Below are 72089 nucleotides of genomic sequence, written 5' to 3'. Positions count from 1 at the left end.
AGACGACAAACAAAGAAGAAGTCTGTCTGAAATCCTTTGTTGCTTCTAAATAGAATTTGAAAGCACGAACTACATCTAGGTTATGTAACAAACATTCCTTCTTCGAAACTGGATTCGGACACAGAGAAGGAACAACTATTTCCTGGTTAATATTCCTATTGGAAACCACCTTTGGAAGAAAACCAGGCTTAGTACGTAAAACTACCTTATCTGTATGGAATACCAGATAGGGTGAAGTACACTGCAAAGCAGACAATTGGGAAACTCTTCTAGCAGAAGAAATAGCAACCAAAAACAGAACTTTCCAAGATAGTAATTTAATATCTATGGAATGCAAAGGTTCAGAGCGGCAAAGAGAATGACTGGGGGGCGGAGCCAGAGGGGGGGCTATATGGACAGCTTTTGCTGTGTGCTCTCTTTGCCATTTCCTGTAGGGAATGAGAATATCCCACAAGTAAGGATGAAGCAGTGGACCGGACACACCAATGTAGGAGAAACAGAATTTATGCTTACCTGAAATTACTTTCTCTTGTGGTGTATCCAGTCCACGGATTCATCCTTTACTTGTGGGATATTCTCCTTCCTAACAGGAAGTGGCAAAGAGAGCACACAGCAGAGCTGTCCATATAGCTCCCCCTCTAGCTCCACCCCCCAGTCATTCGATCGGAGGTTAGGAAGAAAAAGGAGAAACCATAGGGTGCAGTGGTGACTGTAGTTTAGACTAAAAATCTACCTAATAGCCAGGGCGGGCCGTGGACTGGATACACCACAAGAGAAAGTAATTTATCAGATAAGTATAAATTCTGTTTTCTCTTGTAAGGTGTATCCAGTCCACGGATTCATCCTTTACTTGTGGGATACCAATACCAAAGCTTTAGGACACGGATGAAGGGAGGGAACAAGACAGATACCTTAAACGGAAGGCACCACTGCTTGTAAAACCTTTCTCCCAAAAATAGCCTCCGAAGAAGCAAAAGTATTGAATTTGGAAAATTTGGAAAAAGTATGCAGCGAAGACCAAGTCGCTGCCTTACAAATCTGTTCAACAGAAGCCTCATTTTTAAAAGCCCATGTGGAAGCCACTGCTCTGGTAGAATGAGCAGTAATTGTTTCAGGAGGCTGCTGGCCAGCAGTCTCATAGGCCAGACGGATGATGCTTTTCAGCCAAAAGGAAAGAGAGGTAGCAGTCGCCTTCTGACCTCTCCTCTTACCAGAATAGATGACAAACAATGAAGTTGTTTGTCTGAAATCCTTAGTTGCTTGTAAATATAACTTTAAAGCATGAACCACATCAAGATTGTGTAACAGACGTTCCTTCTTCGAGGAAGGATTAGGACACAGAGAAGAAACAACAATTTCCTGGTTAATATTCTTATTAGACACAACCTTAGGAAGAAAATCAGGTTTAGTACGCAAAACTACCTTATCTGCATGGAACACCAAGTAAGGTGAGTGACACTGTAAAGCAGATAACTCTGAAACTCTTCGAGCAGAAGAGATAGCTACCAAAAACAAAAAACTTTCCAAGATAAAAGCTTAATATCTATGGAATGTAAAAGGTTCAAACGGAACCCCTTGCAGAACTGAAAGAACTAAATTCAGACTCCATGGCGGAGCCACAGGTCTATAAACAGGCTTGATTCTGACTAAAGCCTGACTAAACGCTTGAACGTCTGGTACCTCTGCCAGACGTTTGTGTAAAAGAATAGACAAAGCAGATATCTGTCCTTTTAAGGAACTAGCTGATAATCCTTTCTCCAATCCTTCTTGGAGAAAGGACAATATCCTGGGAATCCTAATCTTACTCCATGAGTAACCCTTGGATTCACACCAACAAAGATATTTTCGCCAAATCTTATGGTAGATTTTCCTGGTGACAGGCTTTCTAGCCTGAATCAGGGTATCGATAACCGACTCAGAGAAACCACGCTTAGATAGAATTAGGCGTTCAATCTCCAAGCAGTCAGACGCAGAGAAATTAGATTTTGATGTTTGAAAGGACCTTGAAGTAGAAGGTCCTGCCTCATTGGCAGAGTCCATGGTGGAACGGATGACATGTCCACTAGGTCTGCATACCAAGTCCTGCGTGGCCACGCAGGTGCTATTAGAAACACTGACGCCCTCTCCTGCTTGATTCTGGCAACCAGACGAGGAAGGAGAGGAAACGGTGGAAACACATAGGCCAGATTGAAGGACCAAGGCGCTGCTAGAGCATCTATCAACACCGCCTGGGGATCCCGGGACCTGGACCCATAAAGAGGAAGTTTGGCATTCTGACGGGACGCCATCAGATCCAATTCTGGAGTGCCCCATAGCCGGATGAAAAGTCTGACGACTTAGAAAATCCGCTTCCCAGTTGTCTACTCCTGGGAAGTGAATTGCTGAGAGGTGGCAAGAGTGAACCTCCGCCCACCTGATTATTTTGGTTACTTCCATCATTGCTAGGAGACTCCTTGTTCCCCCTTGATGGTTGATGTAAGCTACAGTCGTGATGTTGTCCGACTGAAATCTGATGAATTTGGCCGCAGCTAGCTGAGGCCATGCCTGAAGAGCGTTGAAAATCGCCCTCAGTTCCAGAATGTTTATCGGGAGAAGAGCTTCTTCCCGAGACCATAAGCCCTGAGCTTTCAGGGAGTCCCAGACAGCACCCCAGCCCAACAGACTGGCGTCGGTTGTTACAATGATCCACTCTGGTCTGCGGAAACACATTCCCTGAGACAGGTGATCCTGAGACAACCACCAGAGAAGAGAATCTCTGGTCCCCTGGTCCAACTGTATTTGAGGAGACAAATCTGCATAATCCCCATTCCACTGTTTGAGCATGCATAGTTACAGTGGTCTGAGGTGTATCCGTGCAAAAGGGACTATGTCAATTGCCGCTACCATTAGTCCGATTGTCTCCATGCACTGAGCTACAGACGGCCGAGGAATGGAATGAAGAGCTCGGCAAGTAGTTAAGAGTTTTAACTTTCTGGCCTCCGTCAGAAATATTTTCATTTCTACCGAGTCTATTAGGGTTCCTAGGAATGGAACTCTTGTGAGGGGGGAGAGAGAACTCTTTTTGATGTTCACCTTCCACCCGTGAGACCTCAGAAAGGCCAATACAATTTCTGTGTGAGACTTGGCTCTTTGGAAAGTCGACACCTGAATTAAGAGGTCGTCTAGGTAAGGCGCCACTGCTATGCCCCGCGGTTTTAGAACCGCCAGAAGGGACCCTAGCACCTTTGTGAAAATTCTGGGAGCAGTGGCCAACCCGAAAGGAAGAGCCACGAACTGATAATGCTTGTCCAGAAAGGCGAACCTGAGGAACTGGTGATGATCTTTGTGGATAGGAATGTGCAGATACGCATCCTTTAGATCCACGGTAGTCATAAATTGACCCTCCTGGATCATTGGTAATATTGACCGAATGGTCTCCATCTTGAATGATGGGACTCTGAGGAATTTGTTTAGAATTTTGAGATCCAGGATTGGTCTGAAAGTTCCTTCGTTTTTGGGAACCACAAACAGGTTTGAGTAAAAACCCAGCCCATGTTCCACAATTGAAACTGGGTGGATCACTCCCATTGTATGTAGGTCTTCTACGCAGCGTAAGAACGCCTCTTTCTTTGTCTGGTCTGAAGACAGACGAGAAATGTGGAACCTTTCCCTTGGAGGGGAGTCCTTGAATTCTAGAAGATATCCCTGGGATACAATCTCTAAGGCCCAAGGATCGTATACGTCTCTTGCCCAGGCCTGAGCGAAGAGAGAGAGTCTGCCCCCCACTAGATCCGGTCCCGGATCGGGGGCTACCCCTTCATGCTGTCTTGGAGGCTGTTCCAGCCCTGGTAAGGTTTCCAGGCTGCCCTGGGTTGTGAAGTGTTACCCTCTTGCTTTGCAGCAGGGGAGGATGAAGCGAGACCGCTCCTGAAATTTCGAAAGGAACGAAAATTATTTTGTTTGTTCTTTGTCTTAAAGTACTTGTCCTGAGGGAGAGCATGGCCTTTTCCCCCAGTGATTTCTGAGATAATCTTTTTCAATTCAGGCCCAAAAAGGGTCTTTCCTTTGAAAGGGATGTTCAGTAGTTTGGATTTTGATGACACATCGGCCGACCAGGACTTTAGCCATAGCGCCCTGCGCGCCAGAATGGCGAAACCTGAATTCTTCGCCGCTAACTTAGCTAGTTGGAAAGCGGCATCTGTGATAAAAGAATTAGCCAGCTTAAGAGCCTTAATTCTGTCCATAATGTCCTCATATGAGGTCTCCGTCTGGAGCGCATCTTCCAGCGCCTCGAACCAGAAAGCAGCTGCAGTAGTTACAGGAACAATGCACGCTATAGGTTGGAGAAGAAAACCTTGATGAACAAAAATTTTCTTAAGTAAACCCTCTAACTTTTTATCCATAGGGTCTTTAAAAGCACAACTGTCCTCAATTGGTATGGTTGTGCGTTTAGCAAGTGAAGAAACAGCCCCCTCCACCTTAGGGACCGTCTGCCACGAGTCCCGCGTGGTGTCAGATATGGGGAACATTTTCTTAAAAACAGGAGGGGGGACAAACGGAATACCTGGTCTATCCCACTCCCTAGTTACTATATCCGCAATCCTCTTAGGGACTGGGAACACATCAGTGTAAACAGGAACTTCTAGGTACTTGTCCATTTTACAAAATTTCTCTGGAACCACCAAAGGGTCACAGTCATCCAGAGTAACTAATACCTCCCTGAGCAATAAGCGGAGGTGTTTTAGTTTAAATTTAAAAGCCATCGTATCAGAGTCTGTCTGAGGAGCAACCTTTTCAGAATCGGAAATTTCTCCCTCAGACAGCACATCCCTCGCCCCCATTTCAGAGGGTTGTGAGTGTATATCGGATACGGCTACTAAAGCGTCAGAATGCTCATAATCTGTTCTTAAAACAGAGCTATCATGCTTTGCATCTTGGGCCACATTTTTAAGTGCAACAATATGGTCTTTAAAGTGTATAGACATATCAATACAAGTGGGACAAATTTTGAGAGGGGGTTCCACCATGGCTTCTAAACACATTGAACAAGGAATTTCCTTGGTGTCAGACATGTTTAACAGACTAGTAGTAAGACAAACAGGCTTAGAAATCACTTTAATCAAGCAAAAACACACTTTGCAAAAAAAACGTTACTGTGCCTTTAAGAGATAAAAAAGGCACACAATTTTCCAAAATAGTGAAAAATGCACCAAACTTCTTGAAATTTTCACAGTATGTACCTAAAGCATTGGTAAGATTGCACAACTAGCAAGAAAAACGATTAACCCCTTAATGCCCAAACCGGATCAATAGTAAGCTAACAGACCGGTTAAAACAACTTTAGCACCTTGCCACAGCTCTGCTGTGGCCCTACCTTCCCTTAGGAGTCAGATTTATGGGGAAAAAACTTCTTATGGGTCCTCAAACTGTAGCAGGAGCCTCCATGTGAACACAGCCTGAAGATCTAGTCAATCTAACTGCGCATCTGAGACGCAAAATTAGGCCCCTCCCACCTTACTCCGGTGCTGTGAGGCCTAAGAAAACACTCCTAAGAGTTATATTATTAGCCATGTGGGTAACAACCCCTGTAAGAAACCCAAAGGGACCTTCAAAGTGTCTCAAAAAACAATATTTCTTAGTAAAAACCGTTTGCCATAAAAAAGTGTCAATTTGCCATAAAAGTGTCAACCAGCATAAATTAGCCCTGTTATGTAAGCTTGTAATTCCATACTTAGTCTCTGAATAAAGCTTACCCTTCTCTCATTGGGATCTTATAAGTCCTTTTCTAGCATTATCACAGTCTTGTTTAGAAATAAATGACTGAACATACCTTATTGCAGCCTAACCTGCAAACCGTTCCCCCCAACTGAAGTTTTCTTGTACTCCTCAGTCCTGTGTGGGAACAGCAGTGGATTTTAGTTACAACATGCTAAAATCATCTTCCTCTCTGCAGAAATCTTCATCTCTTTTCTGCTGGAGAGTAAACAGTACACACCGGTACCATTTAAAATAACAAACTTTTGCTCGTAGAACAAAAACTACAAATCTAACACCACATTCACTTTACCCTTCCGAGAGGGACCCTATTGCTTAGAGCCGGCAAAGAGAATTACTGGGGGGTGGAGCTAGAGGGGGAGCTATATGGACAGCTCTGCTGTGTGCTCTCTTTGCCACTTCCTGTTAGGAAGGAGAATATCCCACAAGTAAAGGATGAATCCGTGGACTGGATACACCTTACAAGAGAAATAAGTAATACTATACATTGTTACAAAAACTCTCCAAGATGGGCTATATAAATGGATCATTTATAAAACATTTATGCAAAGAAAAATCTAGTGTACAATGTCCCTTTAAATCTTGTACATGTATTATACCACAAATAGATTGAAGTGTCATTTCCTTACCACATAAATATTAAGAAGCCGTTTTAGAAAACGTGGAAGGTATTAAGTACATCAGAATTATCTGCATATTAATAATGATCTACTTTTTGAAAGTGCATTTTTAAAAAAACTAACACCTAGATTACGAGTTTTGTCGGTAAAGCTGTGCGTGGCTAACGAGCAGTTTTCCCTCACGCTCACCTACAGTAACGCTGGTATTACGGGTTTTAAACCCGGCGTTAGCTGCAGACAAGTGAGAGAAGAGCAAAATTTTGCTCCACATCTCACCTCAATACCAGCGCTGCTTACGGTAGCGGTGAGCTGCTAAAACGTGCTCGTGCACGATTTCCCCATAGGAATCAATGGGGCAGAGCCAGCTGAAAAAAAAACACCTGCAAAAAAGCAGCATTCAGCTCTTAACGCAGCCCCATTGATTCCTATGGGGAAATAAAATTTATGTCTACACCTAACACCCTAACATGAGCCCCGAGTCTAAACACCCCTAATCTTACACTTATTAACCCCTAATCCGCCGCCCCCGACATCGACACCTGCATTATAATTATTAACCCTTAATCTGCCGCCCACAACGTCGCCGCCACTAAAAAGGAAATTTATGCTTACCTGATAAATTTATTTCTTTTACGATATGACGAGTCCATGGATTTCATCCTTACTTATGGGATTACGCCTCCTGGTCAGCAGGAGGAGGCAAAGAGCACCACAGCAGAGCTGTATATATAGCTCCTCCCTTCCCTCCCACTCTAGTCATTCGACCGAAGTTAGGTAGAGAAAGGAAAAGCCAAGGTGCAGAGGTGACTGAACAAAAATAAAAACCTGTCTGAAAAATTGACAGGGCGGGCCGTGTACTCGTCATATCGTAAAAGAAATAAATTTATCAGGTAAGCATAAATTTCCTTTTCTTTTACAAGATATGACGAGTCCACGGATTTCAACCTTACTTATGGGATACAATACCAAAGCTATAGGACACGGATGAAAGGGAGAACCTAAACGGAAGGCACCACTGCTTGAAGAACCTTTCTCCCAAAAACAGCCTCGGATGAAGCAAAAATATAAAATTTGTAAAATTTGGAAAGAGTATGAAGAGACGACCAAGTTGCAGCCTTGCAAATCTGTTCAACAGAAGCATCATTCTTAAATGCCCATGAGGAAGCCACAGCCCTAGTGGAATGAGCCGTAATTCTCTCAGGAGGCTGCTGTCCAGCAGTCTCATAAGCAAGATGGATGATACTCCTCAGCCAAAAAGAAAGAGAGGTAGCCATAGCTTTCTGGCCCCTACGTTTTCCAGAAAAAACAACAAATAATGAATATGATTGCCGAAAATCCTTAGTCGCCTGCAAGTAAAACTTCAGGGCACGAACCACGTCTAAGTTATGTAACAGACACTCCTTCTTAGAAGAAGGATTAGGACACAAGGAAGGAACAACAATTTCCTGATTAATATTCTTATTAGAAACAACCTTAGGAAGGAAACCAGGTTTGGTACATTAGACCACCTTATCAGAATGGAAAATAAGATAAGGAGAATCACATTGTAAAGTTGAAAGCTCAGAAACTCTGCGAGCAGACGAAATAGCAACCAAAAATAAAACTTTCCAAGATAATAACTTAATATCTATGGAATGCATAGGTTCAAACGGAACCCCTTGAAGAACATTAAGAACTAAATTCAAACTCCAAGGAGGAGCAATTGGTCTAAACACAGGCCTGATTCTAGTTAGAGCCTGACAAAAAGATTGAACGTCTGGAACATCTGACAGACGTTTGTGTAAAAAAATAGACAAAGCAGAAATCTGTCCCTTTAAGGAACTTGCTGACAACCCTTTCTCCAATCCTTCTTGGAGAAAAGATAAAATCCTGGGAATCCTAACCCTACTCCACGAGTAGCCTTTAGATTCACACCAATAAAGATATTTACGCCATATTTTATGGTAAATCTTTCTAATAACAGGCTTACGTGCCTGAATCAAAGTATCAATGACCGAATCAGAGAACCCTCGCTTAGATAAAATCAAGCGTTCAATCTCCAAGCAGTTAGCTGCAGAGAAACTAGATTCGGGTGATGGAAGGGTCCCTGAATGAGAAGGTCCTGCCTCAATGGAAGCTTCCACGGTGGCAGAGAGGACATGTCCACCAGATCTGCATAAAAAGTCCTGCGCGGCCACGCAGGAGCGATTAGAATTACTGAAGCCCTCTCCTGTTTGATCTGAGCAATCACCCGGGGAAGGAGAGCAAACGGTGGAAACACATAAGCTAGGTTGAACGACCAAGGCACTGCCAAGGCGTCTATCAGTTTGGCCTGAGGATCCCTTGATCTGGATCCGTATCTTGGGAGCTTGGCATTCTGTCGAGATGCCATCAGAATCAATTCCGGTCTGCCCCATCTGAGAATCAGAGAGGCAAAGACCTCCGGATGGAGTTCCCATTCCTCCGGATGAAACGTCTGTCTGCTCAAAATGTCCGCTTCCCAGTTGTCCACTCCTGTGATGTATATTGCTGACAGATAACAAGAGTGAGCCTCCGCCCACCGAATTATCTTGGATACTTCTGTCATCGCTAAGGAACTCCTTGTTCCTCCCTGATGATTGATGTAAGCCAGTGTTGTGATGTTGTCCGACTGGAACCGGATGAATTTGGCTGAAGCCAACTGAGGCCAAGCCTGAAGCGCATTGAATAACGCTCTTAATTCCAGAATATTGATTGGAAGTAGAGACTCCGACCGAGTCCACACACCCTGAGCCTTCAGGGAATTCCAGACTGCACCCCAACCTAGAAGACTGGCGTCCGTTGTCACTATCACCCATGAGGGTCTGCGGAAGCACGTCCCTTGGGACAGATGATCCTGCGACAACCACCAAAGAAGAGAGTCTCTTGTCTCCTGATCCAGATCTATCTGAGGAGACAAATTTGCATAATATCCATTCCACTGTCTGAGCATGCTCAGTTGTAGAGGTCTGAGATGAAAGCGAGCAAACGGAATGATGTCCATTGCCGCCACCATCAATCCAATTACCTCCATGCACTGAGCCACTGAAGGCCGAGGATTGGACTGAAGGGCGCAGCATGTATTCAGAATCTTTAACTTTCTGACCTCCGTCAAGAAGATTTTCATAGATACAGAATCTATTAGAGTTCCCAGGAAAGGAACCCTTGTCTGTGGAATTAGTGAACTCTTTTCTAGATTCACCTTCCACCCGTGAGTCCTTAGAAAGGCCAGAACCATGTCAGTATGAGACTTTGTCAGTTGATAAGACAATGCCTGGATCAGAATATCGTCCAGATAAGGCGCCACTGCAATGCCCCACGGTCTGAGAACCACCAGCAGAGACCCTAGAACCTTTTTAAAGATCCTGGGTGCCGTGGCCAGCCCGAAGGGTAGAGCCACAAACTGAAAATGTTTGTCCAGAAAGGCAAATCTTAGGAACTGGTGATGATCTTTGTGGATAGGAATGTGAAGGTATGCATCCTTTAAATCCACAGTAGTCATATATTGACCCTCCTGGATCAATGGAAGAATTGTCTGAATAGTCTCCATCTTGAAGGATGGAACTCTGAGAAACTTGTTTAGACTCTTGAGATCTAAAATGGGTCGGAACGTTCCCTCTTTTTTGGGAACCACGAAAAGATTTGAGTAAAACCCCTGCGCCCGTTCCAGAATTGGAACGGGACAAATTACTCCCAGAGTGGAGAGGTCTTTTACACAACGTAAGAATGCCTCTCTTTTTATCTGGTCTACAGACAATCGTGAAAGAAGGAACCTTCCCCTTGGGAAGGAATTTTTGAACTCCAGGTGATACCCTTGAGACACGATTTCCAGTGTCCAAGGATCCTGAACGTCTCTTATCCAAGCCTGGACAAAGAGAGAAAGTCTGCCCCCTACTAGATCCGGTCCCGGATCTGGGGCCGCCCCTTCATGCTGTCTTGGGAGCAGCAGCTGGCTTCTTGGGTTGTTTACCCTTGTTCCAAGCCTGGTTGGGTCTCCAGGTGCACTTGGCTTGTGCAAAATTCCCTTCCTGTTTAGCGGAAGCGGCAGAGGGGACTCCCTTGAAATTTTGAAAGGAACAAAAATTACTCTGTCTGCCCCTCTGCTTAGAAGTTTTATCCTGAGGTAGGAGATGACCCTTACCTCCCGTAATGTCAGAAATTATCTCCTTCAAGTCAGGCCCGAATAGGGTCTTACCTTTGAAAGGAATAGCCAAAAGCTTGGATTTAGAGGACACGTCCGCAGACCAAGATTTTAACCATAATGCTCTGCATGCTAAAATGGAAAACCCTGCATTTTTAGCCGCCAATTTGGCGATCTGGAAAGCGGCATCCGTAACAAAAGAATTCGCCAGCTTAAGGGCCTTAATTCTATCCAATATTTCCTCTAAAGAAGTCTCAGTCTTAAGAGATTCTTCTAAAGCATCAAACCAGAATGCGGCCGCAGTTGTAACTGGGACAATGCAGGCCGTCGGTTGTAATAGAAACCCTTGATGAATAAATAGCTTTTTTAGAAGACCCTCCAACTTTTTGTCCATAGGGTCTTTGAAAGCACAACTGTCCTCAATAGGAATAGTCGTACGCTTAGCCAGGGTAGATGTAGCTCCCTCCACCTTAGGGACCGTCTGCCAAGAATCCCGAACGGTGTCAGCTATAGGGTACATTTTCTTAAAGGTAGGGGAAGGTGAAAACGGAATACCCGGTCTTTCCCATTCCCGTGTAATAATATCCGGAAAAACATCAGAATAAGAAGGAACCTCTAAGTATTTGTCCATCTTACTTAATTTTTCTGGTGGTACCACAATAGAGTCACAATCATCCAGAGTCAGCAAAACCTCACGCAACAACAGACGGAGGTGTTCAAGCTTAAATCTGAAGGAAATTACGTCCGAATCTGTCTGGGTTAATGCACTACCTGAATCAGACAATTCCCCCTCAGATAGAGTCTCCCTGCCTCCCACTTCAGAGCCCTGGGAGTGTAAATCGGAGATCACCATCAGAGAGTCAGAAGTCGCCTGGACAACCTGGTCCGCCCTTCTACTACGTTTGCCTTGCAACACTGGCGACTTAGACAAAACTTCTGTAAGAGTAGATGACATAACTGCCGCCATATCCTGCAGAGTAAATGAGGTGGAAGCAGTTGATGGCGCCTGAGCGGGTGTTAAAGGCTGTGACGCTTGGGGAGAAAGTAGTGGCATACCCCGAGTCTCATCAAGCTGAGAAGCATCCTTAGAGCTATTTGCATTAAAGAAAATTTGTTCTTTAAACTGTAAAGCCCTCTCAGTACAAGAGGGACAAAATGTAAGAGGGGGTTCCACACTGGCAGCTAAGCACATAGAACAAGTCTGTTCCAGTAGGTCAACCATGATAAAAAGAAAAACAAGAGCAATATTGGTCGTGTCAGATATATGAAATAACAAAACAAGTACTGTGCCTTTAAATTTAAAAAAACGGTACTGTGCCTTTAAATTATAAAACTACATAAATTTTACTGCAATGTGAAACGATATAGGTTTTTTTACTGAAAAAGTGTATCAAACAAGCAATATGCAGTTGCTAATATCAAATATATTTACATCTTAGGTTATGCTAGCCCTTTTTAGTATGGCAACTAAAATTAACCCCTGCACCAAGCCACAGCTCTGCTGTGGCGCCTACCTCACACCAACAAGATACGCAATAACAACTGCCTAAGTCCGCTTGCTGATTTCTACTATGAAACCAAGCGGACCTAGGACAGGAACCCTCCGTGTAGAAATCGGAACAAGGTCGCAGCAAAGCGCACGAAAGGAAGCCCTGCCTTTCGTGGACGGTATACAGACAGAAAATCGATGTATGTAAAATTCAATGTCGGGTAAACTCGACTTGAATAAAGCCAATGTGTCCCTCGACCAAACTCACTATAGGGTACATTTTCTCACAAAATAAAGGTATTAAGAACCCCTTTTTACACATTTCTCCAGCGTCAGCCTGCATAAATGATGTCACCGCTTTTGACCCCTGAATGAAAAACGGGTCACATAACACCAACCCACTGTATATTATATAGATAGTTCTAGAAGGGAAACAGACAGGGAAATAAAACTTAATTTGCAAGTTAGTTACCCCACTTGTTGTGCAGCAGCTAACGTCCAGTCTGTTCTGAGCTACACCTTCCCCAGAAAACAAAAAGACTGTACATACCGTAGTGCTGATCTGAACCTGTCCCACCTGAATAAGAGGACTCTTTACATCACCTCCTGTAGGTCTGTGGGGACAAATAGGGCCTTATGTGATATCTTATAAGACCATCAGCAGGGCAGCACCAGCATGGGGAGTGAGATGATAATGTAGAAAACTCCTCAGTTCCCATTGTTGAAACATCTGATGCTCCATCCCTGAAAAAATAGTACTCACTGGCACCATTTAAAAACAATAAACTCTTGATTGAAGAATCTAAGCTAACACCTCACTTTACCTCTTCCTATCACTTACACAGGCAAAGAGAATGACTGGAGTGGGAGGGAAGGGAGGAGCTATATATATAGCTCTGCTGTGGTGCTCTTTGCCTCCTCCTGCTGACCAGGAGGCGTAATCCCATAAGTAAGGATGAAATCCGTGGACTCGTCATATCTTGTAAAAGAAATAAAGTTATTAACCCCTAAACCGCCGTACTCCCGCATCGCAAACACTAGTTAAATTTTATTAACCCCTAATATGCCGTCCCTAACATCGCCGCCACCTAACCACTTATTAACCCCTAATCTGCCGCCAACGCCGCCGCCGCCACTATAATAAATGTATTAACCCCTAAACCTAAGTCTAACCCTAACACCCCCCTAACTTAAATATAATTTAAAATACTCTAAATAAAATAACTTTAATTACCTAAATTATTCCTATTTAAAACTAAATACTTACCTATAAAATAAACCCTAAGCTAGCTACAAAATAAATAATAATTACATTGTAGCTAGCTTAGGGTTTATTTTTATTTTTCAGGCAACTTTGTATTTATTTTAACTAGGTACAAGTTATTAAATAGTTATTAACTATTTAATAGCTACCTAGCTAAAATGAAGACAAATTTACCTGTAAAATAAAAATAAACCTTAGTTACAATTACACCTAACACTACACTATAATTAAATTAATTCCCTAAACTAACTACAATTAAATACAATTATCTAAATTACGAAAAAACCAAACACTAAATTACAGAAAATAATTACATTTTTTTAAACTAATTACACCTAATCTAATCCCCCTAATAAAATAAAAAAGCCCCCCAAAATAATAAAAAGCCATACCCTATACTAAATTACAAATAGCCCTGAAAAGGGCTTTTTGCGGGGCATTGCCCCAAAGTAATCAGCTCTTTTACCTGTAAAAAAAAAACATACAATACCCCCCCAACATTAAAACCCACCACCCACACACCCAACCCTACTCTAAAACCCACCCAATCCCCCCTTAATAAAACCTAACACTAACCCCTTGAAGATCACCCTACCTTGAGACGTCTTCATCCTATCCGGGCAGAAGAGGTCCTCCAGACGGGCAGAAGTCTTCATCCAGACGGCATCTTCTATCTTCATCCACCCGGAGCGGGTCCATCTTCAAGACATCCGACGCGTAGCATCCTCTTCCTTCCGACGACTAACACTAAATGACAGTACCTTTAAATGACGTCATCCAAGATGGCGTCCCTTCAATTCCGATTGGCTGATAGAATTCTATCAGCCAATCGGAATTGAAGGGATGCCATCTTGGATGACGTCACTTAAAGGTACCGTCATTTAGTGTTAGTCGTCGGAAGAAAGAGGATGCTCCGCGTCGGATGTCTTGAAGATGGACCCGCTCCGTTCCGGATGGATGAAGATAGAAGATGCTGTCTGGATGAAGACTTCTGCCCGTCTGTAGGACCTCTTCTGCCCGGATAGGATGAAGACTTTTGGCCGTCTGGAGGACCACTTCTGCCCGGTTGGGTGAAGACGTCTCAAGGTAGGGTGATCTTCAAGGGGTTAGTGTTAGGTTTTATTAAGGGGGGATTGGGTGGGTTTTAGAGTAGGGTTGGGTGTGTGGGTGGTGGGTTTTAATGTTGGGGGGGTATTGTATTTTTTTTCACAGGTAAAAGAGCTGATTACTTTGGGGCAATGCCCCGCAAAAAGCCCTTTTAAGGGCTATTTGTAATTTAGTATAGGGTAGGGCTTTTTTATTTTATTAGGGGGATTAGATTAGGTGTAATTAGTTTTAAAAATTGTAATTATTTTATTATTTTCTGTAATTTAGTGGGGGGGTTTTTCCGTAATTTAGATAATTTTATTTAATTGTATTTAATTTAGGGAATTAATTTAATTATAGTGTAGTGTTAGGTGTAATTGTAACTTAGGTTTATTTTTATTTTACAGGTAAATTTGTCTTTATTTTAGCTAGGTAGCTATTAAATAGTTAATAACTATTTAATAACTATTGTACCTAGTTAAAATAAATACAAACTTGCCTGTGAAATAAAAATAAACCCTAAGCTAGATACAATGTAACTATTAGTTATATTGTAGCTAGCTTAGGTTTTATTTTATAGGTAAGTATTTAGTTTTAATAGGAATAATTTAGTTTATTAAAGTTATTTTATTTAGATTATTTTAAATTATATTTAAAGTTAGGGGGGTGTTAGGGTTAGACTTAGGTTTAGGGGTTAATACATTTAATATAGTTGCGGTGACGTTGGGGGCGGCAGATTAGGGGTTAATAAATGTAGGTAGGTGTCGGCGATGTTAGGGACAGCAGATTAGGGGTTAATAAAATTTAACTAATGTTTGTGAGGCGGGAGTGCGGCGGTTTAGGAGTTAATATATTTATTAAAGTGGTGCCGATGTCCGGTCGGCAGATTAGGGGTTACAATTTTTAAGTGTTTGCGATGTGGAGGGGGCTCGGTTTAGGGGTTAATAGGTAGTTTATGGGTGTTAGTGTACTTTTTAGCACTTTAGTTATGAGTTTTATGTTACGGCGTTAGCCCATAAAACTCTTCCTAATTACCAAAAAATGTTGCAGCGCAAAAATTAAACTGATATAGGGTACACTCTACCTATTAGATACCACAATTTAAATTTCTAGAATCTTACAATCCCAAGAATACTAACAAATCTTTTATACACAATTCTAAACTTACAAATGGTTAAGTGCTAGTGCTATTACTATTCTTCCTTAAATAATTTAATTAAAAAATGTATTTCCTTATCTACCTGAGTGATATAATAAACTCAAAAATTCTATTACACATATAAAAATCAATTACACATAAAACACTGTTTCATATAGTATAAATACCGCAGTTCAAACTCTTGAATTGAAACAAGTCCCGAAAAGGGTTAAAATCCAAATGGAATGAATATGGCTTGAATGTTCTTTAGCAATAGGTTTCCAGCTGATATCTGTGATCTTTCCGTTGCTGCTTGTCTCAGGAACCTGCTTGTGTCCAGATCCTCCTTTCACACGAACTAAAACAACAAAAACACAAGCGCATCCGAGATTCACTGTATCTTTCTTTATTATTTTAAAATAAAGCCATAAAAATATATACACTTACAAGATAAGTGCAAATTATGTGCACATAAAGTTTAAAGTTGCTCGGCGGTCCAAACCCAAGCCTCGGTATCTGGTCTTTGTAATGGGAGCTGTATGTCTGCTCTCCTGTCTTTATTCCTCCAGCTTAGTGATTCAGCAAATCCGGTATTGTTTCACCGGTGAGGCACGATTGTCCTGTCAATGAGCAAGGTTTGTTCAACTTTTTCTCCCGAGCGCGTTTCATTCACTCTCGGGTGAACTTTCTCAACGGGCTTTGCATGTTGAACAGCTGTTGTTGTAAGCTTTAAATTTACCGGGTTTGGCTCTCATTGGTTGATGTCATATTACTCACAAATACAATGTATCAGAATTAGCTGCGGTGGGTCTGACATTACATCAGTATAAGTGCTCTGCAGATGTTAAACTTTAACTTATCCTAAAACATATATATTACTAAGATGAATCATTCATAATTTATAAAAAACTGTTCATAAGTCTCGCTCTGTGTTATATAACATTAAATCAATTCCACATTAAACACTCTTAATACCTACGATCAACTTTCTCCAAAAAATGCTTAAAATCACTTTACAGAATGATAGAATTATAAATCAATTCATAACCATCAAAAAATAATAATTTAACAAACACATTTAAAAAGATGCAATTTGATTAATATTAATTAAACTACATTATAATATTTAAAAAATCCCTAAAAAACAAACCATTCTAAACATTAAAATACGATTAAATTAACTCATAAAAAATATGATAAATTTATTCATATTTCCTTTTATTTAAAATTTTTAAGAATATTAAAAAATATATTAAAAAACTAGTGATTGCTATAGATTAACACTATACTGCTCTTTACCTATTTTATGGGACAGACATGTATTATACTATACCATAAAAGCTTGAAGATCAATTTCTATATTTAATCCTCTAGGGCTTAAACTTCCTAATTGGTGAATCCACTTGGTTTCAGCTTTTCTAAGTTTTAATAGGCGATTGCCCTGATTCTCACTAGTAACATGTTCTAACACTTTGAATGTAATTCCTACACTACTACACTGATGTTTTAATTTACAATGATGGGAAACACTATGGCCTTCCAAACCATTTTTTATATTGTTCAAATGTTCATAGACTCTCCTTTTTATTTTACGTTTAGTACGCCCTATATAAATTAATCCACAAATGCATGTAATTTGGTATACTACATATGTTGAATGACATGTAGTTCTATCTTTGATTTTAAATTCATTAGTTCAATTCCAAGTACTCTCTGATGTTTCATCTATAATAGGGCATAAACAACAGTCTATTTTCCTACATTTATATGTTCCTGGTTTAAGTGCTAACCAATTAGACAAGGTTCCCTCATTTTTAGGTCTGGTAGCTTTCAGTTTGGATGGAGCAATTAGACTCTTGATGTCCCTATTCTTCCTGTACACTACATCGGGTCTCTCTTCTAATTCTCCTGCTAATATTGGATCCGCTAATAAAATTTTCCAATGTTTATTTAAAATAGATCTAACACCCTGTACTCCTTCACTATATGTTGTTATAAAAGTAGTATTGTTTTTCCTCTTTCTTACACTTGATATTTTATTTCCTTTATCTTCTAGCAGTTTACTTCTATCATATTCTAACCCTCTTTGTTTAGCTTCCTCTATTCTTGATTTTTCATAACCTTTTTGTAGAAATTTATTGCTCATTATCTCAGCCTCCTGCATATAAATTATTGATGTTTGTACAGTTCCTCCGTATGCGCCTAAATTGCCCACTTGGGATATTTTCCTTCCAACGGGGTAGATGACCGCTAGTAGCATGTAGAAAACCATTTTTATCGGTGGCTTTCCTAAAATTCCTCACTGATATTTTATTAGAACCATCAATATACAAAACCAGATCTAAAAATTCTATTTCAATAGATGAAATTTTACTCGTAAACTCAAGATTATATTGGTTGTTGTTAATATATTTAATGAACTCTTCTGCTTCTTCCCTTGACCCCTTCCAGATCATAATAATATCATCTATAAATCTGTAGTATTTGTATATATTAGAATTGAACCTATGTTTCCCCCAAATCATAGAATTTTCAAAATGCCCCATGTATATATTAGCGTAAGATGGGGCCATATTGGTCCCCATCGCTGTCCCTTGGATTTGATTGTAATATTTTCCTTTGAATAAAAAGTAATTGTGTAAAGTAAAAGGGAAGAAGCAGAAGAGTTCATTAAATATATTAACAACAACCAATATAATCTTGAGTTTACGAGTAAAATTTCATCTATTGAAATAGAATTTTTAGATCTGGTTTTGTATATTGATGGTTCTAATAAAATATCAGTGAGGAATTTTAGGAAAGCCACCGATAAAAATGGTTTTCTACATGCTACTAGCGGTCATCTACCCCGTTGGAAGGAAAATATCCCAAGTGGGCAATTTAGGCGCATACGGAGGAACTGTACAAACATCAATAATTATATGCAGGAGGCTGAGATAATGAGCAATAAATTTCTACAAAAAGGTTATGAAAAATCAAGAATAGAGGAAGCTAAACAAAGAGGGTTAGAATATGATAGAAGTAAACTGCTAGAAGATAAAGGAAATAAAATATCAAGTGTAAGAAAGAGGAAAAACAATACTACTTTTATAACAACATATAGTGAAGGAGTACAGGGTGTTAGATCTATTTTAAATAAACATTGGAAAATTTTATTAGCGGATCCAATATTAGCAGGAGAATTAGAAGAGAGACCCGATGTAGTGTACAGGAAGAATAGGGACATCAAGAGTCTAATTGCTCCATCCAAACTGAAAGCTACCAGACCTAAAAATGAGGGAACCTTGTCTAATTGGTTAGCACTTAAACCAGGAACATATAAATGTAGGAAAATAGACTGTTGTTTATGCCCTATTATAGATGAAACATCAGAGAGTACTTGGAATTGAACTAATGAATTTAAAATCAAAGATAGAACTACATGTCATTCAACATATGTAGTATACCAAATTACATGCATTTGTGGATTAATTTATATAGGGCGTACTAAACGTAAAATAAAAAGGAGAGTCTATGAACATTTGAACAATATAAAAAATGGTTTGGAAGGCCATAGTGTTTCCCATCATTGTAAATTAAAACATCAGTGTAGTAGTGTAGGAATTACATTCAAAGTGTTAGAACATGTTACTAGTGAGAATCAGGGCAATCGCCTATTAAAACTTAGAAAAGCTGAAACCAAGTGGATTCACCAATTAGGAAGTTTAAGCCCTAGAGGATTAAATATAGAAATTTATCTTCAAGCTTTTATGGTATAGTATAATACATGTCTGTCCCACAAAATAGGTAAAGAGCAGTATAGTGTTAATCTATAGCAATCACTAGTTTTTTAATATATTTTTTAATATTCTTAAAAATTTTAAATAAAAGGAAATATGAATAAATTTATCATATTTTTTATGAGTTAATTTAATCGTATTTTAATGTTTAGAATGGTTTGTTTTTTAGGGATTTTTTAAATATTATAATGTAGTTTAATTAATATTAATCAAATTGCATCTTTTTAAATGTGCTTGTTAAATTATTATTTTTTGATGGTTATGAATTGATTTATAATTCTATCATTCTGTAAAGTGATTTTAAGCATTTTTTGGAGAAAGTTGATCGTAGGTATTAAGAGTGTTTAATGTGGAATTGATTTAATGTTATATAACACAGAGCGAGACTTATGAACAGTTTTTTATAAATTATGAATGATTCATCTTAGTAATATATATGTTTTAGGATAAGTTAAAGTTTAACATCTGCAGAGCACTTATACTGATGTAATGTCAGACCCACCGCAGCTAATTCTGATACATTGTATTTGTGAGTAATATGACACCAACCAATGAGAGCCAAACCCGGTAAATTTAAAGCTCACAACAACAGCTGTTCAACATGCAATGCCCGTTGAGAAAGTTCACCCGAGAGTGAATGAAACGCGTTCGGGAGAAAAAGTTGAACAAACCTTGCTCATTGACAGGACAATCGTGCCTCACCGGTGAAACAATACCGGATTTGCTGAATCACTAAGCTGGAGGAATAAAGACAGGAGAGCAGACATACAGCTCCCATTACAAAGACCAGATACCGAGGCTTGGGTTTGGACCGCCGAGCAACTTTAAACTTTATGTGCACATAATTTGCACTTATCTTGTAAGTGTATATATTTTTATGGATTTATTTTAAAATAATAAAGAAAGATACAGTGAATCTCGGATGCGCTTGTGTTTTTGTTGTTTTAGTCCATAAAACTCTTAACTACTGACTTTTAAATGCGGTAGGAGTCTTGACAGGAGAGGCTGTACCGCTCACTTTTTCCAAGACTCGTAATACCGGCGTTAGGAAAATCCCATTGAAAAGATAGGATACGCAATTGACATAAGTGGATTTGCGGTATGTTCGAGTCGCGGAAAAAAAGTGAGCGGTACACCTGTACCTGCAAGACTCGTAATACCAGCGTTAGGAAAAAAGCAGCGTTGGGACCTCTCAACGCTGCTTTTTAAGGCTAACACAAAACTCGTAATCTAGGCCTAAATTTCTTGTATACCTTGTATTATAACTAGGCATATTAGGAGATGTTTGGTTTATTATATTAGCCAGTTGTCAAGCTGCCCTTCATTATTCTTTTCCAGTCCTGTTTACTTAAATGGCCTGTGGTATCAATTTGCCCCATGACTTGTATCTGTAGAGTTTGACCTCAAAGCAGATAGTGACTGGATTACTTACAATCAAAATGCATGTATTTAAAAATGATAATTTTATTGTTATTGATGTAACAGTTGTTCAGTCACCACATTATGCAGATGAACCAGCAATCAGCACACTGATATAGTTGTCCATAATATTCTGTAATGTTTCTGATTCTATGATTTAAGATTAGTCTATATCATCCATGGCTCTGCCTCCCCACAGGGGACACATTACCTCATCAGTTTCTCACTGTTCACACATTGTATTCCCCTCCTTGTGTAGTCATTCATCTTTCTCCACTTTGATTTCTATAAAAGAGTTTAGATCTGGGCAGTAAGATTTTCTTCCTCTTCCACCTCCTTCAATGTCTATATCATCGTTGTCATCTATCTCTCTTTCCCAGTCTTGGTTATAGAGGTGTGGTGGCAACAACTGCAGCTCTGCAGAAGGAAGTCTATCAGATAGGGCACCGTAGATACGGTTGGCTTTATTGCCATGTTTAGAGTGTGAGTCTATGCTATAGCACAGTCTAGAGAGCTCAGGTGCCCGGAAACGCGGGGGGCGGGCTACCCAGACACCAGGCTCTGACAGACTATCCTCTTCATCTGACATGAGTTCTTCTGTCACACCCTCCCATAGGGCTTGTTCTTCCACTGGAAACTGCTGCACTCCCCAGGACCTATTAGCAAAGAGCTGCAAAACACAGTATCATAGAGATAATCATTGACAAAAGAAACAATGATAGAAAAGTATCATAAATTAACAAAATATACTCCGCAACAAAGAGAGAGACTGTCACAGTTAATAATCTTTGGTTTTCCTCACCCTGTATCTCCGGCTTCTCAACTTTTTCTCCTCTTTCTCTCTTAAACTTTTGAAGGGATTCATAGAATTTCGATATTCTCTCCTCTTAGTAAGGAAGTAAGCAACACAGGCACCTGGAAAATTTAATCAAAAAGCACTAGGATAATATTATAACAAATAAATATAAGTATCAAATGAAAGAGAGATAATATGTTTATGTTATGTCAATTCTAATAACAAAAGCACAAACGGTATGACAGTAATGCAATGAAACTATGTGTGGGGTAATAAGCCAGGGTTATTCTGACAGTGCTTATGTATACAATCTGATTTAGCAATAAATGGAGAAAAAAAAACATTTAGAATGAGCAAAATAACTCTGCAATTTCCTTTTGCATTGAGATCTATCACCCAATAAATACTATAGCCTGTAATAGGAGTTTAAAAGCAAGGCTGGTATGGAAGTCTATCTTTAAAACAACAAGATATTTTGCAATAAAATCACTTTGTGGTTTTAGTTAATCCCTTCCAAACTGCTTTGTAACGTAGTATTAGTTTATCACAGTAATGTTTTATGCTGATTCCACTGATTCAATCCATTTGGTCTATAATGTCCTTATAAAAACAACTTGTTATGAATGAAACTATCAGACATGAACTCATTTACTTGCAACATGTTCTGTATGGAACAACTTGTTAAACTATCAGTTTATTACCATGGCAACAGTGATCACCTGACAGAAACATACTGTAGGCATAACTAACAATATCAGAGGAGTGGCGTGTGCGCTATGTTGCCATCCAAAATACATTAGGAAACTGGAGACCGCTTATTTGAAAGCTGCAATCCTGTTTTTTGAAATAAGTGTTCCTGTGTCTGTCCATATGCCCAGTGATTGTTATAACAATGACAAATACCTTACAATATTGCTTCTATTTTAGGAATTTTGGTGATTTTTAAAAAGGGCTCTAATACCCCATCACTATAGAAATATACAGTATAATAAAACTGATCATTTGAAGACCCAACCATTCAAATAAGGGGTTTCATGTTGTATAACTGTCAATTGACTGGCATAATAATAATGATGATGATCACCTGACAGCAACAACTAAACTCATTTTGTCAATGTCAGGGCTCATAGATTCAGGTATTGAATTTAAAAATGTATCTAATTTTTTTATGGTTAGATATTTTACACCTGTTAATTTTCTGCATAAATTTCATGATGGTGCAAAGTGACAACAATAATACATTTTATCTTCTGATCCTTAAAAGGGACATAAACCTTAACATTTTTCTTTCACGATTCAGATAGAACATACAATTTAAACAGCTTTCCAATTTACTTCTTTTATCACATTTTCTTTGTTGAAAAGCAACGATGTAATTCAGGTGCGAGCACGTGTCTGCTGCACTATATGGCAGCAGTTTTGCAACAATGTTATACATTCGCAAGAACACTAGATGGCAGCACTATTTCCTGTTATGAAGTTCTCCAAACATGTGCACACTACTTATTCAGGTATCTATTCAACAAAGAATAACATGAGAATGATGCAAATTTGATAATAGACGTAAATTTGAAACTTTTAAAACTGTATGCTCTGTCGGAATCATAAAAGAACATTTCATGTCCTTCATTGCAAAATTGTTTTGAACAATATTGGTATTGTTATGTAATCCTAAACTCTGTTGTTTTGGGAAGGTGAATGGATGCTAAATGTGGGGCCGTAAATGTCTGTTTTTGCATTTTATAAGGTGGCATTTTGCCATATTATAGTATTTATTCCCTGTTACAGTATTGTCTAGAAAAAAGTAAAGAGATTAATTAGTGCAGGTTCCTTATCAAAAATAAGTGTAAAGTGCTAATTAACTAAAAGGAACTATAGCACAAGTGTGTGAAATGACTTGGCACTAAATGTGTTAATGTAACTTATCTCTCTTTAAAAATTGGGAGTTTCAATTATAACTCATTCATGGAATCATAGTATTGGTTCTTAAGATGTGACCATACTTCATTTAACTAGGACTAAGAATAGGTTTTAAAAAAAGTATGTACTAAACAATGGTGAAATATTTTTGTTAAAATTGAAATCCATGAAAACGAGACATTCTAACACAAAAACTATATACTGACTGTATGTATATGTATATAAGTGCAACCATAGTAGATCCGGCCTCCTGGGTCACAGGCCTGGGTGCAATCATGCAAATAATACCAAAATAATCTAAAAGCACTCTCAGGACTTCTTTGTAGTGGGTCATAAACTAGTGTTTATTTTTAACGTTTCAGGGTTTACACAGACCCCTTCATCAGAATGATAGAATTCTAGCAGCCAATCGGAATTGAAGGGACGCCATCTTGGATGACGTCATTTAAAGGAACCTTCATTCCAGAAGAGCCGTCAGATGAAGAGGATGCTCCGCATCGGATGTCTTGAAGATGGACCCGCTCCGCACCAGATGGATGAAGATAGAAGATGCCGTCTGGATGAAGACTTCTGCCCGTCTGGAGGACTACTTCGCCCGGCTTGGATGAAGACTTCTCCCGGCTTCGTTGAGGACTTCGGCCTGGTTGGATGAAGACTTCTCCCAGTAAGGTGATCTTCAAGGGGTTAGTGTTAGGTTTTTTTTAAGGGGGCATTGGGTGGGTTTTAGAGTAGGGTTGGTTGTGTGGGTGGTGGGTTTTAATGCTGGGGGGGGGGGGATTTGTAATTTTTTTTTACATGAAAAAGAGCTGATTACTTTGGGGCAATGCCCCACAAAAGGCCCTTTTAAGGGCTATTTGTAATTTAGTGTAGGGTAGGGCTTTTTTATTTTGGGGGGGCTTTTTTATTTTGTTAGGGGGATTAGATTAGGTGTAATTAGTTTAAAAATCTTGTAAATTTGTTTATTATTTTCTGTAATTTAGTGTTTGTTTTTTTTGTACTTTAGATAATTTAATTGTATTTAATTTATGGAAATAATTTAATTATAGTGTAGTGTTAGGTGTAATTGTAACTTAGGTTAGGTTTTATTTTACAGGTACTTTTGTATTTAATTTATCTAGGTAGTTATTAAATAGTTAATAACTATTTAATAACTATTGTACCTAGTTAAAATAAATACAAACTTGCCTGTAAAATAAAAATAAACCCTAAAATAGCTACAATGTAACTATTAGTTATATTGTAGCTAGCTTAGGGTTTATTTTATAGGTAAGTATTTAGTTTTAAATAGGAATAATTTAGGTAATGATAGGAATTTTTATTTCGATTTCTTTTAATTATATTTAAGTTAGGGGGTGTTAGGTTTAGGGTTAGGGGTTAATAACTTTAATATAGTGGTGGCAACGTTGGGGGCGGCAGATTAGGGGTTAATAAATGTAGGTAGGTGTCGGCGATGTTAGGGATGGCAGATTAGGGGTTAATAATATTTAACTAATGTTTGCGAGGCGGGAGTGTGGCAGTTTAGGGGTTAATAAGTGTAGGTAGGTTGCAGCGACATTGGGGGCGGCAGATTAGGGGTTTATATAATGTAGGTGTCGGTGATGTTGGGGGACAGCAGATTAGGGGTTCATAAGTATAATGTAGGTGGCGGCGGTGTCCGGAGCGGTAGATTAGGGGTTAATATTATAATGTAGGTGTCGGCAATGTCGGGGCAGAAGATTAGGGCTTAATAAGTGTAAGATTAGGGGTGTTTAGACTCGGGGTTTATGTTAGGGTGTTAGTTGTAGACATAAAATGTATTTCCCCATAGGAATCAATGGGGCTGCGTTAAGGAGTTTTACGCTGCTTTTTTGCAGGTATTAGACTTTTTTTCAGCCGGCTCTCCCCGTTGATTCCTATGGAGAAATCGTGCACGAGCATGTTACACCAGCTCACCGCTAACGTAAGCAGCGCTGGTATTGGAGTGCGGTAATGAGCAAAATTTTGCTCAACGCTCACTTCTTGTCTGGTTTGTAACAACCCGTAATACCAGCGATGTCTGTAAGTGAGCGGTGAGTATAAACTGCTCGTTAGCACCGGACAGCCTCTAACGCAAAACTCGTAATCTAGGTGATAGTTTGTAGGATCAGTAATGCCCCTGCACATAGATACAGTCGTACTTTGTGGAAGGTTTGAATGACTACTGCTACTAATTGCATGGCCAGCCAGATCTTAAGTAGGTTTTTATGTATGTGTGTAACTACACACTTTTGACTCAGATGTAGATAAAGTACCAGTTTTGTATGGCTTCCTAGAGTATACTAACATTGTCTGCAATATATTTTCTTTGGGCTTCAAGAAAATCGTCTCCACCACAGAATACATAACTACATATTTGCACATACAAAGTCTTTATACTAGTTTTTCAGTGTAAACTCCAGCACCTTTGAGTTCTTTGTCCGTGTAATGGTTTATACTAGACACCAGCTCTTGTTTCAGCTTTTCCACAAGGAACTTTAAGACTGATATATTCCAGGAAGACTTGATGCTAAAATAAGAGAGAGAGAGAAGAGTAGTTCACTGTGAGCCAAGCAAGAAAATGCAATGAGCCAACCAACATTTTTCAAAGAACAGTGCAATGAAGCTTTTACCTTTCAGAGCCATTGAAGCGTTTATTATTAGAGATGTGGTTATGAATATTATGCACCAGTTTCTGTGGGGAAAAAAACAATAATATATTTGAGCACTCTGTCTTCTAATTAGCATATGTGCATACAATACATTATATATACCCTAATGCAGTATTAGCACTAGCTAAAAAAAAATAAAAAAATATGACATTAGTTTTGCAGAATTGGCTCTAATTTTTGAGATAACGGATACCCTTAAAATTATGATTTTACCCCAGTATGACCTGTGGCTGCTGACATATGCAGCAGAGTTTGATCTGTCTTTTTACTCTGTAACATTGTTTTTTATACAATCTTAAAAACAGGGGCACTTTCATTCATTAAACTTAACGAACATGCTTATTTTTTTAAAATACCTTTGCGTTATGGCAAACCTAATGCTGATCCTCTGGCCGCAGCTCCTGCTTTCATTAGCAGATCGACGAAGATCCAGCTTCCTCCAAATGTTGTGTGCCCCCTTTGGTGTCCAGTTTTTGTGAGGCATGAAACGATTGGAGGAAGCTGGATCGTCATTGATCTGCTAGTGAAAGTGCCCCTGTTTTTAAGATTATTTTTTAGATACTGGGCATTTATTCAGTAAGAATATGAAAATATCAAAATGACCTTGCAGAAGCTCTTCTATAATGAGCACAAGTGGTTGATCTAAAGGTGGTGAACTTTTTGCTTGGGCAGCAAAGTGGATAGAGTAAAGTACCCTTGTTTCATCTGCCTGTTGGATAGTAGGGCAAAGCTGGATCATTTGAAAAAAGTGACATGTACTTCAAGGGAAGACATGACTGTAGGTGCAGTAAACATTATTAACGAACAAATGATTGACAGAAAAAAAAAACAAACAAAAAAACTTCAAAACATTCTTGCACCACTCCATATCAAGCTTGGACTGATTAAGCAATTTATTAAGGCCTTGGACAGAGATAGCAATTGCTTCAAATACATTTGTAGATAGTTTCTTGGACGGAGTTTTGAAAAACTAAAAGCAGAAATCTTTGATGGTCCTCAAAATCGTAAACTCATCAAATATTAAAATTTCACTAAATTTATGACTGATGTTTAAGCTTCTGCCTGATGCAGCTATGTTTTTCGTTGTCAACTTCTTGGGTAACCACAAAGCAGACAATTATGAAGAATTGGTACAAAACATGCTTACCAACTTTTGGTACAAATATGAGCATAAATGTACACTTTCTCCATAGCCACTTAGTTAGATTTGACAGACAGAAAAAGTTTCTCTATGTGGAAAACGAATGCCCTCCCACAATATTATTTATAAAAAAATAGGTTTTAATTGTAAAATAGAATACAAAAACAAAATTTATGCTTACCAGATAAATTCCTTTCTTTCCTGGCAGGGAGAGTCCACGACTTCATTCCTTACTGTTGGCAATATCAACACCTGGCCACCAGAAGGAGGCAAAGACACCCCAGCCAAAGGCTTAAATATCCCTGCCACTTCCGCCATCCCCCCCAGTCATTCGGTCGAGGGAACGAGAAAAAGTAGGAGAAACATCAGGGTATAAAGGTGCCAGAAGAAAAAATAAAAGGGAGCCGCCCCGAAAATTCACACGGGTGGAGTCGTGGACTCTCCCTGCCATGAAAGAAAGGAACCTATCTGGTAAGCATACATTTTGCTTTCTTTCCAAAGGCAGGGAGAGTCCACAACTTCATTCCTTACTGTTGGTAAACAATACCCAAGCTTCCAGAGGACACTGAATGAACGGGAGGGAAACTAAAGAAAAAGGCGGACCCTAATCTGAGGGCACCACAACCTGCAACACCTTTTCTCCCAAAGGCTGCTTCAGCCGAAGCAAACACATCAAATTTGTAAAACTTAGAAAAAGTATGTAAGGAGGACCAGGTAGCCGCCTTACAAATTTTGATCCATAGAGGATTCGTTCTTAAAAGCCCAGGAAGAAACAACTGACCTAGTGGAATGAGCCGTTATCCTCTCAGGAGGCTGCTGTCCCGCTTTATCATAGGTGAAGTGGATGATACTCCTCAATCATAAAAACAAAGAAGCGGTCTACTCGCATAAAGAACAAACAAAGATGAAGATTCTCTGAACTCCTTAGTAGCCTGAAGGTAGAACTTTAAGGCACGAACCACATCTAGATTCTGGAGCAAACGTTCCTTTGCGGAAGAAGGATTGGGACAAAAGGAAGGAACAACAATCTCTTAATTGAGGTTACGATCGGACACCACTTTAGGGAGGAAACCTAATCTAGTACTTAAAACCGCCTTATCGGCATGAAAAACAAGGTAAGGGGGATCGCACTGTAAGGCCAAAATCTCAGAGAGACTGCGAGCAGAGGCAATGGCCAACAAAAACAAAACTTTCCAAGATAACAGTTTAAGATCAATAGCATGCATGGGCTCAAAACAGAGCCTACTGCAAAACACAAGATCAAGATTGAGGCTCCATGGCGGAGCAACAGGTCTGAACAGAGGTCTGATGCTAGTCAGAGCCTTAACAAAGGACTGCACGTCCGGAAGTTCAGCTAATCTCTTGTACAGTAAGACTGATAGGGCCGAGATCCAATCCATCTTGGAGAAACGATAAAATTATGGCAACCTTTACCTTATGCCATGAAAAACCTTGTTCCTCACACCAGTGCAAGTAAGTCCACCACACCTTATGGTAGATGTACTGAGTAACCGGCTTACGAGCCTGGATCAAAGTGTCTATAACACTATCAGAGAATCCTCTCTTGGCTAAGACTAAACGTTCAATTTCCACGGAGTCAGCCTCAGAGAATCTAGATTTTGATGTAGGAAAGGACCCTGTATTAGAAGGTCCTTCCGTTAAGGTAACCTGCACAGAGGAGATGAGAACATTCCCACCAGATTTACAAACCAGGTCCTTTGAGGCCAGGATGGAGCAATTAGAATCACTAAGGCCTGCTCCATGCGGGCCACTACAGGAGGGAGAGGAGGCAATGGAGGAGAGAGATATGAGTCTGAACCTCCATAGAACCGCTAGAGCGTCTACTAGTTCTGCTTGAGGATCCCTCGATCTCGACCCGTACCTGGGTAGTTTGGCATTGAGACGAGAGGCCATGAGATCGATTTCCGGCATCCCCCATCTGCTGAAACTCTCTGAAAACACCTTGGGGTGAAAGTATTGTCTGCTGAGGAAGTCCGCTTCCCAGTTCTCCACTCCCGGGATGTGGATCACTGACAGAATACAGTTGTGGGCTTCTGCTCATTGTAAGATTTGAGACACCTCCCTTATCACTAAGGAACTTCTCGTTCCTCCCTGATGGTTGATGTAGGCGACTGAAGTTATATTGTCTAATTGGAATCTTATATACTGGGTTGAATTTAGTTGGGGCCATGCCTTCAGAGCATTGAAGATTCCCCCAAAGTTCCAATATATTGATTGGAGTGTGAATTCCTCCTGAGTCCACAAGCCCTGGGCCTTCCTGGCACCCCCAACAGCTCCCCAGCCAGGAAAACTGGCGTCTGTAGTCACAATTTCCTAGGATGGTCTCAATAAGCACGTACCTAGAGACAGGTGATCTTCACAGAGCCACCAAGAGAGCGAGTCTCTCGACAGGTTGTCCAAGACGATCCATTGAGACAGGTCTGAATGGTCGCCATTCTATTGTCTCAGCATGCATAGTTGTAAAGGTCTGAGATGGAATCTGGCAAAAGGAATAATGTCCATACAAGACACCATAAGCCCATGGGCCACCGGAGGTCTTAAGGAGGCCTGGAGGGCAAGACACGCTGTTGCTAGCTTGCAATGCCTCTCTGATCTGTTAGAAAGATCTTCATGGATACCGAGTCTATGACTGTACCTAGGGAATTCACCCTGGTATTTGGCCTAAGCAAACTATTTTCCAGGTTTATCTTCCATCCACGTGACCAAAGAAGAAATTCTGAGTGTTCCCTTGCAAAATAAAAAGATGGGGCCTGTAACAAAATATCGTCCAGGTAAGGAGCTGCTGCAATACCCTGGGTTCTAGCCACAGCTAACAGAGCACCCAAAACCTTTGTAAATATTCTGAGAGCAGAAGGTATGCATCCTTCAGATCGATAGTTCACATGAATTGTCCCTTCTGAACCAGAGGAAGGATAGACATGATCGTCTCCATCTTGAAGGAGGGGACACTTAGAAATTTGGTAAGACACTTCAAGTTCAGAATTGGGACGAAACATTTCCTCCTTTTTGGGAACCACAAAGAGGTTTGAATAAAACCTTAGACCTCTTTCTGATGCAAGTACCGGGATGATTACGCCTAAGGAGGATAGGTCCTGTACGCAATCTAAAAAGGCTGTCCTCTTTTCTGATCTTGTAGACAGTCGGGAGAGGAGATGAGATTTGAATCCTATCCTGTATCCTTGAGATACAACTTCTAACACCCAAAGATCCTGAATGTCCTGATACCAGGCGTCTGAGAAAAACGACAGTCTGCCCCCTACTCTATCAGGTCCCGGATCGGGGGCCGCCCCTTTATGCAGATTTGTTATCTGCGGGCTTCTTAGCCTGTTTGGACTTGTTCCAGGACTGGGCAGGCTTCAAAGTACTCTTGGACTGCTCGGGCTTGGAGGATGATTGAGTGCTTTGGGACTTGTCCAAACAAAAATGAGAGGATTGCCATCCCTTAGGTCTGTTCTTATCCTGTGTTAGGAAAGCACCTTTCCCACCCAGTAACAGTAGAAATGATGGAGTCCAGACCTGGACCAAATAAAAACTTACCCTTGAATGGTAAGGAAAGGAGTCTGGATTTAGAAACCATAACCGCGGACCAAGACTTCAACAAGAGAGCCCTGCGAACTAAAACCGCAAAACCTGAAGCCTTTGCATTCAGCCGGACAATCTGCATATTCACATCACAGATAAAGGAATTTGCTATCCTTAAAGCCTTAATCCTCTCCTGAATATCCTCGAGGGGAGATTCCACCTCGATAAGTTCTGACAGAGAGTCACACCAATAGGTGGCTGCCCCTGCAACGGCAACTGCCATTGCTGCAGGCTCGAACAAAAACCCCATATGTTGGAACAATCTTCTCAGGTAACTTTCCAACTTCTTGTCCATAGGTTCCTTAAAGGAAGAGCTATCTTCCAGAGGGATAGTGGTACGCTTAGCTAGCGTCGAAATGGCTCCATCCACCTTACTCCAGTTTTATTTGACAGTCAGGAACTGGAAAGTTGAGGAAGGGGAAAAAGGAGTTCCAATCCTTTCCCATTCGTTACTAATTATGTTCACCATGCGAACTGGAACCGGGAAAGTCTGTGGGGCCTTCCTGTCTTCATAGACCCTGTCTAATTTTGGAATCTTGGCTTCCTCAGGAAGCTTTGCTTCGGGAACCTCTAGAGTAGACAAAACTCCTTTAGCAGAAAGTGCAGATGTTTAATCTTAGAAGGAGGCGGATTAGCCAAAGAAGTCTCCCGACTCTGAAAGTTCACCCTCCGACGCTACAGAGGTTATCTCATCCTCGGACAGTTGAGACATACTGGCTAAATCCGATTGGATATTAGATATATCCAGTACTATGTTTAACCTTTCTCTTGTGTTTTACAGAGATAGGTAAGGTACTTAGGGCTGCGGACACAGCAGATTGTAACTGCATAGTAAAGTCCACTGGAAAAAAGCCCCCTCCAGCCGGAGTAATAGGCATGCTGCGGGGAACTGCATGTGAAATGGTTTGAGGGGATAGGGAAGGTATCTCCCGGACCACAGATTCCTGAGAGGTGGACGGCTCAGAGGAGCTAATTATGCTAGAGTGGTTAACAGATTTAGCTCCCTTCTTAGACTTTAGAACAGTACACAGACAATTGGAACAAAATTGAGTAGGTGGACAAACCAAGGCTTCCGCACAATATAGACAGGTATTATTAATTAATATAGAAGGTACAGAACCCTCTCAGAGTCCTCCATTGCTGGAGATGCAATCCCACAGAAGGTAAAAAACAAAACGGTCTTAATAATAAAGAGGCACCTTTATAACCCCAGTGGCTGGGGCACTCACCACCTCCTAGACCAAGACCAACTAGGAAAAATGCTATCCGTAGGACAGATAGATTTCCTTGCAGCAGGATCGTACAAGAATGGTATCTAGACGCACCCGACCACGTGGTTCAAAAGTTCCATTGCCGAAAGAACCCAGTCTAAATTGAGCCCAAACCCTTCACAAGTGTTACTGTAGGAAACAAAGCAGTACACAAAGTCCCCAAACTGCTCCAAGAATAATCTCATAAACAAAGAGATATTAACCCCGGATCTTATAGAGGCTATAAGGTGTCACACTGTGACCCATTTGAGTCCCTGCATAAATCTTAAATAAAGCTGACTTACCCTCCAGGATCTATGCTGCGGAACAGACACAGCCTCTCAAGTGTGACAGTCTTGCTACGGTGTTCTGACAGGTACCCGAGTACTCGTTAACACTGATTACCCAGGAGCTGTTAGATAGGTAGTCTAGATCAATTCATAGAAAAACTTTCCCTGCATCTCCAGACTCTAACTTTCATCAATACTCTCACTGAGACATTTACATGACTACTTCAAACTCCATCCCTCTCTTAAAGGGAAAATACCCATTAAAGGACTATCCGTATTTTCTGACACTTCTTTGTCATCCTCTTCCAGTGACAAAAGGCAAAGAATGACTAGGGAGATGGGGGAAGCGGGAGGGATATTTAAGCCTTTGGCTGGGATGTCTTTGCCTCCTCCTGGTGGCCAGGTGTTGATCTTCCCAGCAGTAAGGAATGAAGTTGTGGACTCTCCCTGCCTTTGGAAAGAAAATAATATTGTTAAAAATATACCTTAAAAATTTAAGAAAGGTTGTACCTTTGTTTGGTGTAAGATAAAATAAAAAAATAAAAAATCCCAAACTGTTGTAAACCATTTCCCTTGATGAATTTCATTATACTACTGAACCATTATAAAACATAATGATGGTAAGCATTTGTTGACTGAGCATTCTAAGGTAAAAATAAAAAAGCTATTTTTAATTGGAACATTATATATGTAATTGTGTTAGCTTCTTTCAAAAGGGTTAAACTTGCTCTCCTGGAACACCCCCATTCTGCTCCAGATGATGATAAATCCAGTGACTGAAGCATACACGTGTATGTCTGCTTCTGATTGGCTCACCTGATGCATCCTCACCTGTAGTGGCAAAGGAGCACAACTTTGATTATGTATTGTACCCCTTTTTATGATTTAAACCCATAATAAAATACATTTGTTTCGGAATATAATTCTCTATTGAAATACCATTATATTTTTACATTTTATTGGTTAATGCTATGTACTGGGGATTTTCAGTTAAAATAATATATAAAGAAACATACTAAGAAAAATAATAATTCCGTGTAGTTTTATGTCTACTGAACTCGTCATGATTAAAAGGTAAGACAGACCTACAGCGTTCTCCACAGAAAATGTTGCCAGCAGGGTAGGGGCATATACATACTTTACAATATTATAACATTTTCTATTATTTCTAAATGTTACTTAAAAAGGACATAAAACCCTCAAAATTTAATTCCTGATTCAGGTAGATCATGCAATTTTAAACAACTTTCCAATTTACTACTATTATCAGTTTGTTTCATTCTCTTGGTATCCTTTATTGAAGGTGCTGCAATGCACTACTGGGAACTTGCTGAACACATCGGTAAATCAATGACAAGAGGCATATATGTGCAGCCGCCAATCACAGTTAGCTCTCAGCTCTTGAACCTTACTAGGTATCATTGCCAACAAAGGATACCAAAAGAACAAAGCAAATTAGATAATAGAAGTAAATTGGAAAGTTTTCTTTAAATTTTATGCTGTATCTGAAACATGAAAGAAAATGGAGTTTCATATCCCTTTAATCTATCCAACACAAATTAAATGCATACATTTAATATGAAATCATTTAATGAAAATGTGTGCAACAATCATTGGAAAAAAATTGTAATAACTAATTTAGCTTAACTTTTAGCTTGAGTTGGCAGTAAAATCAACCGCTTGAGCGCTAACTGTGCTAGAAGTAAGCTTTTTGCATGCGTCGGGTTGCGCTTTTATTACAAGTTGAAAGTAAACTGTTTTTGCTTGTGCGCAAAATGCTAAATTTAGAAAAACGCATACACTATAACGTATTCATCAACAGAAGTCAATGGACCAAAATTACTTACGCGCAAAGACAATTGCATAACCTGACATGACAATATGAATATTTCACATTCCAATGTTCTTCAAATACAATAATATGTTCTATTTATTCATAAACACATATTTCTACATATATTTGATGTTTCTTTGCACAAATATATAAATATATATATATATATATATATATATATATATATATATATATATATATATATATGAATATCTATTTAGAAATACATAGAACATATTCTGCTAAGTGCAGAACATTGGGATGTGAAAATACACAGTATAACAATTTATTAAATATGAATATTGCATAAATATGCTTTTACATGTTTTCATTTACTTAAAGAGACACTGAACCCAAATTTTTTCTGACATGATTCAGATAGAGCATGACATTTTAAGCAACTTTCTAATTTACTCCTATTATCAATTTGTCTTCATTCTCTTGCTATCTTTACTTTAAAAGCAGGAATGTAAATCTTAGCAGCCAGCCCATTTTAGGTTCAGCACTATGGATAGCGCTTGCCTATTGGAAGCTTACATTTACCCACCAATAAGCAAGCATAACCCAGGTTCTCAAACAAAAATGGTCCGGCGCATATGCATATATATATATAACAAAATACGTTCATATTTTGCTCCCTATATCCCCCAATGTGATTATATCTCCCATATATACAACATGTCCAAATTATATTAAAACCAAGAAACGTGTCACCTATTAGGGCGTTTCACTCGTGTACATGCCATTGATAGAACTCTGCCATAGTGAAAAATGAATTCTGTCAACAATACAACAATAAAACAGCAGGATATTGCATGGACATACCTCACTTAAATTCTGTGTGCTCAGCGTTCTATAACGCCATTCTGAAGCTGCGTGTATGCTATCCGTGTGTGTAGCTAGCAGAAATACCTGCTGCTGCCCCATTGACGGAAACGTCACGCCTGACGTCACGGGGGCGTGTTTTGCTGATGCTAGGCTATTGTTTATTCAATATGGGTAGTTACTAGTTAGCAACTCTGTGTCAGGCAAATAATGTTGCGGACATATCGATACATTCAGTCAAGGCAACCACATAGGCTCCTCCACATTAATGCACCGCCAATACATGACATATCACACTAACCCGACGTGCATTAACTTTAATTGCGCTCAACCAATTGTGTTTACTTTTAACTTGTAATACGAGCAAAATACCTGACGCACCCAAAGCGCCGATATAAACCCCTTTTCGCCACTGTTAGCACGCCACTTGTAATTTATCCCTAAATAGAGAAAAAATAATGAATATGCTTACTATTAAGTTGCAATCACACTTTTTTAAACCTTTTTTTCCCTTGATTCAGATACATTTAAAAAAACAAACCAGCAAAAAAAAAAAAACAAGAAGAAAACTTTCCAATTCATTTCAATAATCAAATTGGTAGGCTCAGGAACACTGTACGGCAGCAGCTTTGTAAGAATGCTTTTCATTAATGTTACACATTTGCAAGAACACTAGATAGCAGAAGGGTTCAGACACTGCGGTCCTATAGTGCTCACAAGCACATTACCTACTTAGGTACGCTCTTCAAAAAGAATAACATGAGAATGAAGAAAATTTGCTAATAGACGTTAATTGGAAAATTTCTTAAAATTGCATTCTTGAATCATGAAAGAAAGAGTTAGGGTTTCATGTCCCATTAAGAGTGTGACCTACTACGTCCTAGGCTGTACCATGCATGCATACTCACTGACAACACTAAGTCACGTTTGCGGCGGGAACATTTCTGCCCACTGTTACGCTGGCGGCTGGAAGTGCCTGTGTAAAATGTTGTTATAGGTGGAGAAGTTGATTGCCGTAGTTCTGCTGCTCCAGGACTGGTCTCCATCATAATCATCCCACCAGGGCTCACTGAACCATCCTTCTGAATTAGGAGATGAGAATGTCCAGATTTTGAAATTGGGGGAACTGTCTCATTCAGAATGTCAATTGCTTCTCCATGAGGACGGGTGGCAGTCAGCTGCTTCACAAAGTTAGGGGCTAAAATCCTCGGGGCAAGACCCTCTGGGCTTAAAAAGTCATCAATAGCCTATAAAAGAAAATTAATAAACAATCAGAAGTCTAAATTTAAATGTGTGAGCTATCAGTTGGACGACTTATATAAAAAAATAATATAAATATATATATATATATATATATATATATATATACACACACATACACAGTATATATATATTTATATATATATATATATATATATATATATATATATATATATATATATATACACACACACACATATATATATATATATATATATATATATATATATATATATATATATATATATATATATATATATATATATATATATACATATACATATACATATACATACACACACACACACACACTCACTCAAACAAATCAATTTAAATAAAAAATCTGCCTTTTTTTAAGATGTGTGCATCCTCCGCCTATTTGGTTTATCTTTGCAGGGACAGAGTTAATACACAGAGAGATATCTGGCAGGGAGGAAGCAAATGCACAGGCTCTGTGCTTACATAGCACAGATGGTATAGCGATGGTACACCTGCCAGGATTGCTTCTAACAAAAGCTGTCCCTATTAAAAGTGGCAGACTAGGTCTCCCACTGGAATGAAGTTAGACTAAGCTTGTATATACACACAAGCAGACGGGTAATTTAAAAAAAAAAAAAAAAAAAAAAAAGCCTTGTGAAAGCAGCGAATAACCATATGAAATTGTGTTGCACTTTAAAAAAAAAAAAAAAAAATGTAAAAAATGTAACGGGTGGTTTAAAATGCATGCAACTATTCATTCAGTATTTGGAATCAGATGAAGCATAACACGGCCAGTTAATTATCAGTATCAACAGCTCAGGGGGAACTTTGGCTGCATGCTAAGTGTGGCCTCAATTAGAATCAAGCAGCCTTAATAATTTTCTAGCTGAAAAACAGAATTTATGTTTACCTGATAAATTACTTTCTCCAACGGTGTGTCCGGTCCACGGCGTCATCCTTACTTGTGGGATATTCTCTTCCCCAACAGGAAATGGCAAAGAGCCCAGCAAAGCTGGTCACATGATCCCTCCTAGGCTCCGCCTTCCCCAGTCATTCGACCGACGTAAAGGAGGAATATTTGCATAGGAGAAATCATGATACCGTGGTGACTGTAGTTAAAGAAAATAAATTATCAGACCTGATTAAAAAACCAGGGCGGGCCGTGGACCGGACACACCGTTGGAGAAAGTAATTTATCAGGTAAACATAAATTCTGTTTTCTCCAACATAGGTGTGTCCGGTCCACGGCGTCATCCTTACTTGTGGGAACCAATACCAAAGCTTTAGGACACGGATGAAGGGAGGGAGCAAATCAGGTCACCTAGATGGAAGGCACCACGGCTTGCAAAACCTTTCTCCCAAAAATAGCCTCAGAAGAAGCAAAAGTATCAAATTTGTAAAATTTAGTAAAAGTGTGCAGAGAAGACCAAGTCGCTGCCTTACATATCTGATCAACAGAAGCCTCGTTCTTGAAGGCCCATGTGGAAGCCACGGCCCTAGTGGAATGAGCTGTGATTCTTTCAGGAGGCTGCCGTCCGGCAGTCTCGTAAGCCAATCTGATGATGCTTTTAAGCCAAAAACAGAGAGAGGTAGAAGTTGCTTTTTGACCTCTCCTTTTACCAGAATAAACAACAAACAAGGAAGATGTTTGTCTAAAATCCTTTGTAGCATCTAAATAGAATTTTAGAGCACGAACTACATCCAAATTGTGCAACAAACGTTCCTTCTTTGAAACTGGATTCGGACACAAAGAAGGCACGACTATCTCCTGGTTAATGTTTTTGTTAGAAACAACTTTCGGAAGAAAACCAGGTTTAGTACGCAAAACCACCTTATCTGCATGGAACACCAGATAAGGAGGAGAACACTGCAGAGCAGATAACTCTGAAACTCTTCTAGCAGAAGAAATTGCAACCAAAAACAAAACTTTCCAAGATAATAACTTAATATCAACGGAATGTAAGGGTTCAAACGGAACCCCCTGAAGAACTGAAAGAACTAAATTGAGACTCCAAGGAGGAGTCAAAGGTTTGTAAACAGGCTTGATTCTAACCAGAGCCTGAACAAAAGCTTGAACATCTGGCACAGCTGCCAGCTTTTTGTGAAGTAACACAGACAAAGCAGAAATCTGTCCCTTCAAAGAACTTGCAGATAATCCTTTCTCCAAACCTTCAGAAAGCCTTTTCTATGTATCAGAGCTACTCACACATGCATCTGCATGTCATGCTTCCCAAAAACAAGTGCGCAATAGAGGCGCGAAAATGAGGCTCTGCCTATGATTAGGGAAAGCCCCTAGAGAATAAGGTGTCCAATACAGTGCCTGCCGGTTATTTTACATAATTCCCAAGAATAAAATAATTCCTCAAAGCTATGAAGTATTAAAAATGCTTATATATCAATCGTTTTAGCCCAGAAAATGTCTACCAGTCTTAACAGCCCTTGTGAAGCCCTTTATTCTTATGTAATAAAAATGGCTTACCGGATCCCATAGGGAAAATGACAGCTTCCAGCATTACATCGTCTTGTTAGAAATGTGTCATACCTCAAGCAGCAAAAGTCTGCTCACTGTTTCCCCCAACTGAAGTTAATTCCTCTCAACAGTCCTGTGTGGAAACAGCCATCGATTTTAGTAACGGTTGCTAAAATCATTTTCCTCTTACAAACAGAAATCTTCATCACTTTTCTGTTTCAGAGTAAATAGTACATACCAGCACTATTTTAAAATAACAAACTCTTGATTGAAGAATAAAAACTACAGTTAAACACCAAAAAACTCTAAGCCATCTCCGTGGAGATGTTGCCTGTACAACGGCAAAGAGAATGACTGGGGAAGGCGGAGCCTAGGAGGGATCATGTGACCAGCTTTGCTGGGCTCTTTGCCATTTCCTGTTGGGGAAGAGAATATCCCACAAGTAAGGATGACGCCGTGGACCGGACACACCTATGTTGGAGAAATGTATATTTTACTGTGCCAAATGTGAATAGTTTAATATATGTAACCTTCAGATATATGTGACCATATAAAGACACAACACAGTAATTTAATTTGTTCTGAGAACATTGCTTTATTTTTTTTAACTTAAAGTTTATGTAAACTTGAGCATAGTTGCTCAAGTCATAAAATAAAATTAAAAAAAATGAATGAGACTTTCATTCATCAAAATGTGTAGTATATACTTATAGCATTACAAGGTAAAATCTCAGAAGACAAGGTTAAGCTCCGTTCCTCCGCCCGCCATATTCATCAATTGAATGACAGATGACGAATTAGCAATCCACTAATCACTAACGTGGATTTGCAGATTTGTCATCCGTCAATCAATTGATGAATATGGCGGGAGGAGGAACGGCGCTAATCCAAAAACTCTTGAGTACTCAATCCCTCCTACCTCTCTAATTAGCCAGTCTTACGTATAGCCAAATAAGGAGAAGTAGAAAAGTAGGAAAGCACAGAGCAGGGAAATGAGGTGCAAAACTAGAATTACATTCAGAAAAAAAAAACTAAATAAATAGAGCGGGCCTAGTGGACTCTCACCACCTTGAAAGAAATGAATTTATCATGTATACATACATTTTTCTTTCTTTTGTAAAGGTGGTGAGAGTCCACAAGTCTTTTACATATAGGAACTAATACCCAAGCTGCGGAGTCCACGAGTAATGAGGGCGGGATAAAACATTTTTAGAAAAAAAATGTAGGCACCCAATTTCCAGAAACTGCTGACTGGAGAACTTTGCTACCAAAAGCTGTTTCCAAAGAAGCAAAAACATCAAAGCGGTAGAATTTTGAAAATTTATGCAGGGATGATCAGTTGCTGCTTTGCAAATTTGTTTTACAGAAGCCTCATTTTTAGATGCCAAGAAAGTGGAAACTGACTGGTAGAGTGATAGAGTGAGAAGTAATAGGCTTCGGGAGAGACATTTTCCGATTCCAAGTAAGCCTTGTGGATGAAAAGCTTTAACTTAGGAAGCACCGGCCAAGGCCTTCAGACCCTTGCATGGACCGTGAGATTGACGAACAAACTATAGAGGATTGCCTAAAATCTTTTGTGGCCTGAAGATAAAACTTTAAGGCTCTAGCTACATCCAAATTATGTAGAAACATTTCTTTAGAATTCTTAGGATTAGGACAAAGAGAAGAAACAACAATTTATTTATTAAAGTTGTCCGAACAAACTACTTTTGAGAAGAAATCAAATTTTGTTCTTAAAAAACTGCCTTATCTTCATGGAAAACTAGATAATGAGGATCACAAGAAAGAGCAGACAATTCAGAGACTCTTCCAGCTGAAGCGATCGCTAAGAGAAACAATACTTTCCAAGAAAGAAACTGAACGTCTATAGATTGCATAGGTTAAAATGGCAAAAAGTGCAAGACCTTTAAAACCAAATAAGGTTCCAAGGGTAAGACATTGGCTTAACAACTGGTTTTAATGAGACCAAAGCTTGAACACAACTCTGAGCATCAGGAAATTTAGCAATTTTCTTATGGTATAGAACCGAAAGGGCTGATATTTGACCTGTCAAAGAGCTAGCAGATAAGCCCTTATCTAAACCCTCTTGTAAAAATAGCAGAATTCTAAAAGAATATAGCAAAAAGAAAGAAACTGTATCCATAGGTACTATTGATACAATATGTTCAAGTATTTAAATATTATAGCCGGGACCATCAACCCCACAAATCCTAATAAAATAAATATTAGGAAGTGTAATCTACTACCTGAATGTGGAAACACACAACAGACCACTATATTTAACGTGTATGTGCTCAGATCATACACTCAAAATGCTAGTAGGAAGCGAAAGGCTCATTGGACCTCTTTGTGGGGAGAATATTTATCTGGCACGAAACTGCCATAATGCCAATAAATGCATTGGAAGATCTAGTAAGATCCAAACGTGTTGAAAGTCATCATCCATAGAGTGGTCTGAAATCTGATCAGAGAAACTGTCACACCACAGAGTAGAGGGTGCTGCCACACAGGCTATACTGACAACAAGCCTGAAAAAGAAACTATAAAAAGACTCTAATTTTCTGTCCATGGGATCTTTAAAAGAAGTACTATCCTCAACGGGAATAGTAGTACGCTAAGCCAAAGTGGAAATGGCTCTGTCTACCTTAGGGATGATCCCCCCAAAGACCTAAATTAGAAGACCGTAATTGAAACATTTTAAATCTTGAAGCTGGATTATAAGGAATCTCAGTTATTTACCTCTCTTTGATAATGATCTTGGTTATTGCATCAAGTTTGAAAATAAGAGCCAATTGCTTAACTGACTTTTCCTCAGCCGGTTTAGGATTTTGAACTCCTAACGTAGATAAAACATCCTTTAGTAAGGTACGAAGGTGTTCCAATTTAAACATAAAAGAGGATGAATCTGAGTCCTGTTCAGAGACAGACTCTTGACATATCTGAGGATTCTGAATCTTTGAAAATATTTTTAACATATCTAGCCTTGAGATAACTGGAATGGGAGGATAAATCCAAAGTAGGATTATTATCAGACAGATCTTTTGCGCTTAATTGGAGAAGGCATAGCCGCCAACATTTCAGAGACAGTAGAGCGTACAAAATCTTTAAAACCTGAAACAAAATCTGATAAACTCCCCTGTAAAGAACAAACAGGGAGGACAGACTGCTTTAGAGGCAAGAGCAGCATCAGATTGACAGGCATGAATTAGGTGATTCGTACAAGAATTGGAAATTTTCACAGGGAGAAAACATTTTGCACAAAATACACTTGCAAAGTCAAATGATCTGCCTTCTTAAAGATCCAAATTTACAGTAAATTTACAGCTAAGGAAAAACTCAGCTGTGGAACAAAGCGGACACATGCAATATAAGTACAGTAAAATTGAAAGCGCACCTGCATAGCGCTAGCGAAAAGCAAGAAAGGTTTTACGTTAACAATAAAAACTGTAAATTCCCAAAATTGTGTAACAAATGAATAGACTGCCAAATCACCATAAGGTTGCCCTTTAACATAATACCTCAGTCACTAAATGACTAAGTATATGAGGTGGTGTAAACTGTCTGAAAGATTAGTCCCCTGGCTATGATGTATTGTGTAATGCCTGTACCTATTAATAGCCTGTGGGCTATGTGAGTGCAAAGTGTAATTAAGTACTTACCTGAACTGCACCCACTCCACTCATTGCTGAAATTACAGCAGTAGAGCGCACATCCAGTGCTGTGTACGTCACAGCAGAGGATCACTGTAAGGAGTTTCTAGACAACCCAAAAAGCTTGTGACTAACTCCTACACTGGAAGTAATTGAGTCACTTCCCATATACTCCAATATACTCTGTCTTTCTGTAGCCGCTCTCTGAGGAGAACATAGACCCCAGACGGGGGTTTGAGAACCCCTCTCATTGAAGAAACGAACACCTCAATTCTTCACCCTCCTCCTGGGAAGCAAAAGATAAGACTGGCTAATCAGAGAGGTGGGATGGAATTAGTACTCTTGAAGTTTTTTTGGAATCTTTGCCTCCTGGTGGCCAGAAGTTGAATCCCAGACTTGTGGACTCTCACCACCTTACAAAATAAATTGTGTTTTATGTTCCTTTTAGAAATTTAACAGTTGAACTAAGACTTTTCACCTCTTTCATAAGATCTAAAGCTAAAAGAACAGTCTTTAACCCATATACTTAAAGGACATGAAACCTCAAATTGTTTCTTTCATGATTCAGATAGCGAATGCAATTTAAAAACAACTTTACAATTTACATCAATTATCTAATTTATTTCATTCTCAATGAATACTTTGATGAAAAGCAGGAAACCGCGTATGCAAGGTTGTTCCGTGCCCTTCTTTGTGGATTACAATGTTACTGTGTTTATTGCCATGCTTTTAACATTTATACAATAAAGAATTGAAGTTCAAGTCTGCCTCACGGGACTATTCCAGCACCACAGTGAGCTCGTCAGTATCCGAAAAAGAACATGTGTCCGTACTGAAGCAACGCTGTGAATGTGGCTACAGTAATGGTGGTAAGTGTACTAGTGTATGTTTTTTCCAATACTGATACTAGCTGGTGATTGGTGACTGCACATATATGCCTCTTGTCATTGGCTCACCAGATGTATTCAGCTAACTTGCAGTAGTTCACTGCTGCTCCTTTAACAAAGAATACCAAAATAATTAACCAAATTTGATAACAGAAGTCAAATGGAAAGTTGTTTCTAATTGTATGCTCTTTCAGAATCATGTGAATTTTAATGTCCTTTTAACTTTCTTGTAATAATGAGAACAGCAAGACAAAGAAGAATGGTTTCTTCAAGGGAATGAAGATCATGAACACCCACACGGAAACAGAGGATGATGTGTGTTTCGCCCTCCTCTGAGCCACAATATCATGAAATGTTTGAAATTAAACACACACTTTTTGTGAGGACTCGCAAATGAAACAAATAAGCATGATTCAAACAATGTATTAATAAGGTCAGGAAAACTATTCTGCAAGGAACCACTTGCAAAGGAATCAAATAATTTAAGTCTAGAGAGATCAGAAATAGATAAGAGCATGAAGTAAACATCTAGTATGGATCTAACTGTATTATTCTACACATAACTATATGCAAAGACCCTTGTCTGGTTCACAAAAAGGGTGTGTAGCTCCTAAATATTCTGTCTCATGATACAGATAAAACACAGAAAACCACATGCAAAAGTATTATATAAGTTTCTGCAAAACAGAGATTAAAGTAATAAAAAAAACCATATATAATATTAAAAAATATGAGAGAGAAAAAGAAAGAGAAATTATTGGAACGACTGGTCTATAAATCGGCTAACTCAATTTCTCACAACTCCTTACTTGATCCACTACTACAATCTGGTTTCTGCCCTAAATACTCACCAAAAACCGCTCTTAAGTAACAAATGACCTGTTATCAGCTAAAGCAAAAGGCCACTACTCCTTACTAATTCTTCTTGACCTGTCAGCTGCTTTTGACACAGACTACCATCCTCGCCTCCTAAAAATACTACATTAATTTGGCATCCAAGACACAGTCCTCTCCTGGCTTGCTTCATATCTCTCAAACCGCTCGTTTTCAGTTTCCTTTAACAACATACCTTGTGATCATATGCCTCTCTCAGTTGGGAGTACCGCAAGGCTCTGTCTTGGGTCCCTTGCTTTTCTCTCTCTATACATCCTCCCTTGGAAACTTATAGCCTCCTTTGGATCCCAGTACCACTTATATGCTGATACCCAAATCTATCTTTCCTCTCCTTATATCTCTCCTTCTTTACTCAACCAGATTTCTAACTGCCTCTCTGCAATTTCCACTTGGATGTCTTCAAACTACCTCCAACACCTGACATTTCCCTGACGGTTGGAGACTCTATTCTCAATACCTCACCCCAGGTCCGCTGTCTTGGGATCACAATTGACTCAGAACTCACATTCAACCCACATATACAAGCACTTACCAAATCCTGCCGTTCACACCTATGCAACATTTCCAGAATTCGTCCCTTCCTTACTCAAAAAAAACTACAAAAATACTATTTCATTCCCTCATTTTGTCACACATTGATTATTGCAATCTACTTCTAAATGGCCTTCCAAAACACCACCTCTCATCTCTCCAATCTATTATGAATGCTTCTGCTAGACTCATCCACCTAAGTCGCCGATCTACATCAACTGCACCGCTCTGCCAGTCTCTACACTGGCTCCCCATATACTCCAGAATACAATTGAAAAGTATTAACCTTAACTTACAAAGCACTCAACAGTCTAACTCCCAACTATATTTCTTCTCTCATTGTGACATATTCCACATCTCGTCCTCTTCGATCAACCTCTGACTTACGTCTCTCCACTCCTGTTATTTCGTCCCACTCCCATCTCCAAGAATTCTCACGTGTTGCTCCTGGCCTCTGGAACTCTCTACCCCGCTCCATAAGACTGTCTCCTACCTTGTATAGCTTCAGACGCTACTTGAAAACCCACCTATTCAGAGAGGCTTACCATTTCCCCTCCATATCTCATCCTAGCCAAACTTAAACATGAACTGCCTGACTCACTGCAGCAACTACAACCAATGTGACAAGCTACCCCAACCTTATGTCTCTGCACCCTAAACCTGTAGACTGTGAGCTCTCCGGAGATGGGCCCTCTTCCTTCTGTACTAGATTTGTTTAGTTTATCACAAATTCTTGTCACTGTATACCCCTATCATTGTACCCAGCACTACGGAATTTGGTGGCGCTATACAAATAAATGATAATAAATAATAAAAGAAAGAAAAAGAAAGAGAAAGAGAGAAAAAGAAAGAAAAAGAAAGGAGAAAAAAAAGAGAGAAACAGAAAGAGAAAGAGAGAAAAAGAAAGAAAGAAAAAGGAGAAAAAAAAAGAGTGAAACAGAAAGAGAGAAAAAGAAAGAGAAAAAGAAAGTGAAAGAGAGAGATTCCCCCATACAACTATATTGCATTACAGTTTTAGAATACATACCGTGCATATGCTTTCCTCATTGCGTAAAGAGTTTCTCCCTGTGCTGACAGGACCATGTAAGGGATTGAGTAGCGGGATGGACTCATTAGGAGGAGGGCATTGAGGCAAACATGTTTCCCTTGAAATCCTGTCTATTGGTGTTGAATGTAGTCCAGGAAGCAAAGAAGCTGATGCTGCACCCAACTGCCTCAACTCCTCTATTACAACTTGTACTCCTCGTATTTCATCAGGCTCCTCATCCTCTGACATTTTGCATCTCACATTCGTGTTTGGTGGGGTTTTAGGACTCTCTTGTTGCTCGCACACCCTTTTCAGCCCACTGACTTCTTCTTGAAGTTGGCTCAGGAGGCTGCCATTAGCTTTGGCTACACCGAGAGCAGCTTCTGCCAACCCTACTGCTTTCTCAACTCGCTGATAGATAAGATGCAGAAGTTGCTCAGATCCTTGTACCGCAACACCCTGGCCAGTTACAGTGATTGGGGTTACTCCTTCAACAGGATTTGTACTACCCTTATTGCTTTCATTCCCACATCCACATTTTCCATCGAGTTGGGGTGGAGGGGAGAACAGAATAGTTGCACTAAATGACATATTTATGGAATGTTAACCAATGGATAAACTCTATAAGCCCTTGCAGATCTTTATAAGATTCTTGTAAATATATTGCATCAAAATAAATATCCTGAGGTAAAATATGCTCTATCAATAAAAAATACACAAAACTACATGTCCATCAGTTATTTAACTATTACTCTTTAAAATAACAACTAAAAATTTTGTTTATTAATATTTTGGTATTTTACTGTTCCTTGTGTATCACTATTTTTCTATATATAACACTTCTATATTATGTTCATGCTTTCTTTATAAATATTATTAACAATAAGCTAGTGTAACAATCTATGGAATCAAGTACCAAAAAAATAATATAATTTACTATACAGGAGATGTCTTCATTGACCTATTGCTTCACATATAAAATAGTAATGTAACATAAAATAATTTGCAATTAGATTAAAAGATCCATATGTACATATTTGCAAAATATGGTGTTCCAAAATTCCATTCATTCGTGTTTGTGTCAAATCTGTTATGGCATATTAAGGAGTTCATACAGATTATTCTAGGATAGCGACTCTCAACTCTGAGTAGCAAGTACCCATACAGGTATAATATTTTCCTAAATATACCCTAACCACAACAAACAAACCCACCCCTTCCTTGCTAACTTGTGTCACTGTCTTTCTAATACATCATCCTGGATGTCCTCTCACTACCTTAAAGGGACAGTATACACTCATTTTCATATAACTGCATGTAATAGACACTACTATAAAGAATAAGATGCACAGATACTGATATAAAAATCCAGTATAAAATGGTTTAAAAACATAGTTAGAAGCTTTCAGTTTAGCTCTGTTGAAAAGGCAGTTGGAAAGCCCTCTGCAAGTGGGAAATAAGACACTCCCCCTCCCCCTTCCTTTGCATATGAAAAAAGACCCTTTACACAAACAGAAGCAAGCTGGAGAAGGTAGTTGACGGTATTCAAATAAAACTTTGGGGCTTGGTTAGGAGTCTGAATATCAGAGCAATGTTATTTAAAAATAAGCAAAATTATAAATTTAAAAAAAAAAAAAAAAAAAAAAAAAAAAAACTTTATGGGCTTTATAAATAGATCATCTACAAAACATTTATGCAAAGAAAAAAAATGAGTGTATAATGGCCCTTTAAAGGAAATCTCTTCAAAGCACAGCTCCTTATCCCCCCACTTCTTCCAAAATCTCTCTATTCCCCAATTTTCTTTAACTATTGATAATAACCCTGCATGCCCAGTGTCTTGGGGTCACACTTGAATTAGATTATTGAAGGGCTATTAAACCCCCCCCCCAAAAAAAATTGTGTTTGAGCACACCATTTAAAAAATAAAAAAGTCTCCAATTTACTTCTATTATCAAATTTGCTACGTTCCCATGATATTCTTTGATGAAGAGATACCTAGGTAGGCATCTGGATCACTATATGGCAGGAAATAGTGCTGCCCTCTAGTGCGCTTGCAAATGAATAACATTTGTGCAAAACTGCTGACATATAGTGCTCCAGAAATGGTCCGGCTCCTAAGCATACATCCCTGCTTTTGAACAAAAGATACCAAGATAAAGGAGAAAAATAAAATGAGAATAGGAGTAAATTAGAAAGTTGTTTAAAAATGCCTGTTCTATCTGAATCATAAAAGAAAAAAAAAATGTGGGTTTCGTATCCATTTTAAGTTTTGAAAATAGCACTTTCCACAATCCATTGAAAAAGATACAGCACAAATGACTGCACCAATCTTTATGAAATTTGGTGCGCAGATAGATATGCCTACTAGGTACTTTGTTCGCATAATTTAAAAATGAGAAGCGATTGCTGAGACATAAAGGTTTAAAATAACTTATCTTTCTATGTTTTGAGCATTCTCGGTAGAAGTAAAAAGCTGAAAGAATTAACCCCTTACCCCAATCGGACACAGAACTACGTCATGTAGTACAAAGCTCAGCATACCCCATAACGTAGGTCTACGTTCGACACGCTGAAAGCCCATGCAGTATCAGTTGTCAAGTGAAAACTGAGTCTGATGGCATTTGGCTGCAAAATGGTGGGATGAAATATACCAAAATGGGTTAATACCTTTTGTTGTCTTCTTAAAAAAACATATATAGTTCTGAGAGGTTAATAAAAAAAAACAACAAGGCTCTATTTCTGTTTAAATGGAGTGATAGCAAAAATGCTAAAAATTCTTAGGTATTTTGGGCATGTTTTACTCTAATTATTATTATTATTATTATTATCGGTTATTTGTAGAGCGCCAACAGATTCCGCAGCGCTAATACTCCCGGTAGCCACAGGGTTAATGAAGGCATTGTCAGTAGCAACTTTTGAGGGTGCAGGTGTTGTAAAATCATATACTAGAGAAAATAAGGTAACTTTAAGGGACAGTATACTTGAAAATAGTTTAAAAAATGATAATCCCTTTACTACCTCTTCCCCAATTTTGCATAACCAAAACGGTTATATTAAAGCAATGGTTTTCAAAGCTGTCCTCAGGCCTCTCTAACAGGCCACATTGAGAATATCTGAACTGGAGCACAGGTGAAAAAATAAATCGGCTGATTAGTAAACCTGGTTATTTTACCCGCTCTCATCCAAGGTAATCCTGAAAACCTGGCCTGTTGGGGAGGCCTGAGGACAGGTTTGAAAACCAGTGTATTAAAGTGATGGTAAACAATATGTAAATATGTATATAAAAAAGGTATATAAAGATATATATATATATTATATATATATATATATATATATATATATATATATATATATATATATATATTCTTTTTTTTTTCTTTTACAAGATATGCCAAGTCCACGGGTTTCATCCTTACTTGTGGGATATTAACCTCCTGCTAACAGGAAGTGGCAAAGAGCACCACAGCAGAGCTGTTACATAGCTCCTCCCCTAACTTCTCCCCCCAGTCATTCTCTTTGCCTATGCTAGTAATAGGAAGGGTAAAGTGATAGTGGTGACAAAATGATAGTTTTAATTTCTCCAACCAAGATATTTTTTATTTTAAACAGTACCGGTGAGTACTATTTTAATCAGGGAGGATATGGAAGAAGATTTCTCCCTGAAATTGATGATCTTAGCAGCAGTTACTAAGGTCATTTATGGTTCCCACAAATCTGAAGGTAATATGAAGGAAACTCTTCAGTGTGGAGGACGGTCTCATTTGAGGTATCTGTCAGCCTAATTTTTCTGAGGAAACCTTGTATATCAGAATTGGCTGTATTTGGTTCCTTATAAGGAACAGGGTAAGCACTAGTCCTAAATGTAAAGGGGAGTTACTGTCCTACTGGGTGTTTTTTTCTTTATTGCAAGCATATAATTGATACTGGGACCTTTTGTTCATAAATTTATATGAAGCAACAGTAAAAGAAATCTCTATTTATTTATTTTATTATTAAGACAGTTTGGACCACTTGGCTGTTTATAACCGCTTCCCATGCGGTAGTTGAATTTCTAAGTGCGACGTCCATTGTGGGCGGGGCCTATTTTCACGCCTCAGTTGCGCAGTTTGGGCCCTATCTGTGTTTTACACTATCCGGATTGGTGTTGATTCATTTGGCAGTTCTCTGGGGGCAGGTAGGCGCCACAGCAGAGCTGTGGCGAAGTGCATGGGTCATTATTTAGAAAATTGTATTATTTTTTTTATTTAATGTTCCTGTAGAGAGTAAATTCAATCGTTGCATGTCGATGCAATCATTTTTGGCAAACTTATACATCCATACATAGTTTTTAAACATTCATAGACGTTTTTAAGCGTATTTGGGAAAAAAATGTGTGCTTTTATTTCTTAAAGGCACAGTACTCGTTTTTTTGCAAAATTGTTTTTGTTAATAAACTATTTACCAACTGTTGTGGTTATTACTACTTTGTTCAACATGTCTGACATTGAGGAAACTCATTGTTCTATATGTTTAGAAGCCATTGTGGAACCCCCTCTTACTTTGTGTACCTCTTGTACTGATAGAGCCTTACAATGTAAGGATCATATTTTAGGAAATGAAAGTGTGTCTAAGGATGATTCTCAGTCTGAAGAGAATCAGGATATGCCATATAATTTTCCTCAAGTGTCGCAACTTTTAACACCCACACAAGTGACACCTAGAATGTCTAATTCTTTTACTTTGCAAGATATAGCTACAGTTATGTTAACTACTCTCAATGAGGTATTTTCTAAACTGCCAGGTTTGCAGGGTAAACGCAGTAGGCCAGGTATTAATGTAAATACTGAACACTCTGATGCTTTATTAACTATTTCCGATGTACCCTCACAATGCTCTGAATTGGGGGTTAGGGAATTATTGTCTGAGGGTGAAATTTCAGATTCAGGGAATATTTTACCTCAGACAGATTCAGACTTTGCGTCCTTTAAATTTAAACTTGAACACCTTTGTCTGTTACTCAGGGAGGTCCTAGCAACTCTGGATGATTATGAACCCATTACAATTCCTCCAGAAAAATTGTGTAAGATAGATAAATATCTAGAAGTTCCTACTTACACTGAAAAGAATTTCGGAAATTGTTAGAAAGGAATGGGATAGACCAGGTATACCGTTCTCTCCCCCTCCTAATTTTAAGAAAATGTTTCCCATATCAGATACCATTAAGAACTCTTGGCAAACGGTCCCTAAGGTGGAGGGAACAATATCTACTCTAGCTAAGCGTAAAACTATACCTATTGAAGATAGTTGTGCTTTCAAAGACCCTATGGATAAAAAAATTAGAGGGTCTTCTAAAGAAATTATTTATTCACCAGGGTTTCTTGTTACAACCTGCTGCCTGCATTATTCCAATAACTACAGCGGCGGCTTTTTGGTTTGACGCCCTTGAAGAGTCTCTGAAAGTAGAGACGCCCCTAGACGACATTTTGGACAGAATTAAAGCTCTCAAACTAGCTAATTCTTTTATCACTTATGATGTTTTTCAGATTACTAAATTAGCAGCAAAACATGCAGGTTTTGCAATATTGGCGCGCAGAGCGCTATGGTTAAAATAGTGGTCTGCTGATGTATCATCAAAGTCTAAACTGTTAACTATTCCTTTGAAGGGTAAAACTCTGTTTGGCCCTGAATTGAAGGAAATCATTGCGGACATTACTGGAGGTAAAGGCCATGCCCTACCTCAAGATAAACCTCTAAGGAAAGGTAAACAAAATAATTTTTTTTTTTTTTAATTAGCTTTATTGAGATAGTAAAAAACGGATTTACAGGTTGAGGAGACGCAGCTCCAAATTTGTACATATTAGAGGTAGCAGTACATGTTTGGTATTGGGCTAATTCAAATTTACTATCATAACAACAACACAACATTGGACTGGACCGGCAAACACTTACTAGGAATTCTGGCCTTCAGCATATGGAAAAGAACTCTAGAAAAGAACCAGGGAAAGCCGTTATCAAATTCTGACACTTCTCGTTTATTAAAATATTTCAGGGGAGAGCTCCAATCATTAGACTCCCTTATTTCTCCATATAACTAATGTATGATATTGGACCCACCTATCTATCTTTAAGGTATATTTCCCATAGTGAAACAACTTGTGCATAAACTTCCATTCTATCCGTTCGTAAGTAGTAGAGTTCCTCGAGGTGAACCAATTCGGAGACTCTTTTAACCCACATCTCTATAGTAGGGGGATCTTTTGACCTCCAGTTCTTAGCTATCAAAAATGTTATGCTATTTGACATAATAAAGAACAGTTTAAGGGAGGGCTTATGCTTAATTTTTGGGGGTTTATTTAGTAACCAGAGTAGGGGATCTAAGGGGAATTGTATTTCAAGTATGTCTTCTATTTCTAAGATAACTGATCTCCAAAGATTTTGTATGACTGTGCACCACCACCACATGTGGGCCATGCCACTGTTGGTATGGCCACAGCGCCAGCATTTGTTTTGGGATTTGTGAAATAGACGGTGAAGTTTATTAGGTGTGTAGTACCATCTATGGAGCAGTTTTAAGTTAATTTCCATAGTAGCTGTGGAGATAGAGGTCTTGAGTGTTGTGCATATTATTTTCGATCTGACATGTTGTGGGATTATTATCCCTAAGTCTCTTTCCCAACTTTCCATGTAGGGAATAGGGTGTCCCGGAAAAGGTGTGATCAGTATCTTATATATCAGTGATAGGGTATGTTGGATTGGTGGGTCTCTGATGCATAACTGTTCGAATGAGGTTAATGGTCTGGTCATGTTGGAAGATTGGACATGAGTTGTGAGGAAGTGGTGTATTCGTCGGTATGTGAACCAATTAGTTAAACAGGAGAAGCCTTGTTGTATTAAGTCTGTTTGTGGTTTGATCTGTTCGTTGCGGACAACCCAGCAAACTGGGAAGTCATGGAGATGTGAGGAATAGGAGTCTTTATTTATGTTAGGTCCTAGATCTAATTCACCGTTTTTCACCAGGGATGTCAATGGGGAGGGTCTAGAGGAAAGGTACAGGAATAAGGTTAGTATCTTATGCCATGACAGATAGGTTTCTGTGATAGTAATAGTCGACTGGGGGGTCTCGCCTCGGGGATGTTTAAAGGCCCAACATGGGCTGCTAAGATTTTGGGATCGAGCAATTCTATGTTCCATATCAACCCACCTCTTGTGTTGTTTATGAACATTCCAGTACACAATTCTCTGTAGGAATATTGCATACCTATAATAAATTAAGTTGGGTAGGCCTAGACCTCCTTGTAGCTTAGGGAGGGACATAATTTTATTAATTCTAGGATGCTTTTTATTCCATACAAAATCACTAAGCGCACGTTGCAGGGAAGGTAAATATCGTTCTGGTAGAGGGATAGGTAGGGTTTGAAGGATATATACAATTCTGGGGAATACATTCATTTTTATTAGGTTAATGCGACCCAACCAAGATAGTTTTTTGGATCTCCAAGTCGAGAGGTCTCCAATTACTTCAAATTTAATTTTTTCATAATTTAGTTGGATCAGCGCCTCCATAGATGTGGCTAGATGTATTCCTAAGTACTTAAGATGGCATTTGTTCCATTTGAGTGGGGATAGGTTTACTAATTGTTCTGTTTCCCGCGGCCCAATGGTAATATTTAGTATTTCGGATTTTGTAATATTGACCAAGAAGTTGGACATATCATGGAGAACTTGAAATTCCCTAACCAGTCAGTCAAAGTAAATAGTTAGTCATCAGCAAACAAAGATATGGTGTATTGCTGATCATCTATTGTAACACCTGCAATATCTGGATGGGATCTGATCCTAACTGCTAATGTCTCGATTACGCAAGCAAACAACAAAGGCGACAATGGACACCCCTGCCGTGTTCCATTAGATATTGTGAACGGTCCTGATAGGGTTCCATTTATTAGTACCTTGGCGCTAGGGTTAGTGTATAGAGATATTATTCTTTGTATCGCCTTCTCCCCAAATCCCATGGCCTGAAGTGTCATCTGTAGATAATCCCAGGCAACACGGTCAAAAGCCTTATCTGCATCGATAGAGAGTGCTATTAGTGGCAATTTATGGTCTTGGGCATAAAAGATTGTATTTAAGGCTCTGACCGTGTTGTCTTTCGCTTCCCTCCCCACAACAAAGCCCACTTGGTCAGGGTGTATAAGATCAGGTAACAGGCTGTTGATTCTATTTGCTAATAATTTCGAGTATATTTTTATATCGGCATTTAACAAGGATATTGGGCGGTAGCTAGTGGGTTCATCGGGGGGTTTCAATAGTATAGATATATGGGCTTCTAGGGCTGATCCTGAGAAAGGGTGGGTAGAATCTATATAGTTAAAATACTGCAATAGATGCGTAGATAGCTGCTCCGCGAAGGTTGAGAAATATTTGTATGTGTAACCGTCAGGGCCTGGAGCTTTACCGGTGGGCAAATTTTTAATTACAAGTTGTGATTCTTTTAGCGAGAAAGGCTTGTCTAGCGTTTCCTTTTGTAATTGGGTTATTTGGGGAAGTTTTAATTTAGTGAGGTATACTGATATTAGTTGTTGTCGAGATTGATTAACTAGATCTTCGTTTTGTGGGCGTGAAGGAAGATTGTATAGTTTGTGGTAGTACTTTCTAAATGTTTCAGCAATTGCCTGTGTAGATCGGTGGGATCTCCCCTCACTATCTTTTATGTGAAGAATATAGTTAGATTTTGTTTTCTTCCTTATGTATCTGGCTAGAGAACGACCTTGTTTATTTAAATCAATGTATGAGTGCTGGTAAACAAAATAATTTTTGTTCCTTTCGAAATTTCAGAGGAGTACCCTCTGCATCCCCTTCCACCAATAAGCAGGAAGGAAATTTTGCTCAGTCCAAGTCTGTCTGGAGACCTAATCAGACCTGGAATAAGTGTAAACAAGCCAAAAAGCCTGCTGCTGCCACAAAAACAGTATGAAGGGCCAGCCCCCGATCCGGGACCGGATTTAGTAGGGGGCAGACTTTCTCTCTTTGCTCAGGCTTGGGCAAGGGATGTGCAGGATCCCTGGGCATTAGAAATTGTGACCCAGGAATATCAACTGGAATTCAAAAATTTTCCCCCAAGAGGGAGATTTCATCTTTCACGTTTGTCTGTAGACCAGACAAAAAGAGAGGCGTTCTTACATTGTGTAAAAGACCTCTATTCCATGGGAGTAATTTGTCCAGTTCCAAAAATGGAACAGGGACAGGGGTTTTACTCAAACCTTTTCATGGTTCCAAAAAAAGAGGGAACTTCCAGACCTATTTTGGATTTAAAGTTCCTGAACAAATTTCTCAGGGTCCCATCATTCAAGATGGAGACTACACGAACAATCTTACCAATGATCCAGGAGGGTCAATACATGATCACCGTGGACCTGAAGGATGCGTATCTCCACATTCCTATCTACAAGGATCATCATCAGTTTCTAAGGTTTGCCTTTCTGGAAAAGCATTATCAGTTCGTGGCCCTTCCCTTTGGGTTGGCGACAGCTCTAAGAATCTTCACAAAGGTGCTAGGGTCCCTTCTAGCGGTCCTCAGGCCGCGGGGCATAACAGCAACGCCCTATCTGGACGATATTTTGATTCAGGCGTCAACTTATCATCTGACCAAATCTCACACGGACATTGTGCTGTCCTTTCTAAAGAACTCACGGTTGGAAAGTGAATATAGAAAAGAGTTCACTTGTTCCACAAACGAGAGTTCCATTCTTAGGAACTCCGATAGACTCGGTAGACATGAAAATATTCCTGACGGAGGTCAGAAAATCAAAGATTCTAAATACTTGCCGAGCTCTTCAGTCCATTCCTCGGCCATCAGTGGCGCAGTGTATGGAGGTCATTGGATTAATGGTAGCAGCAATGGACATCGTCCCGTTTGCTCGCTTTCATCTCAGGCCACTGCAACTATGCATGCTCAGACAGTGGAATGGGGATTATGTGAATTTATCTCCTCAGATAAATCTGGATCAAGAGACCAGAGACTCTCTTCTTTGGTGGTTGTCACAGGATCATCTGTCTCAGGGAACGTGCTTCCGCAGACCAGCATGGGTAATCGTGACAACGGACGCCAGCCTCTTGGGCTGGGGTGCAGTCTGGAATTCTCTGAAGGCTCAGGGAACCTGGACTCCAACGGAGTCTCAGTTGCCAATCAATATTCTGGAACTGAGAGCAATTTTCAATGCGCTTCAGGCGTGGCCTCAGCTGGCCCTGACCAAGTTCATAAGATTCCAGTCGGACAATGTCACGACTGTAGCATATATCAATCATCAAGGGGGAACAAGAAGTTCTCTTGCAATCATAGAGGTATCAAAGATAATCCGATGGGCAGAGATTCACTCTTGCCATCTTTCAGCAATCTACATCCCAGGAATAGAGAAATGGAAGGCGGATTTTCTAAGTCGTCAGACTTTTCATCCAGGGGAGTGGGAACTCCATCCGGAGCTATTTGCATCATTGATTCATCAATGGGGCAAACCGGAATTGGATCTGATGGCATCTCGACAGAATGCCAAACTTCCTCGCTACGGGTCCAGGTCAAGGGATCCCCAGGCTGTACCGATAGATGCGCTAGCAGTACCTTGGTCGTTCAACCTGGCTTATGTGTTTCCACCTTTTCCTCTCCTGCCTCGTGTGATTGCAAGAATCAAACAGGAGAGAGCTTCAGTAATTCTAATAGCGCCTGCATGGCCACGCAGGACTGGTGGACGTCTTCTCTGCCACCGCAGAGACTACCATTGAGACAGGACCTTCTCATTCAAGGTCCGTTCCAACATCCAAATCTAAATTCTCTGCAGCTGACTGCCTGCAGATTGAACGCTTGATCTTATCTAAGCGGGGATTCTCTGAGTCGGTCATTGATACTCTGATTCAGGCTCGCAAGTCTGTCACTAGAAAGATTTACCATAAAATATGGCGTAAATATCTTTATTGGTGTGAATCTAAGGGTTACTCATGGAGTAATATAAGGATTCCTAGGATCTTGTCCTTTCTCCAAGAAGGATTGGAAAAAAGGATTATCTGCTAGTTCTCTGAAAGGACAAATTTCTGCTTTATCAATTTTATTACACAAGCGTCTGGCGGATGTCCCAGACGTTCAGTCTTTTTGTCAGGCTTTAATCAGAATCAAGCCTGTGTTTAAATCTGTTGCTTCACCATGGAGTCTGAATTTAGTTCTTAAGGTTCTTTAAGGGGTTCCGTTTGAACCCATGCATTCCATAGATATTAAACTTATCTTGGAAGGTTTTATTTTTAGTTGCTATCTCTTCTGCTCGAAGAGTTTCTGAGCTTTCTGCTTTACAATGTGATTCGCCTTATCTTATATTCCATTCTGATAAGGTGGTTTTACGTACTAAACCTGGATTCCTTCCTAAGGCTGTTTCAGATAAGAATATTAATCAGGAAATTGTTGTTCCTTCCTTGTGTCCTAATCCTTCTTCTAAGACGGAACGTCTATTACATAACTTGGATGTGGTCCGTGCTTTAAAGTTTTACTTACAAGCGACCAAGGATTTCAGACAAACATCCTCTCTTTTTGTTGTTTATTCTGGAAAACGTAGGGGTCAAAAAGCTACAGCTACCTCTCTCTCTTTTTGGCTGAAAAGCATCATCTGCCTGGCATATGAGACTGCTGGACAGCAGCCTCCTGAAAAAATGACGGCTCATTCTACTAGAGCTGTGGCTTCCACATGGGCTTTCAAAAACGATGCTTCTGTTGAACAGATTTGTAAGGCTGCAAATTGGTCCTCCCTTCATACTTTTTCCAAATTTTACAAATTTGATACTTTTGCTTCTTCTGAGGCTATTTTTGGGAGAAAGGTTCTTCAAGCAGTGGTGCCTTCAGTTTAGGTTCCTGTCTTGTCCCTCCCTTTCATCCGTGTCCTAAAGCTTTGGTATTGGTATCCCCCAAGTAAGGATGAAACCCGTGGACTCGGCCTATCTTGTAAAAGAAAAGGAAAGGAAATTTATGCTTACCTGATAAATTGATTTATTTTACGATATGCCGAGTCCACGGCGCACCCTGTCATTTTTAGACAGGATTTATTTTATTTTTTCAAAACTTCAGTCCCCTCTGCACCTTTTAGCTTTTCCTTTCTCTTCCTATACCTTCAGTCGAATGACTGTGGGGAGGAGTTAGGGGAGGAGCTATGTAACAGCTCTGCTGTGGTGCTGTTTGCCACTTCCTGTTAGCAGTAGGTTAATATCCCAAAAGTAAGGATGAAACACGTGGACTCTGCATATCGTAAAAGAAATCAATTTATCAGGTAAGCATAAATTTCCTTTTTTTATTTGATGTGCTAATAGTGTTAGCATAATTGTTTTTCAAAGATAATGTTTAGTAAAATAAATATAAGTCCGTCATGTACCTTCCCTACGGCCACTTAGATTTTCAAGTCTCCAATGCAGTGACGTTCAGCGGGCTGGACCTCTCTACACGTCACAGATTTGGGTGTAGGGAAGGTACATGATAGCCAGGACAACAGGCACTTTTACTCGATGTGCGCTACAGTGCAGCCGGTTCACCGCGCATGCTCTAATCTGTCAGCTATGTCCCACAAGTAAACAGTGAATCACGAGATTCACTGTTTTCTTTTAAGAATTGCATTACTGCACAGATAGAGAAAGTATTATTTTGCATTGTCCAAATAAGTTGCCAATATTGTATGACTTACTAAGTTCTTCCGGTGTAAACAGTTACAGCATGTCTCCAATCTGGAAGCTTTTGGCAAAATTCCAAGTAAACACTGAATAGTAATGAAAGCTACCATTCAGTGTTTACTATAGGATCACTGTGGACTGCCCTCACCAAGTATGTGTGAGCCACTCATGCACCCGCTTTGTGACGTCCAATACTAGTTGAAGATGATTGGCTAAAAGATTCTGGGACAAAAGACAGAGTAGCGAATGCATGTTTCCTTCACATATCCTAATAGAAAACAGCAAGTCGTTTGACATTACTTTGGATTGGCTGAATGTGCAGAGTGGGGGGGAAAAATGACTAGCAAGGGGGAAAACAATAGTCTTCATACTAAAGAGGTGGAAATATACATTTTACACGTAGGAACAAAAAAAAAAAAAAAAACAACAAAAAACAAACATTTTCTCCCATATTTTTTGCATGCTCTTTTTAATGGCACTTTGAAGATAGTTTACCATAACTTTAATACACTTTTTACCTCTGTAATTATCTTGTATCTAAGCATCTGCAAACTGCCCCCTTAATTCAGTGCTTTTTACAAACTTGCATTTCAGCCAATTAGTGCTGATACATGCATAACTCCACAGGAGTGAGCACAATGTTATCTAATATGGCACACACAAACTAGCACTGTCTAGCTGTGAATATATAGACAGCCTTCAAGGGTTTAAAATTAGTATATGGCCTACCTACGTTTAGCCTTCAAAAAAAGAATACCAAGAGAACAAAGCAAATTTGATGATAAAAGTAAATTGGAAAGTTTAATTTAGATTTTACTGTGTAAGTGATCATGTGCAACCAGCTAGTACTGTAACTAGTGTCTATATATCTTTATAAAATTCAGTGACAAAAAAATAAAAAATATTTTAGTTGTAAAGAAAACAGGACAGTAAACTTATAAATTAATGACAAAAAAAAAAAAAAAAAAAAAAAGGATTTTAAGGATTTAGCCCCCCCCACCAACAAAAAAAAACCCACACACTTATCTTGCCTTCCTTGCTAGAACCTTCTGCTCCTAATCGCAGCGCGCCCGATCGTGCCATTGAACTAAAATGTAGCACACTACTGCGCTGGGCTTCTTTACCTCTGGAGTGCGCTACATTTAGTTAATTGGTGCAATCGGACGCGCTGTGATTAGACAGTGTGCACAACACACTTGGATGGAAGGATGGAAGGGAGCAGAAGAGGATGGCAGAGAACTACAGTTTAATTTTTTTATTACAGGTGTTGCTAGGTTAAAGTAAAAGTCAATCCTAGCATTCGTGAAAAGCTAGGATTGACCATTGAAACAAATAAAGGGGACTTCTATTCATGGAGTATAAAATACTTCATGCAGAAAGCTTTTATTTGTTTCAAGCGTTCGCAATTCTGAGCAGCTCAGGCAGCCCACGGCGGAATGCGGTTTTGCTAGAGAGGTGACAATTTCACCTCTTAGCAAATAGCTGTGCGGGAAATCTGGCACCCAAGGGCGCCAAGCCATATTTCCTGCACGGCTATTGGCTAAGAGGTGAGAACGTCACCTCTCTAGCAAAACAGCGTTCTGCCATAGGCAGTTCAGAACGGTGAACGCTTGAAACAAGTAAAGGAGGTTTCAGCATGAAGTATTTTATACTTCATGAATGAAAGTCCCCTTTATTTGTTTCAACAATCAATCCTAGCGTTTCACAAATGGTAGGATTGACTTTCAATTTAATGCAGTGCAGAATTATGTAACATTCATTTCTACGTTTACTGGCCCTTTATGCTCACAGAAATCATTTCAGAAATGTTTTTTCAGTCTTTTTATGTTCTACTGTATATATTAAACATAAAGTAAAACATAAGCAAACACACAGCTAGGCATATTGCATAAACACTTTAAACAACTTTAGTTAAAGTGAATGTAAAGTTCAATGAGTGACAGGTTTTTTAAAAAAAATACTATTAAAAACAGGGGCACTTTCATTCATTAAAATGAACATTGCAGCGTTAGTTTAAATACTTACCATTTTCTTTAGGAAACCTAGACCGGGGATCCTCCGCCCGCAGCTCCTCTGTACTTAGCATATCGATGACTAAACCGGCTTCCTCCAATCGTTGCATGGCCTCACAAGCTGGACGCCTCTGGGTGCTCACAACGATTGAAGGAAGCCAGTGTCGTCATTGCGGTGCTAAGAACAGAGGAGCAGCGGGCAGAGGATCGCCAGTCTGTGTTTCCTATTTAAAAACAAAACGCTGCAATGTAAATTTTAATAAATGAAAAAGTGTCCCTGTTTTTAATAGTATTTTTTTAAAAAAAAACAGGCACTCATTCATTTAACTTTACATGCACTTAAAAAAAAACAAAAAAAAAACGCATTCTTTGTATTTTTGGAGTAAAGCCTTTTGGAAGCAGCAATCCACTGCAGGCCAGGGCTACATGAGAAGCTGTCTGATCTATAAGGTGGGTATATGGCTGACAGGACTGCAGAGTCTGGGATCTAAATCCGAGGTAAAATTGCAAACCCAATTTTTCATCCAGTATTTTAATGAAATAGGGATAGGTATTAAACAAATCGGCTGTCATGTAGACGTAAATTATATAAAGGAACCTACAATAACAAACTAAAATTAAGAGTATAGAATAGTATGCTGCTCTCCACGGCTATTTATGCAAAACTAAACGATTACGCTATAACATACGGTTTTCGTTACAGAAACGTGCATTTAAAATATATATTTTAGTGCGCTAACACACAAGTTTATTACTCCGGTTTCATTACTGTAATTCTTTCTCAGAATCAAAACACGCCGCGCTCTGCAACGTCACAGCTAAGGGCGCGGCATTGTATACGCCACGCACGGCGCATCATCTGACCGTTTGGGTGTACGCACGACCTCGGCCCGTGTACATAGAAACACAAAAGAAGCCCCGCCCTCTTGTTGCTCATTGGCTCTAGTTGTCGCCTTCTCCGATTAGTCAAGAACACTGTCAATCGAAAAAATATAACAATTGGGAGAGCCAAAATGGGGGCCTTTGAGAACCAGGAGTACACAGAGCTGCAACGTACGGTACTCCGCTAACCTACTAGGGCGATGTACAAAAAGATTATACAGTTTACGTACCAGAGGAAACGACACGTTTTACCGTTGATAAGAGCCGAGCTCGGTGATTAACACGATTTCCGAAAAAGAACCAACGCATTGGCAGCCAAGAGGTTAAACCCTCCCTTTCAAAAGAAAAATATACCATTGAGTATTTCATCAAATCACCTGCCTCAAACATAAGCACATATACATTTACTTATGTAGAACTATAACCAGCACTTCATTTGTTTTATACACAATCTAATAAGAAAATATACCAGCAGAGGGAATAGCACAGACGGATGAATATACCTCCAGGGAGAGGTGTATGGGAACAAACCCCAGGGGAGGGGAAGAAAGGGGGAGAGTAAAGAATAGCGGCTTTCAAAGTGTTAGTACCCTGAATAAATAAAGTATATATAAATTTATATGCAGTTAATAAAAGGATACATGAAGGTCAGCGTGTCCCCTTTGTATTCTTGAAGCTGTGTGCACAGACGGGTGCACATCTGGTACACGCCTCTGATGTCCGCTGATTGGCTCGTAATGTGAACGGGGCGGGAACTTAATGTGTGTACAGGGGCACGTAAGAGGGGTCCTGCACACTTAACCCTTTTTTTCACTTGGGAGTAATTTAAGCGGTGGATAACGCCTTTGGTGTTAGGGAGGACTGTGCTTATTGGGTTAACACTTTTCTAATTGATCAGGACATTCTACTGCAACATCAGCTTTCTTAATTATTAATAGATGTTTACTTAGGCATGCTAATGACTGTTCACTTTAATGAACCATTGCTGTTTGCGTGCGTTGATAGTTAAACAAGGTAATCTATTTTTTTTATTTATGCATATATAATACATTTACATAGATGGTGGGTTATAGTTCAGCAACCTACATATTATTGTGGCTTTGTATTTATATGCTCTGGCTGATGCACCCAATCAGCACAGCAGGAGTATCTCACAAGTTGTCATGTGCACGCTAGTCATCCGGTTTTTTTTACTGACTTTAAACTAATGTACCATATTTGTGGAAACGTTATGAATACTGTTAAGAATTTTTTTTTGTAGTAATTAACATACATTGGAATTATTGGTTGAGGTGATAAAACTGGTTATTGACTAGATATCACCTTAAAGGGACACTGAACCCAAACATTTTCTTTCGTTATTCAGATAGAGCATGACATTTTAAGCAACTTTCTAATTTACTCCTACTATCAAATTGTCTTCATTCTCTTGGTATCTTTATTTGAAAAGAAAATGTAAGTTTAGATGCCGGCCCATTTTTGGTGAACAACCTGGGTTGTCCTTGCTGATTGGACAGCACCAATAAACAAGTGCTGTCCAAGGTTCTGAACCAACAATTGGCTGGCTTCTTAGCTTAGATGCCTTCTTTTTCAAATAAAGATACCAAGAGAACGAAGAACATTTGATAATAGGAGTAAATTAGAAAGTTGCTTGCAATTGCATGCTCTATATGAATCATGAAAGAAAAAAATTGGGTTCAGTGTCCCTTTAAGTTTACAGCTGTACTACCATACACACATTTTAAAAAAAATGATTTTATTTTTTATCAAATAATGCAACACATTTTTCGTGCATCTACCTTCTTTCCTCTATGAAAGTTATACACCAAAAATACATTATTTTGAAGTCGTTTAAAATTGTGTGCTCTATTCAAATCATTAAAGTTTAATTGTGACTTACTGTCCCTTTTATAAACAAAATATTTTATTATTATTAATAACTAGGCGATAAGCCTGCCCAGAGGGCAGTCTATGTTTAAAAAACTACAAACCCCAAAGCCAATACTATAAAAAATGTAAATGTACAGGAAAAAATAAACAAAACTATCCAAAATAAAAAATTGAAACCTAAACTAATACCCCTATAAAAATAAAAAATCCCGGACTTCCGGTGGGCGGTACTACTGAATGGAAGCAAGTAACAGGAGCTCTGCATCTGCAAGCCTCAAAAGTGACTTTTTTACTTGCCCTACAGCAACCATCCAGTTACCCACGTTTTATGTCTTGCTGGGGGACCCTGCTCTGGTCATCGCCAGCCGACTTTGTGATTGTGAGGGGCATTCCATCTGCCCTAGCCCCCGGTCGTCATACCCGCAACTTGGGATTCTATATGGACCGCCATATTGGTGTAGTAAAGTATTTGCCTCTGACCTCTACCCCGTAGAACAAACATTGAAAAAGCGGAGCTAGTCAGACAAACTACATTACCTTTGAGACCTGTCATGGAGCCGGGCTGTGGCCGGAGCGGGATGGCCTCAATAATTGACGAGCTGAATGCTGTGTTCATGCCTCGCCTGGATCACCTTATAACAACCTGTTTGTCTCTGCACGCAGTGCTCCGGTCCAACCAGAGACCTCCTGGGACGTTGGAGCTTGCCTCTAACTTTGATTCCAGTGACCGACTGTTACAGATGCGGGTTCTCTCCTGGGACATCACACCGTCTGATTTGCGCTGTGGGGCGGCACCACCTCGCAACCCTGCTGCATCTCTCATGCCAGATGATGGAACCTCTCACGAACTACAACCTTTGAAGTCATACACCATAGCGGTGCAACAGAGTATATCTGCTCAGAGTCTTCCGTTCTTCATACAGCCGGGGCTCTGGCCCAACGCATGGCATGTTTGTGGGGAAAAAGCATTACGGCCGGCAATTGAGAGGTTCAGAAATACCTTGTTACTTGTTACGGGCACATAGTTTTTTATGGTTTGGGCCCGGCTTGTGAGGAGTTTGGTGGTCACCGGACGATCCGTAGGGGAGTCGGCTAGATTTTGATTTCAGTCTGCTCACTATACGATAACTATGGAGGACATTTGTTGAGTTAGATAGGAGCCTTGTATTTTAGTTTAACAAGAGAGTTGTAATGCCTGTATTATTTTGTTTTCTTTTTTCCTCCCTCTTTTCTGTCTAGAGAACATTTTATTTTATTTTACTATAATATTATCATTATCATTTATTATTTTTAGCACCTCACCAGCTATGAATGATAGGTCTTGTGGCTGGAGGAACAGGATATGACTTGATGACTTTTACTATCTGACCGCCAAAAAGGCACTTTGCACTGACTGATTTACTCATTCCTACTCTATATACAGCAGATGAGCGTACCCTGCAGTAATCACAGCTAATATGGCTGCCAACCTCCCTCTAGACCCTGCCCTGGCTGCCTCTGGTGGCATTGGAGTTAGAGCAACCTGAACTGTAAACAATACCCACCACTGGAACTGCATACTGAGATCTGGTGAGGTAGCATAGTAACTGGCCGGTAGTCAGCCCGCAAACACATTGCAATATACTGTCTACACAATAAGAAGAATACCTCTCAGGTCTCATACTTCCCATTTATCAGATAGTGCCCAGTCAAATACTTCACCTTGTCTTGTTGCTTACATTTTATTGCTTATTCAAATGTTAAAGGATAAACTACTGTGTTTCAAGTAGGAAAACTTTATAATACCCTGTGTATCACACTAATGTTTCTATATATCAATTTAACATATGGGGTCTGTTGATATTAATCTAGTTACTCACGGCTGATATAACCCTATTTCAATAATTGGCGGAGCCTTGCTTGGGGCGAATCTATTACACCACACAATATGCATACCAACCTCATATATCCTGTTGTATATAGTCCCCCTTATATATTAGCCCTGTACCACTTTCTAATGAAGGATCTAACTGTCAGTATCTTATGACAATAGGTTTATAACTCTTACATATAAGTACCTTGGCATTGGGCTTTAGTCTGAACAATTAGAACTCTGATGTCTAATATAGGGGGCTGCCTCTCGGTTTAGATTGATCAAGATATCATAATAAGCTTCCCCTATATGGTACTGCAAATATTCTTTCTAATGTAGACTCTTCTTGTTTTGTAATAAGAGGCTTATAGCTATAATAATCTATATATTCTCCTGGCCACTCATAAAAGCCTCAAAAGCAGGCTCTGACAAATAGAGACCATATAGCTGAATTAACCTGTATTATATTTCATAGTGACCAAAAGCAGGGCCTAAGAGTTATAACTGTTAAGGTTTATAGTTATGTTTGTTTGTTCGTTTTGTTGTTGTTTTGTTGGTTTAATTATAAAATCCCAATGATGTGGTCACATAAGAAGTGTGAGAGGAGGTGTAAGCTGATTGACATATCCCTAATTGTGACACTACAACACAAATCCTATGTAAACTTTATATACTCAAACTATATTGTAATACAGTGAGATCGCAATACTCACTCTCGCACAGCGAGAGTACACTTTATCATAGGAGTATATACTAGAGTAGCATCTATTCGAACTGTCTGGAACTTTGGTATTAGAACACTCATTTTATACTAATTTCATATACTTGAACTACATTGTAACAATGTGTTGCTGCAGAACCTTTCTCTTCTTGCCCTGTGTGGCATAATGACATGTGCACTTCTACCTTTTTTCTATGTACCCATTGTTGGTTATAAATAAAATATTAAAAAAAAAAAAAAAAAATCCCCCCAAAATAAAAACACTGCCTTATCGATCAATAAACTACCAATAGCCCTTAAAAGGGCCTTTTGTAGGGCATTGCCCTAAAGAAATCATCTCTTTTACATGTAAAAATTACAAAGTACCAACTAAGAGCATTCAGCTCTTTTACTGCCTTTAAAAGGACAATAAGCTCTTTTACAGCCCAAAAAAACCCTAATCTAAAAAAAAGCCTAAGACTAAGCCCCAAATAGTTACTCACTGTTCCTGAAGTCTGGCGGTGAAGGTCTTTTTCCAGGCGGCTCCATCATCTTCTATCTCCATCCAGAGCGAAGGCGGCGCGTGTGCGGAGCGGTCTTCCCCGATGCGTGGATCTGGAGCGGCGGTTCTCAGCGGCGGTCTTCAGCGGCATGGAGGCTCCTCTTCATCCAATCTCCGTCGTACACTGAAAATTGAATGCAAGGTACCGCATTCAATTTGGGGTACCTTGCATTCCTATTGGCTAAAATTTTGAATTCAGTCAATAGGATTAGATCTACTGAAATCCTATTGGCTGTTTAAATCAGCCAATAGGATTTCAGTAGCTCTCATCCTATTGGCTGATTTCAAAGTTTCAGTCAATAGGAATGCAAGGTACCCCAATAAATATAGGGTACCTTGCATTTAATCTTCAGTGTGCGACAGACAATCACATGAAAAGGAGCGTCAACGTCGCTTTGGACCGCCACAATTGAAGACTGCCAATGAGAACCGCCGCTAAGGATCCGTGCATCGGGGAAGCCAGCTCTGCACCTCCACTCCGCGCCTTCACTCCGGATGAGGATAGAAGATGATGGAGCTGCCTCGAAGAAGACCTCCACCGGACTTCAGGAATGGTGAGTACCTATTTGGGGGTTAGACTTAGGCTGTTTTTGTTTTTTTTAAGATTAGGGATTTAATGGGCTTGTAAAAGAGCAGAATGCCCATACAAATGCCCCTTTAGGGGCAATGGGTAGTTTATTTTTTTTCAGTGTTAGGTTTTTTATTTTGGGGGGGTTTACTGTTGGGGGGGGACTTAGTATTTTTAAAATGTAAAAGAGCTGTTTAACTTAGTGCAATGCCCTACAAAAGGCCCTTTTAAGGGCTATTGGTAGTTTAGATTAGGGGTGGTTTTTTTTGTGTTTTTTTTTTTTATTTTCATAGGGATTAGGTTTAATTTTTATTTTTGATAATTTTGTTTATTTTTTGTAATTTTAGATAAATTTTTTGTAATTTAATGTTAGGTTTTATTTTTAAATTAACGTTAGGATTATTTATTTTAATTGTTACTTAGTTTATGTAATTGGGGTTCATTTAGGGGGTGTTAGGTTAGGGGGCTTAGTAATGAAATTAGTTATTTGCGTTGGGTGTTGGCGGTTTAGGAGTTAATAAGTTAATTAGGTTTATTGCGATGTGGGGGATTGGTGGTTTAGGGGGTTAATAGTATAATTAGGTAGTTGGTGTTGTAGGGTTTGGCGGGGTTAGGTAGTTTCTGTTGTGGCGGTTTAAGGGTTAGTTTTTTTGTTAATACTTAGTTTGGGTGCTTATGGGTTTTTTTTCTTAATACTTCGTGCAGGCAGTAAGTTTTTTTTTCTTCTTAATACATTGTGCGGGCGGTTAGTTTTTTTTCTTAATACTTTGTGTGGGTGTTTTTTTCGTTTTTTTTTTTAATATTTTGTGCAGGCGGTTAGTTTTTTTTTTCTTAATGTTGCTTCATATGCTACATCCAGGTGTATTCCGAAAATGGCAGGGTGGTGAAAGAATCCACCTGTGGTGGATTCACCACCCTGCCATTTTCATAATCCACATGGATGCAGCTTCGCTGCATCCAGGTGGATTCTTTTGGCTGCGCACTCAGCCAACATTCTTTTAGCTGCCTCGCGCAGCCAACATTCCTTTGAGGATGCGTGCGCAACTGGCGACACCGACAGACGCATTACAAAAGCGATTATAGTATAGATAGTAATAACACGGCTAGCGCATGGACACATCATGACTTTCACTTTTACATTTGTAAACCTCACCCTCTTCTTTAAAGGGACATTGTACTGTAACTTTTTTTACTCTTTAATGTATTAATGTACTGTAACTTTTTTTACTCTTTAATGTATTAGATTTTTTGCAAACAGCCTGATTTACCTTTATTTTGGCATAAGAAATAGCTGCAACCTATAATAAAATATGGATACAGGAATATTCTCCTTAGAAATACTATGTAAACATGAACGAGTAACCTTTTATCAATCTTCCAGTGTGTTGGTGGGGAAGATATAGATGTGTGCATCTGAAATAGCAGGATTTGCTCATTGAAACCCCGACCCCCATTGATAATTATCACTTCAATACCTAACTATTGACGTTTGTGCACAGATAGATAACATAAGTGTCTTTCATTTTTCTGCAGACTCAGTCCATTTACATAGGTATGACCTTAAGAACAATAGGTGGCACTTTTAATCAGCAAAACCAGCTATTTCAAATACAATAAAAAGCCAAATGGAGCCATTTCCAACATATTTAATACTCTGTATCTGGTATAATAAGTAATTGGGAACACATTAAGAAAAAAAAAAAATTACAGTACAAAATACCTTTAAAAATGATAAGAGAGGGCACCACTGTGCACGGCTTACCTTTCTGACCATTAGATTAGATCGCACTCCACAATTGCTTGCACTGTTGTATCTGGGGAGTAGATAATGTCAATAAAAGCAGAGTCCTGTAACTGAGACACAACCAATCATCCGAAGATATGTCATCATTTCTATTTTCGCAAGACAAAATAACCTATATGTTAATTTTTTGGTAATTAAAAAAAATATATACTTTCTTCAACCCCAAAAGGAGTTTTCTTCTGATTTTTGGGGGTCCCTAAAAGTTTGTGGACCCCTAGGCACTGTGTCTAACATATAACTTGGCCCTGAGTAGCTGCTAATTTGGAGCTGCCGATAAGCAGCTCGGTTATGATCTGTACTACCTTGTTTGGGTGGAGTGTAAGTTTTGATTAACAGCTTTACTCTAGTTTGTGTGTGCCCGTGCGTGCATGTGTTTAACCCCTTCATGCCGGCGGCAAGTGTTAAACATCGGAATGAATTTCCGATGTAAACACTTGATTGAAAAACAAAATCACGCTATTGTCGATAAAATCACGTGATTTCAAGGCTGGGATCAGATCGTGGGGACTGCCCAGTCCGATTATATTTTTACCTAAAGCAGGAGGCTGCAGGACGCTGAATAACATAGGATGTCCCATGCCGTCCTAAGGGCATTAAAGCCCAGCACTGTTAGAATGGCATGGAATGTCCTAAGGGCGTTAAACTGTTAACAGCTTTGCTCTAGTGTGTGTGTACACATTCCAGTAATCTATACTCACTTTTCATAAAGCAACCGTCTTGGAGCACTGTAAAATGTATGTAAAGCAAACAACTTCCCCAACATCTTTCCAAGAATCAACAAGATGTTAGTTAAATAGTCAGAAAAATGTGTGATCCAAATTTTCTTTAAAGCGACATGGTACTCAATGTTTTTATCTGTTTCTGTAGGAGTTGTACCTGTCAGCCAGTAAACAGCAGAGTCATAGTACTCACTTGTATGTAATATCTATCTATCTGAAGCTGCTGTTCTGAGTAATATGTCTCTGTAAAGTAAGGTACAATATCCAGGAGATATATATCATTGTATGAATAATTTCATCATACCACATGCAATATAAATAGAGCAAACTCTATTTCAAAGAGCACTACGTGTTCCTTTGTTCCCTTTTTACTATACAGTGGCAAGAAAAAAGAAAAGTATGTGGAATTACCTGGATTGAAACACCTACTTTCTTCCCACTGTATATTGTACAGTGTTGTAAAACACAATTATTTTTAGATTTATTGCTTCAAATCCTAAACCAATAATAAAATACAATTAAAAAAGCATCAAATGAAAGCTGAATTGGATCTGGAAAAATTATTTATAGTTATTCATAAATCAACATTCAGGATCTAAATCCAAATGGATAACAAAATTATAAATATTTATCTTGCCTTTTGTTAAACATAAACTCATCAAACTATTGGCACTGAAAGAGTTAATTATCTCAAAAACTAAGTCATTTTTAGCAGTTTGCAATCTAAAAAGGTACACCAAATTTTAGAAAAATTGGTTTTACTTATGTGAAAGGTAATCCTCGAGAATGGAGTAGAGCGTATATTCTCAACAACTCAAATCTATATTTCATTGGTATATCTCTTTAAATTAGGAGGTCAGGGTATGGGACTATCTTATTAGAGACATATAGGTCACTAATCACAAATATTTCTATCTGGCACCAAGCTTGACTATGGACATTATGAAGCCCATGAAGTAGGCTACTAATCGAGTGGAGTGGGGAAGGATGTGTTGCCACCAGATGTTTAGTTCCTACATTTCTCTATTGTTTGAGACAATCTTGTATAATACAATTAGGGAAGTCGGAAATATGAACACTATGTGTGGGAAACCACAATAAACCTCACAAAATTATGTAGGCTGGAAGCAAAGCCTGCTCTAACTCTCTCCATCTGGAGAATTCCAACTGCGAGTTCCAAGCAGATATAGGTGATAGCATGACTGTTTCATAGTCATTTTTGATACTGAGTAGCTATAGTCCTCTGTTTTGTAATTATTAACTAAGAAATTTAGAGAAAACTCTAACTCTACGGGAATTCCAAATATATCAATTAAGCTTGGCTTGTAAATCTTCTACAGTACGAATAAGGATATGCAATGGGAGGCATCTGAAGATATAAGTGATCTAAGGGAGAATGGACATTTTAATAGCTGCTATCCGTCCCATCCAAGAGATTTCAAACACGGACCAGGAAGTAAGCAAGTCTCTTATTTGAACCAGTAAAGGCTGTAAGTTTTCATGAATAACCCACTTGAAGTCATGGGATAAGTAAAGACCTAAGAGTTTACCTCCTTGATCAGTCCACTGGAATGGATAGGTGGTACTGAGATGTTGAAATTGGTCTAAAGGTAAATGAATAGAGTGTGCCTCAGTCTTACTGACATTCATTTTTATAATAAGACAAATTTCCATAGCCCTCTAATGTTTGTTATGGTTAGTTAGACATACAGTTAGGTCGTCTGCACATAGCACTAGCTTCCGAAGAGTGTTTTGGATAAGAAGCCCTTCGATATAATGATTATTGCGGATAGATATGGCTAAGGGTTCAAGGGGTGTCCTTTTTAAGCACAAAGTGAAGAATAAACAACACTAATCTGGTGGGGGGGGGGGGGGGGTCTGGGTGGCAGCCATGACTGGTTTCTTTATTTGAGGCTTTAGAAGGAATCCACATAATTCACAGATTATCTTTCAGATTTTGCAGCATCCCTTTTTACCTGTTTTTTTTAGATTAATAAATATCTGCTGAACATAATGAGCTGAATCATGCTGTGCTCATGAACTCTCAGAATCTGTATCGTTAGGTGGTGATGGACTGTTAAAATTTGCATAGAAATGTACAAATATGTGTGCAAGGAGATTTGCAACACAAAAAAAGAAAGGCTGCAGGTTACTGGATTGTGTAATAACTGCACCCACTGTAGGTAAAGGTCAGACAAATAAAGAATAAGTAAATATAAGGATCAAAATCATCCAATCCATGCTCATTTGTACTAAATAACTTTATTGGTGAAAAATATTTAAAAGTCCGACTGGACTCATACACATGCACACACACACATACAATTAAAACTAGCTGGAACTCAGGTAATATTATTGGTATATCAAATAGCACTCACACGTTCAAATTATAATAACTAACAGGGAATCTTAACTGTTTATAGTGTTATAATATTGAACCCTGTTAGTATATGATAAACTATAGACAGCAAGAAAAAATAACTGCTGAATTAGTTAGTCCTCCTTAAAGGCAAGTCTACACCAAGTTGAATAGGCAAAAACACTATCTAATCTGATGTGCTGGGTATTGGTGCATTAATTAGCTATCCCTGCACAGCCTTCAATATCTACATGTTTAAACCCTAAACTGAGTGAGAGTTACACTATAGTTATTATTTCCAATACTATTGCTAGTAATGGTAAGTGGTCAGTATATCGGCCCCATAGATATAAGGTATA

At 39.2% G+C, this 72089-nt stretch overlaps 1 protein-coding gene across 1 annotated transcript; it reads right to left on the bottom strand.

Annotated features, from left to right (window-relative positions):
* Positions 1-20716: 20716 nt before the first annotated feature.
* On the bottom strand, positions 20717-46727 carry C2H14orf93 (chromosome 2 C14orf93 homolog). The gene is made up of 6 exons (XM_053702304.1): positions 45711-46727; positions 35921-36259; positions 26031-26092; positions 25824-25927; positions 21490-21602; positions 20717-21357 (listed from the first exon to the last, which is right to left on the bottom strand). The coding sequence occupies exons 1-6, from the start codon at positions 46299-46301 to the stop codon at positions 20947-20949; spliced, it is 1620 nt and encodes a 539-aa protein (XP_053558279.1). The 5' UTR covers positions 46302-46727; the 3' UTR covers positions 20717-20946.
* Positions 46728-72089: the final 25362 nt, after the last annotated feature.

This window comes from Bombina bombina, chromosome 2, assembly GCF_027579735.1.
Source record: "Bombina bombina isolate aBomBom1 chromosome 2, aBomBom1.pri, whole genome shotgun sequence".
Taxonomy (NCBI): domain Eukaryota; kingdom Metazoa; phylum Chordata; class Amphibia; order Anura; family Bombinatoridae; genus Bombina; species Bombina bombina.
Note: the sequence above shows the minus strand (reverse complement) of the source record. Positions and strands in the feature narration are given on the sequence as shown.

Bases quoted from the DNA above. Each gene is read 5' to 3' on its own strand.
- C2H14orf93 (XM_053702304.1), bottom strand. From the start codon at position 46,301: ATGTCATTTAGTGCAACTATTCTGTTCTCCCCTCCACCCCAACTCGAT. The intron at 26,093-35,920 runs GTGAGTATGCAT...TTTTCCCCACAG, and splicing joins AACGTGACTTAGTGTTGTCA to AAACTGGTGCATAATATTCA. The intron at 25,928-26,030 runs GTAAAAGCTTCA...CTCTTATTTTAG, and splicing joins CGCTTCAATGGCTCTGAAAG to CATCAAGTCTTCCTGGAATA.